At 45.9% G+C, this 72,089-nt stretch overlaps 1 protein-coding gene across 2 annotated transcripts; it reads right to left on the bottom strand.

The window, feature by feature from the left end:
• Positions 1–5,423: 5,423 nt before the first annotated feature.
• On the bottom strand, positions 5,424–40,376 carry TSPAN32 (tetraspanin 32). 2 transcript variants are annotated; one of them, XM_088458135.1, is made up of 9 exons: positions 40,334–40,376; positions 40,118–40,217; positions 34,339–34,453; positions 31,562–31,659; positions 25,734–25,808; positions 18,138–18,239; positions 16,226–16,306; positions 10,539–10,622; positions 5,424–7,560 (listed from the first exon to the last, which is right to left on the bottom strand). In XM_088458135.1, exons 2-9 carry the CDS (start codon positions 40,181–40,183, stop codon positions 7,396–7,398), a joined length of 786 nt encoding a protein of 261 aa, XP_088314261.1. In that variant the 5' UTR covers positions 40,184–40,217; positions 40,334–40,376; the 3' UTR covers positions 5,424–7,395. The 2 variants fall into 2 exon arrangements, with proteins under 2 accessions (XP_088314261.1, XP_088314260.1); XM_088458134.1 differs by having other exon boundaries at positions 40,118–40,353.
• Between the last annotated feature and the right edge of the window lie 31,713 nt (positions 40,377–72,089).

Genomic DNA, 72,089 nt, shown 5'->3' on the forward strand with positions numbered 1-72,089 from the left:
TTTCTTTAAAGGTTCCCCACTGCAGAGAAATTAGTGGAATTACTTGGGTTGGAATATATCTAGCCTTCCATGCCCCAGACGATACTGCCCCATATGTTTATTTTTACTCCCCTATAAACCCATATGCTGGAAACACCTCCCATGAGCCCTGGCTACACGCTACACTTCATACTAACTTGGCCCACAAACTACAGTCAGTCAGTCAGTTAGGGATTTCAGTCAAATGTCTGCAAGGTCATGTATTATAGCCGATGACATCACAGGTAATGGGTCAGTGAGGTTTGCACTGTAACCTTTTCAGTGCTCCACTGTCTTTCAGTGCTTCACAGTTACTTGCGGTCCGTGTTGCAATAATTCCATCTACAAGCGGTATCCACAAAGGATCAAGATCAGTGCTTCTCCAAGCAAGCTTCCGCCAAGCATCATGGTCTCCACCTTCCACATTTCTTTATCTGCCTCTTGCTGCCATGTGACCTGTACGCCAGACCTCTTCCAGCAGAATGGTAGGGACGTTCGCACTCTGATAGATGATGTATCAATGGGACATCATTACGAATGGCGTCAGGCATCATTGTGCACAGATATGGTGAAAAAAGACTATGATGAACTACAAGCAATGTATGCCATGCCTTAAATTGAACTGCAGCAATTCCACCTGCCAGCTCCAGCCACAAAGGGACAACAAGTTATATATATTGTATAATATAGCAATATAATCCAATTTGCTAAAGTACTTTTGGAAAAAATAAAATATGTTTACAAACTAGAGGCAATTTATTAATTGATGAGCTCCGTCACAGGGCTCTCACACACACTGTTATATAAAATTACCAAACTGAGTATTGCTGGGGAACCTAAATACAGATATTGGAAGGGTCATTGGGGTTATAAATTATGCCTGACTCTCAGTGGGGAATTCATTTAGCCCCAATCAAACGTAAACTTTTCATGTGTTAATTTATCTAACCTAGCGGCCGTTAATTTCACTTTTCGCCCATATGCGCGCTCCCATTTTTCACACCATTCAATTCAAAAAGAGATCTTCCGGCATTCGTGAGATCATTTTTGTAGGTTTTACATGTGATTACTATACAGATGGGCCAGTGGGCCTGATTCAGACCCGGTCGCAAGCGCTGAGCGCTCGCAACCGGGTCGATGGTGGCCCAGAGCGCATGCGCACGACGGAGCTGGCTCTGTCGTGCGCATGTGCGAGACCCGGATAGCGACGGGCAATCCGTCGCTCCGGGTCTCATCCAAAGGGGGCGTGCTGTCGATGTTGAGTGACAGCACGCCCCCTTTGGTGGGCGGGCCGGGGGAGTGGCTGTCCAAACGGAGGCGTTCCCATGTGAACGCCTCCATGTGGGGGCGGCCCCACTGACATCACGAGTGATGTCAGTGTGAGAGATTTCGGCTCAGTTAGAGCCGAAATCTCTCTGGGGCTTGCAGCAACGAGACCCTACCACAAGGGTCTCGTCGCAAGTCCGATGGTCGCGATGGTCTTGACCATCGCGACCATCTTCCTGGCCGCTTGCTATAGCTGTGGGTGGTCACCCACAGCTATGCGAGCGGCCAGGAGGCCGCTCTAAAAAAAAAATAGCCCGGCCCTAATTCAGAGCGAGCGCTCTGTCAGAGCGTCCGGCTCTGAATCAGGGCCAGTGTCTACCCGGCGACATTGGTTGCACCTCAGCGTCCAAGGTGCGCAACCCTGTGTACCAACACCAGTGTCAACCCGGCGACATTGGTTGCACCTCAGCGTCCAAGGTGCGCAGTCCTGTGTACCAACGCCAGTGTCAACCCGGCGACATTGGTTGCACCTCAGCGTCCAAGGTGCGCAGTCCTGTGTACCAACGCCAGTGTCAACCTGGCGACATTGGTTGCACCTCAGCGTCCAAGGTGTGCAGTCCTGTGTACCAATGCCAGTGTCAACCCGGCAACATTGGTTGCATCTCAGCATCATAGTGTGCACCCTAACTAGAGACTTTTCTGCCCTCAAGGCTGCCACATAGCCCAAAGGCTGCATCTCATCCTCGGCTCACAGGCCGCAACAAGCCAAGGCATACCAGACCTCAAGGCTACCAGACAGCCCAAAGGCTGCATCTCTTCCTCGGCCACAACAAGCCAAGACATACCTGCCCTAAAGGCAGCCCTACAGCCTAAGGCTGCATCTAGTTTACATTATCTCCTTGAAAAAGGCCTGAATAGGCTGAAACGCATTGGAGCTCATTGAACGTTTTTATTACAAATCCATTTGAACCATTTCCTAAGACTACAGATCAGCGTGCACATTGCTATCATCCGGAATCAGTGCCAAAACATCCAGTCCCTCTTGCAAGAAAACGTCTCCTGCAGTGCTACAGTCATGTGACCAACCCCCGGAACACCAAGGAAGGAAGGAAGCAAGCGCCTACAATCGTGGGAAGAAGACCTGGCCGGCAGGGCAGGAGCGGTGCCCTCTAGGTAGAGAGGTAAGACTCCTGTGTTTGTTAGGTGACACGCGGCATACTGCTCTGACGAGCTGCATAGCCGCGTTGTCTCCCTCTCGGACTGCAGCGCGCACCCTGGCACGGACTGCCAGAGTCAGCCTGTTCAGTCAGGCGTCTTCCGGTATCCTAGCCGGTGAGTGACACCAGCACTGCAGAGAGACTGCTTCTCCCTGGTAGTCCACACCGTACTCTCTGACCCGCAGAAGCCATCCCGGGCACCATTTTCAAGTTTCACTATCTGATTCACCACAGCGGGACGCCGCTATTGACTCTCTAATTCAACATCATTATCACCAGTCACAACATCTTTGAACATCATCCATTTAGATATTCTTCTCAATACTGATGCCTGATATAGCTGGATGTTATTGATACCATTTTTGCAAGTGCAGGTTTTCTAGCTAGCTCTGGTTTAGCACATGCCCTAATAAAATATTTTGTTTTTTACAAGATATGCTTCTGACACATCTATGTATATATACAACATACCTAGGATAAATTATCCACCTTCATATACAGACCATTATTACCTTTGGTTCTACCATTTGATACATAGGGTGCACTGTGTATGTATGATTAACACCAGGTGTGTATATGCAGTTTTTATTCATTCTCTGATTTGGTCAATTTTGCATTAACAGATGGGTCTTAAATATTAATATCACTAACGCATTATATATAGGTTGAGCGCAGCAACATCTTTTTTCTATTTGCATCTAGTTTATGGCCACAGGCCGCAACTTGCCAAGAGTTCAACCCTCAAAGTTACAAAAAGACTCTATCCTGCCTGACTAACCCTCGGTTCCTAACAACGGGTCGGGATTGGGGAATCAAGATTTGCCAAAATGTTGAATATTCTCGATTCCCCGAGTCTGACACTGGGAATTGCCCCGTTAGCAGCTACATGTATGGGTCCTAATAATCTACTTTGAGTATGTCATCTAGGGAAGTTTACATTGCAATTACTGTGACACATACAGCATGCATATGGGTGAAAGCACATGCTATCACTTATGGGACCTGATTCAGCTTTGGAAATAGAGTGAGATTTAGAACTTAACTTATCATCTTGGTGAAACCATGCTGCACTGCAGGTGGGGCACATTTAACATATGCAGAAAGATTTAGATTTGGGAGGGAGGTGTCCAAACTGACATCTAAAGTGCAGTGTAATAATAAAGCTGTGGACTATTTGTGGGCTACATGCAAAAGCATAAAGAGACAAATGCAAGTGCACATTCTAACCATGCTGAACCTAATAACATAACTGCTAAATAGCATCAAAGAGGTTCTGTGCATAATAATGGCCATAATTATGGGCCTGCCCACCGCATCCAGGTGACCTCTATCAGGCAGGTCCCTAAAACTCCTATGGAACAAATATAGGGCACGGGACACCCCCAGGCCAACTCAGCAGAACCACCCAATGGCATCACACTAGTGTGAGATTTAAAATGAGGGTTAAAGAATAATAAAGAAAGCCTATGTGTTAAGTCCTACATAAGTAGGAGGTTATAGTTAAAAGTGTATGAAGTGCTACAGATATAAAAAAAACTTTTAACATGTATCAGCCAGTAACAAATAACCTGTGCACCAACTAGGAGATCTGGAAATCATGCACTGTTAGGGATGCACTGCTATAGAGCCCAATATGTACATATATGTCCAGGGCAGTGCTAGGTTCTTCTGCTGCTCCCAGACTCCCAGACTTGCTCCAATAGTCTGGAATGGTGCCCACATCAAAAATAAAAACATTCAGCTCAGGCAGGATGGTCTTCTGACGCATCTAATGGCATACTGTGATCGCTGGTCCTGTATATGCTGGGATTATTACACACAATACACTTTGTATGACGCATTTTAAAGCTGGTCAAATACTAATTCTGCCCTCTTCATGAAATGGTCACACTCGCTCTAAAATCAAGCATTTGGAAAACCCCATCGAGAAATCCTGTGTTTGCCACTGTATGTTGGTAGGTGTAAGTGGTGTTTGATGGAAGTCAGTCCACACAAAGAATAGCTCAACTAGAGATTGGTTTATTAACCAGGTAGCACAGCAGGGGGTGAGACAATACTCGGACACTCAGTGGCATATCCTTATTATCCCAAGAATGGTCAAACATGCAGAGCAGGCATATTGGGTCAGAGGTCGCACATGCCCAGTAGTGCACCTCCATTACTATAGGGACGCGGCAGGGCATGCATAGAGAGCTATTCTCAATGAATGGGACATTACCTTGCACTTTGAGGTAGTGTCACATTGGCAATTTTCTCATTGGAAAATGCAGTTAAAAGGATTCCTAAACGAATGTGACAGAATATTTCAGCATTCCAGTGGAATATATGGATATTATTTAATTTTACCTTGGCAAGCAGTCTGGTAGTTTCCAGTCATGTTAATAAATTCAATACTGTGTGAATGCAAACATGCTGTACAGGAGGTAAAACAAAAAAACGTAAGAATAATAAGTAGTTAAATGTTTATTTAGTGAAAATGTCATACACCAAGTACCTGGACCATCTTAGATCAGTGGAGGGCAATTGGCGGCCCGGGGGCACCATTGCCTGGCAAGCTTTCACTGTGGTCCCTGGCTCTGTGCCCTGGGGGGAGATGTACTAAGCTCTGAAAAGTGATACAACTGAGAGTGATAAACTGCCAGCCAATCAGCTTCTGTCATGTTACAGGCTGTGGGGTCTATTTACTAAGCAGTGTTAGGAGACAGAGTGAAAAGTGATAAGGTGCCAGCCAATCAGCTCCTAACTGCCATTTCACAGGCTGTGTTTGAAAAATGACAGTTGGGAGCTGATTGGCTGGCACCTTATCACTTTTCACTCTGTCTCCTAGCACTGCTTAGTAAATAGACCCCTGTGTTTTGAAAAATGACAGTTAGAAGCAGATTGGCTGGTAGCTGATCGCTCTCCGTTTTATCACTTTCCAGAGCTTAGTACATCTGGCCCCTGATCTGACTTATTCTCTGCTTAGTTATCACACAACATTAATAAATCAGTTGACCACTTCATTAAAGGGTTTCAAACTTCTATTGATCATAAAGAGACAAAGAACATTGCTGGGGATGCCACGTATAGCAAAACACAAAGAAATGCAAGAATATTTGGAAAACACCTGATAACTCCAGGATGATACCCAAATGTGGGTGTTTTGAATAAGTAGCCCATTTGGCTAGTAATGGAAAACTGCATGGACAGATTTTCCTGTTTGTTTCAAAACATTCATTAATTTCAATGCGGTTTCTGCAAGAAGTGCACACACTGAAAACCTTAGTAAAAATTAATTTTCCCTAATTAATCCACTTTGTTAAATCAATGGAAATTGCTACAAATGTCTAAAAAATATATATTATTTAGACAGTTACAGCAACAACCTTTAGTGGATTACCCCTTAGGGGCCTATTCATTATCGGAGCCTACTAGCCTCAGATAACTAAGTGTCTAACTTGACACGGGTTGCCGCTAGCGGAGCAAGCAATTCAGTATTGAAAATCAGCTGTCCCCATGATCCCTGAGTTCACGCAAGCCGTAGGGAATGCAATACAAAGGCAGCTGAAGGATCTGATTCGATCCCTCTTCACATCCCGGCGCTCCTTTCCTGCAGGCAAACTCCCCAAACTTTCAGTTTTCGGAGTTTGCTGAATTTTAGGCGGCACCATCGGGCCCTTAAAAATAAATGGGCCCATTACTACAAAACATGCAGAAAATAGAGTTTCATAATGTGTAACAAGCTCATTAATGCTAATGAATAGCCCCCTAAGTCTCAACACAATGAAGGAGATTTATCAAAGCTTGGAGAGAAATAAAGTACCAACTAACCAGTTTCTAATTGTAATCTTTCAAACACAGCCTGTATAATGACAGTTAGAAGCTGATTGGTTGGCACTTTAACTCTCTCTCCAAGGCTTGATAAATCTCCCCCAATATCACTTGCATTAACATACTATCGATGTTCTTTCTTATACATTTACTGTTGACACATTCTATTCACTCAAAGGGGCCTATTCATCATCGATCAATGGCCCGTTAACCATGTGGAAACACTATTTGCCGCATATTTTAGTTACCGGGCCATTCATCTTCCGATAGGACCCCCTGATATTCAGCAAACTCTGAAAACTAAAAGTTTTTGGAGTTTGCTCACGAGAACAAGCGCCAACTTCAGACGGCGATTGCTGTCGTAGCCCCGCTCCTTCCTATGGGAAGGAGTTCCGGGGATGCGAAGCGGGATCCAAGCGCCACCTCCTCACAGACTCCCCGGTGGCTGTGCGCATGCCTGACCTCGGGTAACGCATGCGTATCCGCGCCGACGGGGAGGAGGCAAGTAATGCAGCTTCTTCTGTAGCTGTGATACTAACTGAGGGGACAGCTGCTTTCGGAGCAGCTGTCCCCTCACCGGAGCAATGATGAATTGCTCCGTTGTAAACTATCCCCCGCTGCGTGTTGGATACTCAAGTATCCCCCGCAGCGAGATCAATACTTAATCATCGGAGGCCCCAAAGTCATTTTAAACCCATAGTTCTGTGATCATCTGCAGAGACCATGATACCCAAATATAAATATTTATACAGGAGATAAATAAGAGAGGTTTCAATTTCTGGAATAATATAAAACATTTAAAACTATGTTATAAAAAGAGGAAAACTTCTCAAAAAGTTCACCATGCAACGAGAACCAATGTCCCTGTGCTGGAATCATCTGGATCTTCATTACTGTGTCTTTGTAAATACTGTGAATTGTTTGGAGGGGCAGTAAGACTTTTCTCCCTGCTATTAGCAAAAAGAATCCTTTTTGAACCATCTCTTATATACATTATTGTTTCATAAAAACATGGTTATAGTTAAATCTGAAATGCATTACAAAGCAGTGTACACTGTCCGTGCGTGTGACATAACACAAGAGTTCATTGTGCAGATCGGTATGGCAATAGCTGAATGAGAGGGGTATCGGGCTTGGCATCTGAACGGCACGCTAAGGCATTGCTTAGGCTATATTCTCCTCTTCGATCCCATACGTTTCCCCTTGGTAGAGAGAAGAAAAGGAAAGAGGAAAGCACCATGCCATATACCTGTGGGTAGACATAATGACATATCTTAGAGTATGTAAGAATAAAGTCATTAAATGTAATTGTAGATGAAATTTCAAGCGGTGAGCCATAGCAATGTATTTCCATTGTAAAGATAGTTTTAAACAGCCTCTGAACTGCTCAGTTCTTAAATGTGTGAAGGTTGTATGATACCATGTATATTAGTCTCGTCTCACTCCCAAGAGATGTAGATAAATATCCGTAACATCTAATGCTGGGTACACACTTGTCAATATATCATTCGTTCAACCTACAAACTATATACAATATATAAGGAGTCCTGAAAGTGATGATATGGCCCCCACAGAGCCTTGATCTCAACATCATCGAGTCTGTATGGGATTACATGAAGAGACAGAAGGATTTGAGCAAGCCTATATACACAGAAGATCTGTGGTTAGTTCTCCAAGATGTTAGGAACAACCTCCCTGCCGAGTTCATTCAAAAACTGTGTGCAAGTGTACCTAGAAGAATTGATGCTGTTTTGAAGACAAGGATGGTCACACCAAATATTGATTCAATTTAAATTTCTCTTCTGTTCATTCACTTTGCATTTTCTTAATAGTTTATTTTTTATCAATTAACACTTCTATTTTTGAAAGCATTGTTACTTTGCATCATTCTTTCCACACCTGCCTAAAACTTTTGCACAGTACTGTACATAGAAGTCTCATAGACGAAACGCGTTGGCCAGTGTTCCCTCTTACCACATGAACTTTATGCTGATAAAGATAAGAACAGTCTCTTTTATTGCAGATTGATTTTATATGCTTATCCATTTTTTAATTTTATTTATTAATTTATTGATATATGTGAACATCCATACTGAGTGTTATTCTCCATGCCATTTTTTATCCTGTGAACTCCTGTTTTTAGCAGTTCATTCCTATCCTTCCCCATTTTTCAGTACAACCTTACCCCTCCACCCCTACCTTGGTCTGTGAATTCTCTTATATGCGCTATTCATTTATTGTAAATGTACAAAAATTTTTTTAGATCACCTTATTATACTAGATAAATTAAAAGGAATTTTTTATATTTATTATTGTATTTATGTGTTTATCTATCACTATCTCATGTATTTATTCACTAAGTTTATGCACTTGCACTTTGAAATACTCTGCTTAAACAAAGATACTCACCTAATGACTTAACACGGTATGTCTATTAATTGACTTACTAGAAACTGCTTAGTCGCTGAACAGTACACCCATCCACACATTGATCATAGCACTTACCCCGTGCGTATTAAACTGTATAGCTGACACCTCAATATATATAAAATAGGGGGGACAGTTTCTTGCCCATTCTCTTGAAGCCCATCCCGGCACCGAGTACGACAATCGGCTTAATTGTTTACCGTTTATTGTTCTTTATTGCTCTTTATCTCTGTGCTGAATTTTGAAGGGGGGATTGTTATCTGTGATTGGCGCCATCTAATCTTCATTTACACACACACATATATATATATATATAAATTATATATATATATATATCTCTATCTATCGCGAGTGCATCGGCGGGTGTGTACATACGATATGTCTGTGAATGACGTTGTTCACAGACATATCAGGTTAGCCCTGCAGCACAGCCAATGCTGTGATCTGCATGTGTGTATGGGCAAACCGGCAACCACCCGTACACTGGCTGCAGGAACTGCCGACACTGACATCACAACTGGGTGGGCAAATTTAAATGCCCACCCAGTTGTGATGTCAGTCCAGACATATTGAGCGGCTGATAAGCAAGTGTGTATAGCTTTGCTTGGATAACCTAGGGTCGCGATGGTGATCCCAGCCTGTGACCTTGGTAGCAGTGCTGGGATCGCAAATGCAGCAAGGAGGTAGGTGTCTGACACTTCCTTCTGCATTTGCATCTGAGATGGACGGATTTGCACAGTCACTTGTGTGCTGCTCTGCTAATCTGCACATCCATACATCTCTGAATCAGGCCCTAAATCAATGGAATGACCCTGGTTCCTCCAAATTTCATGTTAAATAATTAGCACCGCTAAACCATTATCACCAAATAATTTCAATTATTGAGACAACCAAACCATTAAGATCAATGACAAAGTGTCTGAATTTAACTATCAAATTAACTTCTTTAAGTGGAATTTTTAAGTGAAAACGAGCAGTTAATTTGCCCTGAATGCTAACTTCCAGCAACAGCAGCAAGTACTACACACACGATTACAGCATAAATATAAATACTCCATGCATCTGGTAAATGAAAGAAGCTGACATTAATGTAATTCAAGGTTTTTTCTTTTTTTTACACAAGAAGTCTGCAATGCAAAGCGACCACAGAGTATTAATGATTATCTTATAGCTGAGCTACCACTGGGGAAAACACTTTACTAGTCCGTCCCCACCCCTATACAGAGCGAGCCCCAAGGGACCTCTCTGTGTAACCGTTTCCCAGGACTACCATATTGCTGGCAGCAGATGAAGCAGCCTGTCTTTTCTTTACTTCTTATTATCCTTTTATCCAACACTTGGATAACATGGTTTTTGAAACAGGATGTTGAAGGGGATCTCCACCCATTATTTTACTTTTATAGAATTCAAATGTTTGTGGGGATTTATTTCTTCATTTACCCTCCTCTCAGACTGTCGTCAGCAGCTTTTCAGCAGAGTGACGCTGGAGTTGCTATGACTGTGATAGTGCACCCACATAGCAACTCAACAATCAGTGCATGACTTAAAGGAAGCCTGCTCTCCCACATAGAGATGTACTGGCATTCTGTGTCTGACTGCGAGGCCTCAAGTATGATGTCCTGGTCCCACACCTCCCAAATGTGGGGGTTATGTAATATGGCTGCCCTTAGCTAAGTACATAGAGTTTTTCTCATATGTTTTCACTCCTGTTAGGTTTGATTTAATAAAGGTCGAGCATATTATATCCTCACAGGTGCACCTATGTTGCACCAAAGGTACAAAGCAAAGTGTAGTACCTACCGTGAGTCCTAGTGACAGGAACAGGGAAGTCCTAACCCAATGCCAGTGTATTTGAAGAATACCAGAGATTACTGATACACAGTCCTATAGTGGAAGAGATGGCAGATAAGAAGGAACATCAGGAAAACTTTGCATTGCTTGTTAGTAAGAGTATCCTCAAACATCAAAGTTACTATACTAGTACTGTATAAGATAATAAGACAGGTAAGGAGAGTTTATGCTAGAGAACAATGATCCATATTACAGAGACTCTCCAATATGCAAGACTTTTGTATAGACAAAGCAATCTGTCCACATTATATTATAACAGCTCTATTGCTACCAGTATTACATTTATGGATCTCTTAGTTTTGGAATAGGACACTATATACAGTGTAAATCACACTGCAGCCTGCCTCCCTTCCGCACAGCAGCCTAGCAGGTAGATGGTTGGCTATAAATGTACTCGGAACATTAGGGTTATGTAGTGCAGCTTTTCTACTAAGGCTTTTCTCTGTCCTGTGCTGAGCCCATTTTTTGCAGGTTTGTGCACATGACATTAGCGTCCGGGTCTGAATCGGCCACCTAGTTTTTATAGCAAGCTGGTTTTTGCATTTTTTATATATTGATTTATTATTCCCGAGTACTGTTCTTTTGTGTTTCTCCTTGGTTCTTATTCTAAGTTTGCAACTTCACTTTATGGCATTAGAGCAACTGGGTCTCATTTACATTTATATTGCATTTAACTATCATACACATTTTTCTGATACATAAAGTGCTTAGATCAGTTGTTATAATTTTTACAAGCGTAGGGGGTAATGTCTGGTGGGGGTATTAATGTAGTGTGAGGTCTGTCCATGCAGCAGATGGTGGAGGCTATTCATTTAATATGGGGTCTCTTTTGATAAAACATTGCGCTATTAATATAATGATGAGTTGATTGAGTTTGTAAATGTATTGTAGCAACTAATATTGAAATGTGGGGTCTTTGGGCCATATTCAATTGCAGGCGAAAGTCCGGGACTTTTTCGCATGCCGGAGTTTTCACCATCCTCGCCAGTTTAGGCTCTGGAAAAGTGTTGCGCTCGTCACCGCGATTCGCCAATTCAATTGGGAGAACGCGTCCCGGCGATACTGAGATCGGTGAAAAGTACTGTCAGATTTGGAGAAATCAGCCTGACACCCCCCCAAAAGATGCACTGACATGGGGGATCACTACAGATACCCCCAAATAGCCCTGCTTAAGGTATTTGGGGTGCTGAAATGCTCTCAGTTGGTGCTATTTCGCGTCTTTGCACAGTCCCAGCAAATTTGGGGTAACTGAAAATGGGTATAACCATGGTTAAAAATCACTAAAGTACGTATTTAAAAACTTAGAAATCGCATCTTCAGCAAACACCTGCAAAAAAAAAATTAGCTTGGGCATACTTGGGGACCCCCTAGAGTCTATTTTGCTAGTTTTTAAGTTTGTCCCGCAACTTTGTTTTTTTTTTCGACCCCAAAACGAAAGTACTTTTTTGGGGTGATCAAAATAATTTTTTTTTAACTTTTGTTTGACACAGTTTTCCTTTGGGGGGCTGTCCCAAGGCTGCAAGGGTGTTCCCACAACTTTGCACCCCAAATCCCCAAAACTGCACTTTTTTCCGCCTCAGTGGCGTATCTTGTCCGCTGGTTTGAAGGTGTAGACTTTCTGCACCGGCGGAAACTGTTTACAATTGAATACGGGGAAAAGTTCTTGCCTGGCAAAATGACGTCACCGGCTAGAACTTTTCGCCGCCAATTGAATATGGCCCTTTATATTAAATGTGAGGGCTAATAATTTATTGGTGGGAAAACTGAGCCCCAACCAGGGCCGGCACAACCCACTCAGCAAAGTATTCAAAGCAGGGAGGGGCCGGGTAGGAGAGGCTCTCTCCCCACACCGCTAGCCTGCCAAGTCCACTGTTGCTGCCGCTGCATCTGTCAAACTGTATGACAGGCAGCAATGTCAGCAGCGAGCCCCTGAAGTGTGGCTCATCAGTCTCAGTCCACCACTACTAATGCTGACTCCCCCAGGCTGGACTGCACTACTGGGAAATGATAATGAGACTGTGCTGAGGGGTGAGAGGAGCATGTGCTGAGCTCTGATTGGAGGAGCCCATCACATGCACCTCTGACCAGTGGAGATGAGCAGCAGCCTCATGGGAGAGATTCAGGGCCTCATTCAGAGGCGGTCGGAGGATGCAAGCGGTCGCTCAGAAACTGGGCGGCCGCTTGCATCCTGACCGGCCGCCTCTGTTTCGGTCTTTAGGCTGTGGGTTTACACCCACAGCTCTAACGACCGCTAGGGTGATGGTCGCGATGGTCAGAGACCATCGCGACCATCAGGGCTTACGACGAGACCCTAGGGTAGGGTCTCAACTTGTCGTAAGCCCTGGAGAGCTTCTGGCTCTGTCAGAGCCGGAAGCTCTCCACTGACATCACTAGTGATGTCAGTGGGGCATCCCCCAAACGGTAGGCGTTTGGGCTGCCACCCCCCTGGCCCGCCTTACAAACAGGGTGAGCTGTCAATCAACATCGACAGCTCGCCCCCTTTGGAAAGAGACCCGCTACGACCGGCGCTGTCGGTCATAGCGGGTCTCACGCATGCGCACAAAGGAGCCGGCTCCCTCGTGCGCTTGTGCACTTGACAAACATCGAGGCGGCCGTGCGGTCGTAGACCGTACGGCCGCACGGCTGAATGAAGGCCTCAGTCTCTGGCTGAGTCTCTGGTAGTGTCTAGATGCCCTTCAGGGAGAGGAGTTTGATGTAATCAGCTACTGTCCAACGTCATTCCCTACCATCCACGTGGACATCGAGGAGGAACATAATCCTGTGGCGAGCAAAGCGAGCTACCGTGCCCGAAACGCGGTGAGAGGACAAGTTTCTTCTTTAGGTGGACTTTATGGGCATGGAATCACACTTCCGCCCTCACTCACGTCACTTCCAGGTCCTTAGCATGAAGGTGAAATAAGCTCTACCCTGTGTCTCTGCTCTGCCGGATGCCTGATGCTGCTTCCTGTGAGTACACTGTGGCATAATGGGGGGCACTAGAATTATGTGCACTACTTCTGTGGGCATTATGAGTATAAGGGGCACTGCTACTGTGGGCATTTTGTATAAAGGGCACTACTGTGAGCATTGTGTATAAGGGGCATTACTGTGTGGCAATATGTACAGTCTATAAGGGGAAGTAATACTGTGGGCATTAAGTGTATAAGGGGCAGTACTACTGTGGGTATTATGTATATAAGGGGAACTACTGTGACTGTGGCATTACGTGTATAAGGGGTACTACTGTGTAGAGTAACATGTATAAGGGGCACTACTGTGTGTCATTACTTGAATAAGGGACAATACTATGTGGTGAAATGCGAATCAGGGGCACTACGTGCGGTTTAATGTGAACAACATTGTGCTACTGTGTGGCGTGTGTGTTGTCATGCCCCTTCCTTGTGAGATAACACCCCGTTTTTTGCAGCATATGGAAGGAGCAAATATATAGTTTTCAGAGGAGGGTTGAACACCCTAGCACTGGCCCGGCCCCTGGGCCTAACATTCCAAGATCTGTACAAGCAGCAACAGAGCTTATGACAGCAGCAGCAAGTTAAAGTTGTAAGGACAGTTAAAATAGTGCAACACAGTCTGCCGACTGTACTGAATCTGACAGGCAGTCTCTATTTTAGGAAACTTCCCCATACAGTCATGAGGTATGGTCAGGGCCAGTCAGGAAGTCTGTCCCACCCTATGCTGATGTACCAGTCTGCCCCTACCTAAAGTTCTTATCCAGCTTCTCTGCCCAGTATAGGTGGAGTCAGAGTGCTGCACTAGCACTACACAGCAACAGCTAAGCCGTGTACAGCCCTCCTCCACTGGACTCAGCAGCATTTAGGAATCATAGGGCGGTATTCAATTGTTTCGCCCCTTTACACGCCTGACAGGAGCTATTCAATTGTTGCTCCTGTCAGGCGCGATCAGCTGCCAGCGCACCATTTCAGCTCGCAGCCCCAGGGGGGGTGTAAGCTGAAATGGGTGAAAAGTGACCTGTTTGGGGCGCACAAACAGCACTTTTCGTGATTGCACCCAGCACTTTGGTCTGGGGTAGCCATTTTACGCGGCTAAACCCGACCACTTTGGGCGTGAACAGTGCGAAAAACAGCAACAATTGAATAGCGCCCGCAATCTCCCGTCACTTTAGACGGGAGTTCGAGCACGATATAACAACTGAATACCGCCCTAAATGCTGAAGTGTGTGGGAGGGTGTTACACATGATACAGTGGATAGTGGAGAACTGTGATGTGCATACTGGACAGGCACCTGCTCCTTAACTGGGTACACTAACCCAAGTCCACCTCCACTGTGCAGGCACTACATCCTCCCGCCAGCCACAGAGAGCCTCCTCTCCAGTCACCAGTCCAGTGGCTGCCTGTGCCTGAGATTCACACTGCGGTGATCCCGGCATCAGTGACCAGGCAGGGGGAGGTGGGATGCAGCAGAAGGGAGGAGGGACAGAGGCAAAACAGAGCAGATGGGAGAAGGGACAGAGGTGGAATGGAGCAGAAGGGAGGAGGGACGGAGGCGAGATGGAGCGGTAGGGAAGAGGAATGGAGGCCAGACAGAGCAGAAGGGAGGAGGGACAGAGGTGGAACAGAGCAGAAGATACATGGGATGAGGCGGGACAGAGCAAAAGGGAGGCGGGACAGAGCAGAAGGGAGGAGGGACAGAGGCTGGATGGAAGGAGGGATGGAGCCAGGCAGGGGAAAGGGTCCACGGTGGTCAGTAGTGGCTGAAGGGGGAAGAAAAATAAATACCCGGATGACGCCCCCAGTCGGAGCAGGCGAATGGAGCATGACCTCCAACTGCTCTGCACTTGCTATGCCCCTGGTGGTAGGGCACATGTCACATATGTGCCTCCACCCCTCTCTCCTCATCACATATGACCTTCATTTTCTCTGGCAGAGGGGTGACAGCCCAAGCACTACTGTTGCAGACAACTTCACTAAGGGCCTGATTCAGAGGTGAATGCAGTGCCAATGTTCTCACATATTGGGCATTGTCTTTTCTACTGTGCATGAGCCTAAGTTGCACTGCGCATGTGCTGCAATGGATTTAAGAAGGTGGTCGTAGTGTGGATTTAGAGACAGAATGATTGACAGTTAGTTGCCATTTATTGGAGGAAAGGGGGGGGGGGTGAGTGAAACGCCAGCGTGTCAATACCATTTAGGGGGAGTGTCAGAGCCAGTGACTGCGTCTTTGTAAGCAGTGGTACTGGACTTGGCATCTTAGTTCTGACTGACATTCCGAGCAACCACAGGGTTGGCAAGAACTTTGATGTTGCCAGCAGCATATTGGAGACACCGGTGGTCTCTGTACCAAAGACAGTGGCCTCAGCATTATCATATCTTCTCAATTCCACTGCGTACGAAGATGTAGTATCAACGGGATTTGGGTCCACCTCTCAATTAGCCCCTAACGTCACAATATGCCCCTAGCGGATTCCTCAATGTGTACAACACAACTGCCTTCAGTCTAACGGGAATTCAGCGAAGGTAACACCATCTCAATATGGTGGTGGTGAAAAGCTTGATAAATTTGGTAAACTTACACAACAATATTTTTGAGACTACAGTGCCTATAAGCCAGTACCATGCTGACCATCCTTCTCTGGAAAGATAACTGGAGGACATACCTGTGGGCCTGTTGTATTCTCGCACAGAATGTGGGTAGCAGGTACTTTCTGGTGTCCTCCGGTCTTCCCACAGCACTGAAACTGAATGGAAATCCAATGAATTCTGTATGTACAAATCACTACTTTCATAGGTACTAGCCCCCATAGTCAGTCAATTTAAGATCTCCAAATTAGGTGGAAAATACAGTAAACATCTCCAGTCAATAGATCTACACTAAAAAGGTCAACACTGTCCAGATAAACAGCAAATAGTAGCCAGTCAGTAGGTAGCCAGGTACGAAAAGGTCAACACACAAAAGGTCAACATGGATGAAGATAGATAAGTGCAAAGGGTTAACAGGGACCAAAATGTTTGTTTTAGGGTTAGGCTCTAGGAGGAACGGTTAGGGTTAAGCACTTACCGGAGGGTTAGGCACTAGGAGGGACGGTTAGGGTTAGGCACCAAGGGGAAGGTTAGGGTGAAGATTAGGGGACAAGGAAAAAAAACATATGGCGGCTATTTTTTGGGTGGGATGTACCAAGCATTGCTTCGGCGATGCAGTACATTCCCCCCCGTTTTCGGGTACATACCGTGGTTCATTACCGTGTTATGCACCAAGAATATCGCAAAGGACAGCTCTCCCGATAAGAGCTGTCCTTTGTGATGGCTCCGGACAGATGGACTTTAACTTTAATGGAGTTTAACACCCAGAAGACCCTCTGGCGTCCTTCTGCGCATGTGCAGAAGGACGCCGGCCACGAGGGGTGATGGGAGGGATCCGATCGGATCCCTCCCAAGGGGGAACGTCCCGAAAAGAAGCCCATAGTCTTTTATTGGGTAACACCACAATGCATTCCGGTGCTTAATACATATGGGGAATGTGGTAAACCCCCCCAAAACAGCATTTTCGTGGGTTTTACCGCATTTTTACTGACAATACATCCCACCCTTTGTCAATGATGACCTTTTGACACTGTTGACCTTTTGTACCTGTCTGTCTTTATCCATGTCGACCTTTTGTCCCTGTCTACCTATTGACTGTCTGCAATTTGGGGCATATCTAGACACTGTCTATCTTTTTACTGTAGATCTTTTATACCAAACCCAAAATAAACTCCTTCCAGTTATCTAAGACCAGCAAGAATGAGAATACTAGGAGAATTCAAATAAAATATATCCACAATGTGAGACTCATTATCTGGCAACCTGGGACACTGACAGGTCTGGGAAGAAGCTGTATCTCATCAGGGGCGGGATGTACTAAAGGAAAAATATGGTGAAAACCCTGTTTTCGGGGTTTTTACTGCATTTCTATATGTATTAAGCCCCGGACACCCTATTATCGGTGCGGAGGGGCTTCTTACCGCACCCAGCACCTGCTTCGCTGCCCCGCAGTTGCTAAGCACTGGCCCCCACTCACCTGAGTGTCCTGGTCGCCAGCCCGTGCTCCTCCTGGGTCTCCGCCCCCTATATATTAATACCACCATTAGCCCTCATATAATATTAATGCCCCGTGCAATAATAATAGTCACTCTAGCACATAGCATTAATACCCAACCAGCCCTAACATAACATTAATGCCCCCCAGAAATTACTCACCTGTTCTCCAGGTGGGATAGTGAATCTGCTCAACAGGGACAAACCCTTCTCCCACCAACTCACTCTGGTCTCTGAGTGGAGGGAGAGGTCGAGGGCAGGGGAGGAGAGCGAAGGAAGAGTGGGGTCGAGATGAGGGGAGCAGGGCCTAATCTTCTTCCGGGTGCAGGGAGGAGGAGGAGGAGGAGGAGCTTGGGGATTCCTGCACAGGTCACCAGCAGGAAATTCCCGATAACATTAGTTAGTACATATGCGATTAGAAAGGTAGTGGTGACTGGCGGAATGGTCACCGCAACCTTAGTACATCCCGCCCCATGCAATAATAGCACTACTTACTCTGTCATGTGCAAGCAACAGATGTTCCCTCACTTCCCTAGGAGACCTCCTAAGCACCTGCTCATATAGATAGTCATAGACGTCCAGGAAAGAGGCCTCAACCTGAAAGAGAAAAATGAATAAAATATAATCTATAGTGGCAGCCATCCAAGAGGCCAGGGCCAGTAAATTTTGTTAATTAAATACACCCATTATAATAAACATCAAATCCAGTGAAATATTGCTGAATGTCACCTCTTTTTCCATTTGTGAAATTGGTTGTACCATATGCATCATATGTTGTAATGCTTTGTATAAATATATATATACAGTACAAACATCTAACATGATCCGTGATGTGTGAGACTAGCGCTTGTGTAGGTTCTACCGGGTTATGTCTCCGGCACTTTTTCAAACTTCATGAGTGTTTGAAGTTGGTTGTAGTCATTTTGCAGGTGTGTGTGTATTTTTTTTATCTTTTTAATTACTTTTGTCTTGTTATTTGGGTGCTCATTCCAGGTTCAGGCATAACGGCGGGCCCCTGCACATGAACAGTAGATGAGAATTGGGCCTCCAGAAAAACAAGGATTGACTTTTACTTTGGTTAGTATTTATCACCATAGCAGCTGAATATTGCTCAGATGTCACAGTGATAAATGGTGAATAAGAGCAATTAGTAATGTATTATCACTGCAATAACCATCAATAACAAATTACACTTATCACTACACTTAGGGTTAATTTAATAAACAAGCCCCTAAAGCTCTGTGTACACGACTGTTAGGTAATTCTGACTTTCCCCTATATTCCAATTTTTACAGGTGAACAGGTGAGAGATGGAAGCTCTCATACAGAGAACTGATGCAGATATAGCACAAATGGATAGCTGCCCATAGCAGATGATGATGGAACACAGATGAGGGAAATAGAATATGTTTCATTCTCCCCACCCCCCAGTGCCCGTGCTGTCATACAACTTGCTTATATGGCTATATGCACTGCATCAGCTTCTCTCCTTACTGATGAATGACCTCTAGTTGAGCTTCCACCTGTCTGACCCTCACCTGTGGGAAACATAATGGACGATAGATAGCGGAATTATATGAAATTACATAGAGCACAGGTTCTCAAACTTGGTCATGTTTTCCAGGTCTCCTCACAGATTCGCACGTGAAATAATTAGCTCCACCTGTGACCTGGAAAATGTGACCTGTGTGGGGTCCTGAGGACCGAGTTTGAGAACCACTGACATAGAGAATAGAAATGTGAAAACAGACAACAATTAGAAGTTATATGTATGAATTATGCAATATATATACTTGAATAATTTATTCAATGAAAGTTTACTTTAAAATTAAGAGTGTTTTTATAATATTGGGATTATATATATATCTATAAACATGCATAGGAGAGATGGCACTCTGGGCATAAATAACTTAACAGAAAACCGCGTCTGGTCAACGTTTCAGGTAACCTTCAATCCCCTTTCATCGGGGCAACAAGAAATAAAACCATTTCGATATCTTTAATAGCATCTCATCACCAAGTGCTCACAGACACAGACACCGCTACGTCCGGTGTCGTGATGACGTCGTGATGTACGTTGCCACACAGATGCATTGGCTGACTCAGAGGGGGTGTGTCCATCCATAGTCAGGGATGTAAGTTCATACCAGGCGAGAAAGCTGTTGGTGCCCCCTGCCCACCCCATTTGCATTTACATCCAACACCCCAGCAGTCCCCAACATACACTCTCCTGCCCCTGCATTCACTGCCAACACCCTAGCAGCACCCGACACACGCCCTCCCCTTTGCATTCACTGCTAACAGCCCAGCAGCACCCAGACATCCCCCCACCATTCACAGCCAACACTCCAGCAGCAACCACACACACAAACTCATCCCTTCATTCACTACTAATGCCACAGCAGCACCCAGACTCACACTCTCTCCCTTGCATAACACTGCCAACATCCCAGCAGCACCCAGACACACACTCTCTCCCATGCCTTCACTGCCAGCATCCTGCAGAATCCACACACTCTCCCCCTTGCATTCACTTCCAACACCCTAGCAGCACCCAGACACTCCCCCTCCTCATTGCTTTCACTGCCAACCCTCCGGCAGCACCAAGACACACACTTTCTGCTCTGAATTCACTGCCAACACCCCAGCAGCACCCATACACACACCCTTCCCCTGTATTCACTGCAAACACTACAGCAGCACCCATACACTCTCTCACCACCCCCTGCATTCACTACTAACACTTTAGCAGCACCTAGACACACACGTTCTCCCCTGCATTCACTATTGACACCATAGCAGCACCTAGACAAACTCTCTCTCCCCTGCATTCACTGCCAACACTCCAGCAGGTCCACCCATACACACACTCCACCCCAGCTAATTACCAACACCCCAGCACACAAATGCTACCTGTTGCTGATCAGGGTCTTCTATTCTTGCTTTTTGCTGCTCCCAGGGCAACAGCAGAGGAAACAGGTCCTCCTCTGCCCTGCCCCTTTTATGTACATTGGTGCGGTTTCCTTACAGGAGATCTGTTGCCTAATAGAAGCCTATGGGCTTCCTTTCACAATATTCACCGTGAGGGATCCATTAGGATTCCAACCAGGGTCCCCAGCGACTCGCGCCTGCGCAGAAGGACTCTCAGGTCATAACCCTGGAAGTCCTCTCATTACAAAGGATTTTAATCGCAATTGTACATGCATATCGGCATTATTAACACCGGTATGTATGTTATTAGTGGTGGGATGCATTGCAACCAAAATGCGATGCTTGATAAATCCTATCTAGCATGGTTAAGCCACGTCTCCTGGTGTAGAACCAGGCACATACAGTATACCAATGTTCTCTCCTGGCAGAAAACTGGTGCAATTGCTACCTATGAGGAACTGCACGCAACTAGAGATCCGTCCGTCTCTGCAATCTGTACAATCTTGCGCTTTTGGTGCAGAACTGTACATCAGCCCTAGGAGTTTCATTAGTTATAAAAGCACAATACACAGATATATTTAGCATGTTTCAAAGCTCATTTGGAACCTCATTGGTTTGACCCAAAATGTCAGATCTAAAGGGGCACATCCACTAGGTGATATTAATGAGCGATTGTACGACATCGTAATCGTGCAATCACTCATCATCGTGCACAAATAGTGCACTATAATGTCAGAAACGACCATCGATGCGCGTTCCCGCTGGTTGTTTCCGACATCAATCATCGGCCGAACATGCCGGTCAATCTGCCGATAACGACAGATTGGCCATGTTCGGGGATGATGGAGGGTGCCTGCATTTAACGACTAATCGTTCAGTGTAGGCACTGCAGGGGATGGGGAACGATGGTACGATTACGATGTCGTAATCGTACTGTCTTTCCCTAGTCGGCCTGTGGATGTGCACCTTAGTAATGCTGGCCATACACGTTACAATTATCGGGGCGATTCGCCCAATATCCACGGATTGCCCCGATAATTGTAGCTTGTGTGCGGGCGACCAAGGGTTAATTATTGCTCAGTCGGGCATGCCGGATTGTCCTGCATGCCCGTCCGATGCGATATTTATGAGGTAAACTGTCGGCTGCATCGGGCAGCGTATGCCCAGCTGCGGCCGACAGACAGACATATCCTGAGTTCCTTCCCATGGAAGGAACAGGGAAATGTCTCCTCCCCCGGGGGCGGAGCGCGGATGTCGGGCTATACACTGTGAGATTTCTCTCACAGTGTATGCCGCGGACATCAGCGGCTGGCAGGCTGCCAGATAAAATGTCTGTCGGTCTGACAGGCATTTTATCTGGACGTGTATGCCCAGCTTAAGTGACTTGAAGAGAAACAGAGATAATTGACTGACAGCTCTAATTCATTTGCATAATTGCTATTATGTTAAATTAATTCTCCAGCTAATTAGTTGGCTTGTCTTGAAGGCCATTGAATGGTACCCATGAGTGTGCATGTCTCTTTGCATGATTTACTGTACAATATGTTATTTACCGTTATGGGTGGAAAAACACTGAGGCCCGTATTCAATTTGAGGCGAAAAGCCGTTTTTGCGTGTTTTTGGTGGAAACTTTACGCCGATGATGTCATTTCGCCAGGCGGAAAAGTATCGCCGTATTAAATTTGAAAGACTTTCCACCTAGGCGGAAAGACAATGTAATGTAATAGGCGAAAAAGTTTTGCCTATGAATAGCAGGCGGAAAAAAGTGCAGAATTGGGGTTTTGGGGTGCAACGTTGCCGGAACCCCCGAGCAGCCTTCAGACAGTCCCCCAAAAGTAAACTGTGTCAAATTTCTTTTAAAAAACACTTAAGGAAACCCGGAAAAATCACTTTGAATTTGGGGGCGAAAAAAAAAAAAAGTTGGGGGACAAAGTTAAAAACTAGCGAACTTGACTCTGGGGGGAGGCTCAAGTATGCCCCAGGTGTGTTTTTCATTGCAGGTGCTTGCGGCAGGTGGATTTTTCATGTTTTTTTAAACTTAACTTTAGCAACTTTAAAATATGCTGTCCCCCATTTTCAAGTACCCCAAATTTGCTGGGATAACTTATTTTCTGCAAAAAAACCTCCTGAATACTATTCTTCACCACTTATGCAAAAACGCTATTTAGCAGCTATTGAGCCCGTTTGAAAACACCAAATACCTTCAGCAAGCCAAATCGGGGGGTACCATAGTGAACACCCATGTCAGAGCATCTTTTGGGGGGTGTCAGGCTGATATCCCCAAATCTGACAGTACTCTCCGCTTGTTTAAGTTTCGCCGGGTCCCGTTTTTGCCTACTTTCAAATTGAATACGAGGATAAGCGGGCACGTGCGCGATACTTTTCCGCCTGCAAAACACGCAGAAAGGCGAAAAAGTATTGCGAGTCCGCTCAAATTGAATACGGCTCTTAAAGTATAAACACTTTATATATTTCAGGTTTATAATTCATCTTACTTTGCTATAAGTCAGCTAATGTCAGGACCTCTTTCTTGCCTTTAAAAAAAATTGCTGCTTTAAATCCCTCAAAAATGAAGTCACTGAAAACCGGCAACTTTGTATAAAATATGTTCTACATCCTCATTACACTACCCAATCTTCCTAACAGCAAGCACATTGGCTCATTATCAGCAATCACCTGTGGAAAATGCCATGTTTATAATGCAGGACATCTGAGTACTCATATACACTGTACATGTCTGACTGGTTCTTATTTCTCAGCCAGTTACATAAAACTATGGCCCTCATTCAGAGCCGTACGCTCTGAGCAGAGCGCACGCTCTGAATGAGGGCCGCCCTCCATAAAAATGGAGCGTCCTCCTGGACGCTCGTAAAGCTGTGGGTCACCACCCACAGCCTATACGAGCGTGCAGTTTGATGGCTGCGATGGTCGTGACCATCGCGACCATCGAAACTGCGAGCCGGAGCCAGCGGTTGAGGTTTTCAACCGCAAGGCCCGGAGTGATTTTGGCTCTATCAGAGCCAAAATCACTCCCACTGACATCACTAGTGATGTCAGTGGGCCGGCTTCTGACGGTAGGCGTTCCCTTGGGAAAGCCCCCGTCAGGGAGGCACGCCCCCGGCACGCCCACCAAAGGGGGCGTGCTGTCAATCAACATCGACCGCACGCCCCCTTTGATCAGACATAACGAGCGAAGGACTTTCCTTCGCTCGTCGCGTCTGGCGCATGCGCACGACGGAGCTCCCTCCGTCGTGCGCATGCTCAGTGCAGACCATCAACCCACTTGCGAGCGGACAGCCGCTCGCGAGTGGGTCTGAATCAGGCCCAATGATCCTTACTGCATGAATAGAGATCACTGAAGCCAGATTAGTACAGTACTTGCTGATACTGGGCCTGATTCAGAGCTGGACGCTCTGACCAGAGCGCTCGCTCTGAATCAGGGCCCTCCTACCTCCACCCACAGCTATAGCGAGCGGCCATGATGATGGTCGCCATCGGGCTTGCGACGAGACCCTGCGGTAGAGGGTCTCATAGAGCCAAAATCACTCCCACTGACATCAATAGTGATGTCAGTGGGGCCGGACTCAGACGGTAGGCGTTCCCATGGGAACGCCTCCGTCTGGCAGCCACGCCCCCCGGAACGCCCACCAAAGGGGGCGTGCTGTCAATTACCATCGACAGCACGCCCCCTTTGGTGCGAGACCCCGTGCGACGTATTCCTCGTCGCTCGCCGGGTCTCGCGCATGCGCACGACGGAGCTCCCTCCGTCGTGCGCATGCGCATTCGCCCAACATCGACCCGCTAGCGAGCGACCTTCGCTCGCAAGCGGGTCTGAATGACCCCCACAGTCAGGACAAGGCTTGAAGAGAGTAGTCGGTGAAGCCTGTAGTGCTTGGTTTCCTCAGCCCCACCTCACCCACTTCCCAGAGATATCACCCAGTCTGCTTCTCTATGCCACCCCCACACTTACACTCTGCCTCCCAGTTCCCTTTGCTCTGTTTCCAAGCAGGAATCTGAGAGAGCATTATTATCAATCAGACAGAAGTACCCGCAGTGTCTCATTCATCACTTCTTAGTGACATGGATCAATACGGCGGCCTGCAGCTCTTGGAATAAAATATGTATAAGTCTCACATTGGAATTAATTATGTGCAATACTGTCACCTTCGCATATGCCAAGCCATTTATGACTTGCATACGTGACTGCATAATATATACCATATAGGTGTGTGTGTGTGTGTGTGTGTATATATATATATATACACATACAGTATAATTCTATATACCAGACCTTTGGACAATCACACACAGAACGCTCTTAAGCTGGGTACGCATTGGAGCGATTTCGGACCAATTTGCTGTTTTGCAACGACAAATAGCCTACATCGCTTAGTGTGTCCCGGCAATCGCTCGCTCCCTTGGTCGCTAGCGACGGTTGCTAGGTTTAATGTGCTGCACATACCTGTGGTAAGTTAATGAAGGATGGAACAGTGATTGTTCCGTCGTTCATTAACTCGTTCAAGCAGGGGCGTTTCTAGAGAGGAGGGGGCCCGTGTGCAGTCTCCAACACAGGCCCCCTCCTCTTTGTCCGGTGGCCGGCAGCGCACTGGAGTGCGCCCAGAGTCTATAGAGTATGCACAGGTCACCGGGAAAATGGTCGCGGCGGCCATTTCCCCTGTACTGCGCATGCGCAAACGGCGGGAAAATGGCCGCGGCGGCCATTTTTCAATCGTTTTTAGAGCGCCGGACCCCTGCTCCGACGTGGGACTCCGGAGATGTAAGTATGCTATGGGTGCAGGGTGTGCGGCCCATGTGCCCCTCACCCATTATAGATACGCCCCTGCGTTCAAGTATAGACGGGCAATCCCACCGTTCAAGTGCATTCTTTCCGATGTCGGAGCGAATGCCCATCGCTCCAGTGTGTACCCAGCTTTAGTTGCCAATGCATAAAATGTATCATGTGTTTTAAATCTACAGCACATCATGACACTTTCAAAGGAAGATCTGACTTGTAAGTTTTTATTGTCCACTTATATTTCATACTAACTGTTTAAGATATATTTTAATTCATGAACTGTTATTTAAATATTTGTCTCTTTCAGTTTGGTGGTTATATATATATATATATAGCCAATTTTGACAGCACGATGAACTATATACCTGGCTCTCACACACTTGTGTCCAGGTCAGTCCAGCCATGAGCGTACAGAACAGGAAGCCAAACCCAATGAATGCCTGCAGGAAAGGAAAAGACTTAAATAAATCATCTAAAAATAACTACATTTGCCTTATGTTGCTAGATTTCTCCAGACATCTACTGCAGCAAGGGCACTTCCTTTTCTATAGATGCAGGATGTAGCTATAGGTATATACTAATGACATCTAGTGGCCATATTGTATGTTGCAGGGTGACTTTTAAATATAACTAACCATAGCTTGCAATTTCACTCCATCACTGCTCACACAGTTAATCACAACACACACTGGCCCTGATTCAGACCCGCTCGCTGACGGAGGCAGCTCGCTGGTCTGAAGGGCGTTTTTTTTTTTTTTTCTTCAGTCCGGCCTTCTGGCTGCTCGCTAAACTGTGGGTGACCAACCACAGCTTTAGCGAGCGGCCAGGTGATGGTCGCGATCATCGGGGCTTGCAACGAGACCCTTGTGGTAGGGTCTTGTCTTCTGCAAGCCCCAGTGAGTTTCCGGCTCTAATAGAGCTGGAAGCTCACTACTGGCATCACTCGTGATGACAGTTGGGCCGCCCCCAAACGGCAGGCGTTCCTTCGGGAACGCCTCTGTTTGGCCAGCCACCCCCCCTCCCCACCTACAAAACGGGGCGAGCTGTTGATCAACATCGACAGCCGCCCCGTTTGTAGTGCAGTGCGCACATCGACCCGCTTGCGAGCGGGTCTGAATCAGGCCCACTGAGCATTAGGGATGACCATCGATGATTCAGCCATCGGTGGTTTATCACCATCAGAAAGAAACTATTGATGGTTCGCCAGCTTTGATTTGTCTATGTGCGTGTGCAGACGAGGCCCGTGCATGCCGAGGCCGGCACTCACCATTGGGGACCAGTCATTGATGTTTACCATCTGTGGCTTCCCATTGATGGCAAAATCAGATTCCATCACTATCAGACCATTGAGAGTTGCTACCTATCGATGGTTGATGGCCATCCATACTGACAATACATTTACTACAGTATATAAAAAGTGGCACAGGACACTTCAAGTGTTCAAATAAGTTATAAAAGAAGTGCAGTCACCCTACATCTCTAAACCATGGCAACATTTCTACATGTATTGTGCATATACATGGGTAGTTCCTATGTCGCTCCATTTTTTTTTTATCAGTTCAGTAGATTTGCTTTGGTTTTATATTGAAATGATACACATGATCATAACCATGTGGCTCTGTCTCCATAGCATACTTACCTACCACCAGAGGCAGCCGTGTGTATGGTGGTTTTGCAATCTCGTCATCTTGGCAATGACGATGTGATTTAGAGCAATCAAGCCACTACCACTCAGAAAGCAGACGGCTTGCAGGGGACTTGCCTGGAGTCCGGGAGAGTCACCTTAAATTCAGGCATCTCCCGCATAATCTGGGACAGTAGGCAAATATTCTCCATAGCTACCTTGATAATAATTGCACTAGGGACTCCTTATTTGTTAAAATGGCCCTGACTGGAACTGTACAATTTGGTCCTCTTTGTGTATGAACATATTACTTATCACAGATCTACCTGTTCAGCAATTGGACTGGAAAACCAGAATGTGTGTGTGGCCATCTCTTATCTAATTGATTACAGTTACTGTACAACACTGAATAAACCTTAGATTCAATTAGAACCTACTTGCCTACTTTTGAAAAAGTATTTCAAGGAGATTGTGAATCAACACCTATGAGCGTGCGGTAAAGTGGGCGTGTACTGCTACATCTGAGAGGCGTGTCATAATACTGATTAACATCCAAATGGAAACAAGCCCCAAAGCAGTTAGTAAGATTTATTTGTTGAAGAAAACACACTGATACTTTTCAGAAAATGCATGTAGCCATAGGGATCATTGTGGCTTATAACTAGTGCAGGGATATGATACAAATGATCCAATTTGAATGTATATATCTCTATGTTTTTTTATATAACAGCTACATAATGGGAGTAAGGTGCAATCAGGGAGATTGCTGGACTCTTCAGGGAGTCAGGGAGATTACTACTATTTCAGGGAGTCTCCCTGACAATCAGGGATAGTTGGCAAGTATGCATTAGAAGCATATCATAAATTAGCATAACTAATCTGAGAAATGTTCAACTTCAGAACATGGGGCACACTACCATTGGTGCCGCCGGCTGTTTGCATTACTGTGGCGAGGATTGTGCAGGAGACGACAGCGTGGACTGTGCGAGAGGTGGTAGCGGGGACTGTCCAGGATGCTTAATTTGGCTCAGCAGCGCCATGTGTAAATGGAGCCGAATGGAGCCTCCCAGACAGTCCCCCCTACTGCTGGAGAGGACTCGTTGCAGACATGCTCCGATGGTAATTCAAACAGCTGGTGGTACTGTGCTCCATTTTCTGAAGTTTTTTATTTTAATAGTATATGCATTTTAATATACTTTTCTTAATATTTCTATACAACTTTTATTTTGACCGTAAGTATTTTGTTTTTTAAATGTATTTTTTAAAATTGTGCCACAAATTAAGTGGAAGGTGTTTCATAACTTCTAAAGAAGACAAGTAGAGATATTTCCCATAGCAACCAATCAGATTCTAGCTATCATTTATGTGGTGCATTCTATATAACGATAGCTAGAATCTGTCTGGTTGGTCCCATTTGACCTTTTTAGAAGATTTAATACATCTCCCATTAAGACTCTTACAGATTACAGTTTGTGGTAACTGAGATTATAGCTATAAAGTAGTAGTATGTTCACCTTAAGCTTCTGTGGATCCCGTCACTACCTTTCACTTAGAATCGTGGCCATTTTTCCGTCGTTTTGCGCATGCGCTGTGAGGAAATCGCCGACTCTGGGCACAGGGCCGGGCAGTGCACACGCACGGCATGCGCAAGCCCTGGAGCGAGCGAGAAATCACTCGCTCCGGCGCTTGCATCCAAAAGGTGCGGCTGTCGATGTTGATCGACAGCTCACCCCGTTTGGTAGGCGGGTCGGGGGGGGGGGGGTGGCTGGCCAAACGGAGGCGTTCCAGAAGAAAGTGATGTCAGTGGTGAGCTTCCGGCTCTATTAGAGCCGGCAGCTCACTGGGGCTTACGGCAGACGAGACCCTACCACAAGGGTCTCGTCGCAAGCCCCGATGGTCGCGACCATCACCTGGCCGCTCGCTGAAGCTGTGGGTCTGAATCAGGGCCAGAGCCTCTCCTTGGTGCAAGTGATGCATCTGCAATGAGACACACGACTCAGCATAGCCAGCAATTGTGCCTACGTCACAGTTGCGTGACTCTGAACAGAGGCGCAGAAAGGGGGGGTATTAATTACCCCGGCCCGGGTCCAACATTGCCCCCCCCCCTTACCTGTTAGCAGCCCAGCCACGCTGTTGTGTGCTGGGCTGCAGTGGGAGACAAGGGAGACTGCAGCAGTCTCCTATCCTCCGTCTGTGGTGGGAGCGATCACAGTGATCGTGTCCCCCACTCCCGGATTTGCGCTGGACCAAGGGGCTCACAGCGCCCCCTTATTTTTTTTGTAAGGGGACATGGCCACTGCTCCTGTGATTAGGCCATGCCCCCTCGTCAGTAATGGGGCCCAGGCCGGTTCTTAACCGCCATGACTCTGAATGTGCAGTGCGTAAAGTTGAAAGATACATCCACGAAAATGGACTTGCATGGAACTCTGATTCAGCCCCTAACACTCCAACACTGTAAATATATTCTTACACTGTATGACTATGACATGCTGATTGTTAAAGGACAATATTACAGGTGCAATTGAATGCTAATAACATGATACATTTACATTACAATGGAGTTTAAAGAACGTTGTATCTATTGCATTGCAGGACAATTTTATCCTTAAATAAATCTTTAATACCTCTGACTGTGATGCTCCTGGAAATTGTGGACATTTGACCACTATGGGCCTGATTCAGCAAGGATCGCAACTGCGATTACACACGCCATCGGCCAATTGTTGCATTCTGCACATGCGTATGCATCGCAGTGCTCGTGCATGATTCGGCCACTGCAATCGGGACTGTGGGCCTGATTCAGAGCCGGTGCTCTTTGAGAGCGCTCGCTCTGAATCAGGGCGTCCCTGTTTTCTTTTAAAGAAGGCCTCCTGGCCGCTCGCTAAGCTGTGGGTGACCACTCACAGCTTTAGCGAGCGGCCAGGTGATGGTCGTGATGGTCACGACCATCGGGGCTTGCAACGAGACCCTTGTGGTAGGGTCTCGTTCCCACAAACCCCAGTGAGCTTTCGTCTCTAATAGAGCAGGATGCTCACCACTGACATCACTCGTGATGTCAGTGGGGCCTCCCCCAAACGGCAGGCGTTCCTTCGGGACGTCTCCGTTTGGCCAGCCACCCCCCCTGCCCACCTCCAAAACGGGGCAAGCTGTCAATCACAATCGACAGCTGCCCCGCTTTGATGCGAGACCCGTAGCGACGGAGCGCCAGTCGCTGGCCGGGTCTCGCGCATGCGCAGTGGGGAATCATCGACCCGCTTGGGAGCGCTGTGTGCTCACGAGCGGGTCTGAATCAGGCCCTGTGATCGCAGTGACTATGCAGACCCATGCCGTTTGTTGGTGGTGAAGGGGGGTGGCCGACAAAATGCAGGCGTGCCAATGCGTTTAAACGCCGTTGCATGGACGTGCATAACTTATCCACTGCGATGCCATACGCAGCTTGAGTACTCACAGCGTGCAAAGAGGTTAGCAATTTCTGAGTAAGGTCAGAGCTTGAGCAAGTGTGCGTGAGGCTGCGATGGTACTCGATGTTACCGATGGTTTTGCAGTCTTGCTAAACATTACGGATGTGTGTAAGGTAAGGTGAGCGTCCTTATGCTGTGCTGCGACGGCATAGCGATCGCAGTGGATTAGCATACCATCGCAGTGAAACTGCGTGCGTAATCGCTATTGCATTCGCAGTTGCGATCCGTAATGAATCAGGCCCTATGTTCAAAGTTCTGATACACTGTCACAAGTCACCGACCTATCTCCTAGACAAGAGGATGCCTCATGCATAGTTGCCAACTGTCAGAATGAGAGTGACCAGATATAGATAGATCCAGAGGTAGATGTGAAGGGTGCACCTGAACCACAGTGCCAGTGAAACAGGACTACATTTATATTTAAATGTATGGGGGATCAGGGCCGGATTAACGGGAGGGCAACAGGGGCGATCGTCCCTGGGCCCCCACACGTTAAGGGCCCCCACACCCATCGGGGTTAAAGTGGACCGGAGGAGATGGAACCAGTTCCGCCTCCTCCGGCCAACCTAACCCAGGAGCCGCGGGGAGGATCTATTTGCCAGGCGCCCGCTGAGATCGTAACCAGCGGACGCCTGGCTCCCTCCCCGCAGCGGCAGCCGGAGTCTGGAGCTCACGTAAGCTCCGGTTTCCGGCTCACGCAGTGCACTATGGGAGAGACGTCATGACATCTCTCCCATAGTGCAGAGAAGCAGCCGAGCGGATTGCAGCGGACGCGGGGCTTAGCTTAAGGTAAGTATGAGCTTTACATTTTTTTCATTTCCCGCGGACTGCTAACATTGAATGTTCTGTGACTGATGATCCGTCTTTGCATGCAGATGCTTGAATTTGCAATGATGCCGGTGAGAGTCTCAAAACATATCCTGGCTGCTGCGCCATTTATTTTCGCACAGCAGCTTCGGTGGCAACAGCATACAACTCTAAATCAGGACCAATGTCTTTATTTTGTAATTGTGACCAACTGCCCAAGCAAAGGGTCCCTGGAAATAGTTTCATATTATTCATTGTGTTCTGCACATTGAAACCTTACCCTAATAATGTTACCACTTACAATTGCCATGAGGTGCTGTGACTCTCGCAGAACAGAGAGGGTGCTGACCAGGGCAGTGAGCAGGAGTAAGGCGCAGACACCACTGCCGTACAGGATCACTGAGGAGAGGAGAGGGGGTTATACTATGCACAGACGCCAATACATATACATAATCATACATGATATTTGTTCATACAATTTTCTGTGGACTCACCTCATTGAAAGATCACATCATGTGTCCTCAGAAACTAACACTGCTGTCATATTAACAATAGGCCCGCACCATGAAATACAGTGTCCATTTCTGCTCACACTACAGATAAGGTATCAGAGTGTATGTGGGGAGGATTGGTAGATTATCTGCTAATCAGTTCTTCCTCTACTTCCTGACTGAGCTACATCAGTAACTGCAATCTGGCAGAGTGATAGTGGTGCCATCTACAGGGTGACACAACTAAATCTTCCTTGTACTCCTAATATGTGTCTTGTCATCATCAAACAGCACTGAACTAGTACATGCACTAAGGTATCATTACAAAGTTTAGTGTCTCTTGCTGTGCATTAATAATACTGCAAGACAGAAGACTAAAACTAAAATATTATTTCTGACCATGAGCTGCAATGTCTCCCTGTTCATCGGTTTTCCTAGCATCAGGTTACTTACGAGATCATTTATTAGTTGTTCACTGGATCTTGCAAAATGTCTCAGAAAATCCATTCCCTGTTTATTAAGCTGAATGACAGTCAGTGGATTTCCCTGTTAGAGGCTATGCTACTGCACATTAATCTGTATGTTAAATGCTCAGATTTCATTGGCTATTAGCATATCATCATTTCAACTACTGCACCAAGCAATCTGTATTGTTATAGATATATTTTAATGGTTTATATGGGCATCTTAGAGCTGCGTCTCTTAGCCATACCATCATCTCCCCCCTGCATCTCTCAGTGCACCATCATCTCCTCCCTGCGTCTCTCAGCCACACTATCATCTCCTCACTGCGTCTCTCAGCCACACTATCATCTCCTCACTGCATCTCTCAGCACACTATCATCTCCTCCTTGCGTCTCTCAGCACACCATCATCTCCTCCTGCACAACTCAGCACACCATCATCTCGCACTGCGTCTCTCAGCACACTATCATCTCCTCACTGCGTCTCTCTGCCACACCATCACGTTCCGCCTGCGTCTCTCACCATCCACCTTCACTCTGTGTCTCTCAGCCTCCCCCCTTCACTCTGTGTCTCTCAGTGTCCCCATCCCTTCACTCTGGGTCAAACAGCCTCCCCCCTTCATTCTGTGTCACTGTGCCCCCCCTTCATTCTGTGTCTCTGTGTGCCCCTCCCCTCATTCTGTGTCTCTCTCTGTGCCCCCCCTTCATTCTGTATCTCTGTGTGTCATCGTCCCCCTTATTCTGTCTCCCCTCCCTTCTTTTTCTCTCTCTGTTTCCCCTCTCCCTCCGTAACTGCCGGCTGCCCTCACCTCTGCCTTCTGTCTGGATGAGTCGCAGATGGTGAGGACAGGCAGGCACCAGGGCTCTTCTTCCCGGCAGGAAAGGGAGCATGACATCATGTGATGCTGGCATCGTGCTCCTGTCAGCAAGGTGGGAGGTGCCGTAATGCTGCCGAGCATCATGGTCCTTTCTCGGCGGCGCAATGGCAAGTCTGTGGCGGATGGATGGTGGGGTATGCTGCCGTGGCTGGCAGCACCCCTCTCTGCTAGGCCTGCCATGGCGCCCAGGGCATGTGCCCTGCTCGGTCCGCCCTAGTTACGCCACTGGGAGATACATTTCTAATGTATGAAGGAGTAGGCTGGTTGTTGGCTTTGTTGGCAGGGTGAGCAATTTAAATTGTATTCTGGAGGACATAAACAATGACAAGTGTGGGACCAAAACAGCGGACATGGGATACTGCGGAAAATGTGGTGTTATTAATGGTGTAGATGTGAAAGGAGGTGGTGAGGAGGGAAAATTACAAATTATATTTTGTACATGCTGAGCTTTAGGTGGCATTGGGACATCCATGAGAAGTCAGTATGGTTATATGAAGTACAGAAGGAGAGAGGTTGCTTTGGGTTCTCTCATCATAGGAGGCACTGGATCTCAAATTAGTGAATTAGTTAATCAAGAAGAAGAGGTGTATAGAGAGGATAAGAGAGCATGAAGAACCCCCCAAAATATATAGTAAGAGTGGGGAGTAGAATGTTCCAGCGATATAGACCTATAGAACTGCTCATCTAGGGCCTCATTTATCAAAGAGTTTTATCATTCACATGTGATAAAACTTGTTGCGTATGATAATGGTGCTCCAGCCAATCAGCTCCCAACTGTCATCTGTTTGAAAAAATGACAGTTGTGAGCTGATTTGTTGGATCACCATTTATCATACACAGTGAGTTTTATCAATCGTTGTGAATGATAAAACCCGTTGATAAATGAGGCCCTAGATGAGCAGTTCTATAGGTAGGATGTAAACCAGGAAAGTACTGTCACCAAGGCAAACTGAACGTAGAGTATTCAGGAGAAGAGGTTGACAACAGTATTGGAAGCAGCGGAGAGGTCCAGGGGGATAGTTTTGGAGAAAGGCCCATTAGACTTTGCTGTAAGTAGATCATTGATCCTTTTTGTGAGTGACAGCCACATTATCACTGCCCAATGAATAACTGCACCATCACATAACACAATACCACCCAGGTCCAATCAGAAAATCATGAGATAAGAAAAGGAAGATTAAACAAAGTGATTTAATGAGACATAATAGAGAGTAGGAATTAGGCAGATGTGCAGGTGGTACTTACTGGTATGGTGTAGGTCTCTGACAGGACTGCCGGATGGCGAAGCACCTGTCAGTATGGTGAATTGAGAGCCCAACCCCGTTATTACTGTCATAATGCAGCAGGCTACTGCCAGGAGCTAAAACAAATTCATTAGTGGTGAGATTTACATTCATATTTTGTTTCACTAAAGTTCAATTACTATGAGTCATACAAAAAGATAAACAACCATGACTTATGGGGCCCATACATCTAGCCTGTATCAGGGCAATTTTCTGTTCTGCCGATGCCAGGGGATCAGAGAAATACAACATTTTGGAAAATCTTGATACCCTAATTCCAACCCGAAAATTGACTTGTGATTTATAACGTTGAATTTCCCCGATTCCCCAACAGATCGTGATCATAATTTTTGATCACCGATCAGTGGATCAGATCAGCGGTCTGTAGATGTATGACCCGTATTACTCTTACAACATTGTGGGAACATTTACAGTATGAAAACCAGACAAACAGGGTTAGAGTGCTGTAACCCATAGCAACCAAGATGATACTGGCTTCCGTTAATAAAATTTTACAACAAAAAATAAGACTAGGGCAGTGGTTTCCAAACTGTGCACCGTGGCACCCTGGGGTGCCTCGGGACACTTGCAGGGCTGCCTCAGGTTGGTGGTCCAGCACCAAATCAAATTGTTTATGGTCAATGTAATGTAAATATGTGCACAAACAAAAGCACAAACCTGTCCACCACCACATTACTGAGCCTAAGGATGACAGGTCAGCACAATTTACTTCACTGCATTGTTTTCTGAATTTCCAATAACAAACTTTTGGCTTTTGTTGATACTCTAGGGCGCCGTGATTCAAAAAAGTTTGGGAAACACTGGACTAGAGCCAAATGTAATAGGGTGAGAGTTTAGCAGTAAAACTCTCACACTAATAGATTGATCGAGTTGTATTTTCAAAACAGGAAACACCTGGATGAGAGTTTAAATCTTGACGGTTTTCTCTCACATTTTCTAAACTCTCACCCTATTACATTTGGCCCTTGGAATCTGATTAACTACTTTAGGTTAAAGCACTTTTTTTTAAGCATTGGTTTTAATTCATTTCCTCATAATGCGTCATAGAAATCGTTGGAATTGATCTTAGATTTGCTCAAAGGTTAAAGAATGTCTAAGACAGGAAATAGTCCATATTTTATACAATAAAAAAATGACTACAAAAATAAAATGTGTTGCCAAATAGAGCCAAGCATATATTCTAATAATTTCTGCATACCCTGGACAGCCTTTACTATGTCACTTTTGTATGTTTGAATATATTATGGTTGAGTAGCGCCTAGTATTGTGCTTTCCTGTCGGGATGAGATCTTATCTTTGCGATTTCAGAAGCAGCAGCCGAGGCCTCTCCCCACCATGCTATTTTATAGAAATAATTCCATCCCACGTAACAAAATCTAATTCCTGCACTTTGATTTAAATCACTTGTGCACCTATCCCGAACTTAGCATGGAATGCACTCAATGCACCGCACTCCTTCCATTGGTTGATGCACAGGCAGTGGCAAACGCAGGATTTCTAGAGGGGGGTTTCCAAATGCTTGATTTTAGAGCGAGTGTGGCCAGTCCACGAAGAGGGTAGAATTAGCACTTAGCCAGCTTTAAATATGCGTCATACAAAGTGTATTGTGTATCATAATTCCAGCATATACAGGACCAGCGATCACAATAAGCCATTAGATGCGGCAGTAGGGCCATCCATCCTGAGCTTAATGTTTTTATTTTAGTTGTGTGCACCATTCCAGACTATTGGAGCAATTCCGGGAGTCTGGAGGAGCAGCAGAAGAACCTAGCACTGCCCTGGACATATATGTACATATAGTGCATGTTTTCCAGATCTCCTAGTTGGCGCACAGATTATTTATTACTGTCTGATACATGTTAAAAGATCCATAGGTGGTGCTAATTATTTCATTTGTGATACTGAGAAGAACATGCAACACTAGCAAAATTCTGTTATATTACTATTTCTACTGTGGTCATGTGTGTTCTGGGGAGGGGGGTTTCCAGGCAGATAGAAACCCCCCCTGCGTTTGCCTATGACAGGGGCGTATAAATGCCCAATGGTGCCCATGTGGAGCAGGCCCTCATCTCTGAAGCACAGCCAGCCCCTCCGCATCTTACTTTGTGCCGGCAAATGGCTCCCTGCTCCTCTTCCCAGTGATATTCAGGAAGATGGAGCATACGTACAATAGAGCAAAGGCTCTGGCACAGTGCCACAGTCTGTGCTGTTACTGCGCGGCGCCATCTTTCCAAAGATGTCTCTCTGAATATGGCGCTGCGGTAGAGTAGAGACCCGCATGGTGGCACAAGGTGAGTATATGCTGGGTGCAAAGTGTACGGTGTAGGGCCCCCTGGACCCTGAGGCCCGTGTGCACCGCACACCCTGCACCCATTATAAATACGCTTATGCCGCTGCAGTCTTTTGCACTCCCACAGATGACAAGAACTTTCCTGCAAAGAAAAGAGAAATACTTTTCATATTTTCTTCTTTTTTTTTGTAAAAGTGGAACTGGAAGAAAACGTAACCGCGGACTCAGAGTGATAAGAACGAGAACTAACCCTTATCGCTCTGGATACTGTTTCACGGGGACAGCAGAGTATTACTATACTGTATATGGTGCTAAATAAAAAATAAATGTAATCACAAAATCGCTGCTGTATTATAAATAGTGCCCAATCATCTGTTGTCTGTTCATTTAAATGGTTGTTATTATACTAAACCCAAACATTTTGTAATTTTCAATAATAAATTAGCTTTTTTCTGTATTCTAATACAGGACGCGTACAGTAAGGGTGTGTTGGCGTAATTCTGAACAGATGCAGACCAGCACAAAGATGCATCTGTATCTGTATCAATTGCTTAAGCACTTGTGCAAATAAATGAATTAATAAAATGATTATAAAAGTTGCCAATGACACCTAACTGAATATGTCTGACTGATTGCAACTTCATCTCTGAAGCCTATAGGACAGTGATTCCCAACCTCGGTCCTCAAGGCACACTAACAGTCCTGGTTTTAGTGATATCCATGCTTAAGCACAGATGGTTAACTCAAAATAACTAAGGTACTAATTAAGTCACTTGTGCTCAACTATGGCTATCTTAAAACCTGGACTGTTAGTGTGCCTTGAGGACTGTGGTTGGGAACCCCTGCTATAGGAACTTTCTTCATTGCATGTGCTTTTATTATGGTTGTCTGTGCGTGTTGGGGAGTTGTAGCTGCTGCATTACAACAGATTTCTTTTAGGTTTATTGAAAACGAATATAATGCGATTTTCGCAAGCAAAATAAAAAGTTAAAAACCAAACGTGATGTATGCATACATGCCGACTATCTGGCTGCCCCTTCCGGGAGGGAGCAGCCAGATCGGCATTACTGGGGGGGCGTGGCCTGCAGACGGGTGCGGGGCCGGCACGATGAGAAGTTTTTGCGGGCGCAGGCGGGGGCGGCGGAGCCACACGAGCACGTCAGTTTGGCCCCGCCCCCGCTACACACTGCCGATATTACAGGCAGTGTGAAGCGGGGGGCGGTGCCAAAATGACGCGAATCGCGTCACCGCCCCCCTTCGCTGCCGGGAGACTTGCGGTGGGACAGGAGGGGTCGGCGGTGGGACAGGAGGGGTCGGCGGCAGCCGGGAGACTTGCCTGCCATCCCGGGAGGTCGGGAGCGGCACCCGATTTTCGGGAGGCTAGGCAGGTATGAATGTATGCCTGGCGTAAACTGGGCACATACGCCACTGGAGCAGACCTTGTCCATCCGTGACTGCTTTATTAATGAGGCTCATTTATAGATCAGACATGGAGAGACATTACAGTACTACAATGCAGATTGTATGTGAATTTCTGCTAAGGATTTCCACTAAGACCATTGTACGAATTTATTGCACTTATCTCCGATTTTGGTGCGATATTTTCGCCTATTCCGGCAATGTACGCTCCCTTTTTTCGCCAAATCCTATTGCAAAACAGGCGAAATTACGTAAGTGTGATAATTTTTCATGGTGAAACCGGCGAAAAATACCTCCACATTTTGGGAAATCAGTCTGTACCCCAAAAAAACCTAACTGACATAGGAAATCAATATAGAAATGTTTTACTGGGTCTAATAAAAGTATTTTGGGTTCTTAAATTGTGTCAATTGGCGGTTATATACGTAATTGCATAAGTGTTGAAAAATGAAAAAAAAGCAATATTTTTTTAGAAATTTTTGGACATAAATTTGGGGGTGCATTAAAATGGGTGCAGTGTTCTTTTTGTGTCTATAAAGTGCACTTTTCAAATTTTTAAAAAATACACCTGCTGCAGCCACCTGCAATGTTTAAAACACCTGTCCCATCCATTGAGCCCCCAAAATACCAGGCCCATTAATTTAAACCTATTTTCCGCTATGTTTCTTTTTTTCGACCCAAAATGGACATGTAATTTTTTTACTAAATTGCGCAAATTAAAAAAAACTTTTTGGCTAATTTATCATTAGGGGGGTTTCTGAAACAAATCCTCACATTTTTAGCCAAAAATATGGATTTTGCATTTTTTTCCCTCCTATTCTGATATGGTGAAAACTTAATGGCGGTTTCTGTCTATGCAATTACAGTACATGCGGTAATTGAATCGCGCAAAATCTGAATTATTGCGAAAGCGATAATTTATTGTGAAAACTGGGCTTATCGCGTCTAATTGAATCTGGACCCCAGAAAGTTCCTTCATGATGAAGCGGGGTGCGAAATGCATCATTTATTTATATTATTGGGAACTGTAACCACTTTCGTGACTCTGGGAGAGATGTGCTAAGCTCTGGAAAGTAATAAAGTACCAGCCATTCAGCTCCTGTCATGTGTTTGAAAAACGACATATAGGAGCTGATTGGTTAGTAGTCTATCACTTTCCAATTTATCACTTTCCAGAGCTTAGTACATCTGCCCCACACTGTCTGTTCCAATATTGGAGAAATGAATGAGAATTGAACTATCACAGGGTTTGATTATTTCTATTCAGAGAGACTCCTAATTTCTCCGGCACACCGGCGCCTAGGACTGTGCAGCTCTGACGGTGGTTGTGAACACTCCACTGTTGATGCAACATTGTGTGCGCCACCGATACTTGCACCAGCCTATGGCAGACGCAGTGTCTCCTTCTGAAATTTACCTGAACATGGCCTCTACGGTTGTGGCTGTGCATTTCAGAACGCAGCCGCATTCAATGACACACCTTTGATCCTCCCATAACATGCCCATGAGATGGCCTTTTTTTGCGAACAGTTCAGGACACTTCCCAGTCACCAGCCAGGAATGCCCATAGTTTTGCCTCGCCATTCTAAATGCCAGCGCTCCCAAATGCAACAGTGTACACACATTTTTCAGAATTTTTCATGCAGTAGCAAATAATTAATAAAATGCGCTATCATCAGCATTGCTTTTACCTCAGAATTAGGCCCTCTGTGTATATGACCATTCTCTCTAGTTTCAGTGTTGTTTAAACTCCTAGATCAATTGTAGTTCCTTGTTTTACTTTTCTTCTGTGTTTATTGTATAGCTAAATAATGTAATACCACCTCATATAAACATACAAAAAATACATCTACTTTTCACCCAATATGTTAAAGCTATTGTATATACATCTAGTATATAATGTGTACAGAGATACTAAACAGGGAAAATATATTTACTATGAGCAAATCAGTAAGGTGTTCCTCCCTAAGATGTGACAATGAAAATACATACGGTAGAATGATCTCATTACCAGAATGAAGAGGCAGTTGACAAGGAGCTGGCATCTAGTGACTCGAACCCAGACTTTATGTTCCATGCTTGTTCCTTCAGTGCCACACACTCTGGGCACACTGGCGCGGTATGTGGATACAATAAACTACACTTACTGACAAAGACATTAACACACATGCTAAAACTGAGTGAAACCTCAAATATGTTAAACACATTAAGCAGTAAGCACACTCACTAACTCCTTCCTGCTGTCGACACTGCAGATCCTGATAAGCGATACTGACCAGGGCAGGAACTAAGGGTCTGATGGGAAATGTAGTTTTTCTTATGTCTTCAAAATGTGCACATTTTAAATTAGGAGCAGTTTATTCAGTTTTGGGTGAGATACCACTATTTTACAATGGTCAGCTGTTAATTCAAACTTTGTCCTGTACTTTTTTGCTGGATATCTACACGGTATGACGACTCTCTCACACTGGAGTATGCAGTGACCCAGCAAAAGGATAAAAGAAAATAAAAACAGCTAATGCCCTGGGCGCTAAATTTATTGAAGGAGCCAAGGACCTCATTCAGAGCCGCTCGCTCTGAATGGGGGCTGCCGCTTTTTTTTTTTTAGCCAGCCACCCACAGCTTTTGCGAGCGGCCAGGTGATTGGGCTTGCGGTAGGGTCTCGTCTGCCGCAAGCCCCGGTGAGCTTCTGGCTCTGGTAGAGCCAGAATTTCACTACTGACATCACTGGTGATGTCAGTAGGGCCACCCACAAACGGCAGGCCTTCCTTCAGGAACACCTCCGTTTGTCGAGCCACCCCCCCACCCTGCCTACTGAACTGGGCGAGCTGTCGATCAACAGAATAGCAGATGAAAAAAAGTGTAAAATCTATATTTTGGGATGCAGATGTTGGGAAACCACTGAAAACCCTTGGAACTCCCCCCAATGGACAATTCACCCCAAAAAAAGAATAAAAAAATACCAGGAACACCCCAAGAAACAGCTTTGAAATTTGGGGCATAAGAAAAAAGTGGGGGGACAACTTCAAAAATTAGCGAAATAAGCTTCTGGGGTTGCCCTAGGAAGGTGTCAAGTGTTTTGGGATTGCAGGTGCTTGTATGACGGAGGAATTTCACTTTCTACTTCAGGGTCCATAGGGTATCCACAGGATACCTTGGGGTATAGGTGATGGCGGCAGACATCGGGCACCTCAGAGTTAAATTTTCAGCCTCCGAGGATGCACTGGGGTCCCTCTCCTTTACCCCGCCCGGTGCCCGGCTCGGAGTCGGATCACCTTTTCAGAGGGGGGGCTGTTGGACAGCCCCTGAAGTTTTTTTCAAAGCAGCTTTGCTGCGCTGATATGAGCGGGCAGCAAGGACAAGCTAATTAGAGGTCCATGCTGCCGCTCCATCACCCCGCCGGGCCAGAACGCCGGTACTGATCCGGGGATCTTGGTGGGTACCAGGGGTCTCAGCTAGCGGGGACCCCGGTATATCTTGACTGTGGCCGGATTCAAGGGGATACAGGTAAGCGGCGGGCACCTGCGGTGGGTACCCGCCAATTCACAGTCTTAATTGTCCCGAGGCAGGGGGCTCCCTAGGGACAGCTGCGCGTGGAGCCAGGTACTGATCCTGCGCTTCCACTAGACCACCAGGGACAATGGGCTGCAGCGGTGAGGATACGCTCCAGCATGCCAGGGGAGCGCGCCTTCCCTGTCTCACAGCCGGCACCTCCCCCGCTGCACAGTGACTTTCCACAGCGGTCTGGCGGGCTGTGTCAGCGCTACTCGGCGGCTGACCTTCTCTCAGCTCCTCGGCGGCCATTTTCTAGGAAGTGGCAAACGCTGCTGGATTATGATACAGGTGGCATCGCGGTCCGGATCGCCCCAATACCATACCTCTCCTCCGATAAGGTCAGCGTATGCAGCACTGTTTCCTACCAGGCTCTGTGTCTGCGTAGTTGATCATAGTGCTTGTAGTGCAGGTGAATTACTTCTGCATTGTATGTGACTATATGCTAGCGCTTTCACTTCTGTCAGCCATTTTACTATCCCTGTTCTTTCTCTGCTAAAGCCCTTGCGGTGCGTGGTTGCAGGATGTTTATTACCTCACAGTAAAAGTGTTTTTCTGTGTGTGTGGAGTCACATACACGACGTTTACACTCATCATGTCTGAGAGTGAACGTGACTATCCTCTTCAGCTAATATGTACCAAATGTAAAGTACAGTTAGCGGAGGGTGATGTGAACGCTGAGGGTTTATGTAGAGCGCCCGATTTCTGTCATGGCACCTGTTCAGGAACTGCCCTGGGTTTGTTTTGCTAAGGCATATACAACACTTGTGGGTCAGTTAGTGACGCCCCCTGCGTTTCCCCAGATGGGGTTATCGCAGCAGGCGGTGGTCTCATCACCCATTCAGGGGTTCCCCAGGCAGTTGATAGTACCCAGTGTCTCCCGCTTTCATCCCCCCAGGTCTCTCAGGAGCCTGTGTGGGTGAATTCATTGTCCAACATGGTACAGCACCTGACAGACATTTTACAGGGGGAGTCACCATTGCGGCCTTCTAAGCGGCCTTTATTGTCTCAGACGGCTCAGTATGATGATGACATGATGTCTAAAGATGGTGAGATTATTGACTTTTCAGACCAAGCGCACCTTTGAGGCGAAGTCTAAATCTAAAGTCTTTATACCCAGCCTCATACGAGCAGTCTGTGCGGCCTTGGTTATTGAAGATGAGGATCTCCTCATGGCTAAATCCAAATACGGCTTCTTTAAGGATATTAATGGAGATGCCACTGTATTTCCTTTATCTGGTCAGTTAGTGGACCACTTAGAGGATGCATGGAAAACTCCAAGCAAGCGGTTCCAGCTTCAAAGACACTTGGCCTTTACATACCCCATTGCGGATAATTACTTCTCCAAATGGGAAACCCCTCCACAGGTGGATTCTCATGTTACTTGCCTAGTGAGGAGTGCAACATTACCCATGCCCTCCATGTCCCCCTTGAAGGATGTAACGGATCGCAAGGTGGAAATTTGCCTAACATCCATTTATTCCCTTGCTTGGGGGGCTTCCAGACCGGCTATGGCCATGTGCTGGGTAGCCAGAGCCATGGAGCACTGGGCTAATAACTTGGAGCCGTCTCTGGACACTGACTCTTCATCTGAACATTTGTAGTTAGTGGGCATTCTCAGAGACTCGGCCACGTACATTAAAGGGGTAGCCTTAGACATAGGTCTCTTCACTTACAGAATTTCCTCAGCAGCAGTAGCGGCGCACCGCTCCCTGTGGTTGCGCTCTTGGAGAGCGGATACAGACTCCAAGAAAGGGTTGGAATGCTTGCCTTTTAATGGCCAGGTCCTGTTTGGCCCTGATATGGACAAAATTGTGGACACGTTGGCAGCAGCCAAATCTGCATGTTTGCCCTCGGCCGCAGTCCCATCAGGGTCTGGTACTTCATCCTTTCAGCCCTATGGGGCCCAGGGTAAGTCAAAAGTACAGTCCTTTCCAAGACCATCGGGTGCCAGGAAATCTGCCAAGCCAAAGAAGCAGGCTTGGAGTACAAGACTTCCTACTCCCAAATCGGACAATAAGCCTTCAGCCTGACATGACGGGCCTCCCCTTGGGGGTCCCCAAAGTGGGAGGCCGCCTTCTTCAGTTCGCCTGTTGCTGGTATCTGATGACCACAGACACTTGGGTAAGAGAAGTGGTCTCTCGGGGGTACACCCTCTCCTTCTGCCGAAGGTCTCCCAGACAGTTTTTCACCACAGGCCTTCAGTCAGATCAGGAAGAGGCCCTAGAACTCCAGAAAGTGTTACGCTCTATGCTCCAGGCTGGAGTTATAGTGCCTGTTCCGTTACCCCTGAAGGGAATGGGGTATTACTCCAATCTCTTTCTTGTGCAGAAACCCAAAGGGTCTTACTGGCCCATCCTCAACCTCAAGTCCCTCAACAAGTCCTTGAGGGTTCCTCGGTTCAGGATGGAGACCCTGCGTTCCATTATATTGGCGATGGAGCTGGGGATTTTATGGTGTCATTGGACATTCAGGATGCCTACCTGCATATCCCCATTATTTCAGCACACCAGCATTTCCTCAGGTTTGCGGTGGTTAATCAACATTTCCAGTTTCAGGTGCTGCCCTTTGGCCTTTCCACAGCACCTCAAGTGTTTACCAAGGTCATAGCAGTCATGGAAGCCCACCTCCGGATGCAGGGGGTCTGCTTGTTACCTTATCTGGATGACCTTCTGTTATTGGCAGGGTCTCCAGAGATACTTCAGTGCCATCTGCAACTGACAATATCAGTGTTGCAGAATCATGGCTGGTTGATAAACTGGAAGAAGTCCTCCCTGGTTCCCTCACAGAGGATGCTCCATCTCAGAGCTCTGTTGGACTCTCAACAACAGAGGATCTTTGTGATGGAGGTAAAGGTCTATGCATTGCAGGCGAAGGTACGCAGTTGCCTCAGAGTCACCGAGTGTTCATTCACTCGGCAATGAGGTTACTGGGATCCATGGTGTCGATGTTCGACACGGTGGAGTATGCCCAGTTTCACTACAGACCTCTGCAGAAATTGATCCTCTCCAGATGGAATGGGTTTCCCCATTGGATAAAGACACAGACAATGATGCTTTCTCTGGAGGTACGTCAGTCTCTGGCCTGGTGGCTGCAGACGGCTCACCTAAACAAGGGGCACCCCTTTTGGATTGCGGACTGGGTCCTTCTGACAACGGACGGCAGTCACCGGGGCTGGGGAGCAGTAACAGGTCCACACTTCTTTCAGGGATGGTGGACAACAGCAGAATCTGCTCTTCCAATCAACATATTGGAACCTCGAGCAGTATTCAGAGCTCTTCAGCAGACAAGACATGTTCTCCATGGGAAAACCATGCAGGTACAGTTGGACAACGCCACCACAGTGGCTTACATAAACCAACAAGGAGGAGGAACCCGAAGTCAGGTGGCACTGATGGAGGTGTCCCACATTCTGGCTTGGGTGGAGGGCAATCTTCCAGCCATCTCGGCAGTGTTCATACCAGCAGTGCTCAACTGGAAAGCGGACTTTCTCAGCCATCAAGACGTGCATCCAGGGGAATGGTCTCTTCACCAGGGGGTGTTTCAACTCCTAGTGAACAGGTGCGGCCTTCCAAAAATAGATCTCATGGCCCCCCGACACAACAACAAGCTGCCTGTGTATGGATCAAGAACAAGAGACGAGGGGGCTCTTCTGGTAGACGCTCTGTCAGTCCGGTGGACCTTCCAGTTTGCGTACCTCTTCCCTCCATTCTCCTTTCTTCCTCGAGTGCTTCTAAAACTCAAGCAAGAAAGAGACACGCTCCTATTGATAGCTCCAGCGTGGCCCAGACATCACTGGTACTCAGATCTTCGGAGTCTCTCCATTAACACTCCGATGCTGTTGCCTCAACGTCCGGACCTGTTGTCTCAAGGTCCTTGCAACTACCCTGTCCTGGGTCATCTGTCTTTGGCGGCAAGCTCTTGAGACAGCCCTCTTAAGGTCCAGGGGTTTTTCCAGCTCTGTGGTTAACACCATGCTCAGAGCTCGGAAGCCTGCTTCTGCAAGAATTTACCACAGAGTGTGGCATACTTTCTTTGAATGGTGTTGCCCTAGAGGTTATGATCCCCAGGTGTGTAGGCTATCCAGGGTTTTGGCTTTCCTACAGGTGGGCTTAGCCACGGTCTTTGCCTTGCTTCCTTGAAGGCAGGGCCGCCTTCAGAAATCGTGGGGCCCGGGAATCACCAAATAGGTAGGGCCCCCCCAGCCCCCATTATGCAGAACACAGCAAACTTCCCTCCCCCCTCACACTCCCTAACAGGCTCGGCCGGTGGTCCGCTTATACCAGTGCGCGGCCAACTGCACCCAGTACTATATCCTCTCCAGCTGCCTGCGCTGCTGTGGTGTTTGTGGCTGCTTGTGGGAGGCAGGCAGAGAGGATGCTCCCGGCTGCTCGATTGTGCTATAGGCTAGCAGCACAGAGCAGGCTGGGAGCATCCACTCTGCCTGCCTCCCACAGCCAGCCATATACACGGCAGCAGCGTCGGGGAGTCAGAGATGTCAGAGATAGTGAGAGGATATAGGAAAAGGCGCTGGAGGCCGGCAGCCCCGACCGAGACTGTCAGTGCACGTAAGTTTAACAGGGGGTAAGTAGTGGACATGCGTTCGGAGGAGTGGACGGGCCCACAGAGTGTTCGAGCCTGGTACTACAGGCCCGGCAGTCCCCCCCTGATGGCGGCCCTGCTTGAAGGTGCAAGTTTCTGCTCTGTCAGTGTGGTGTCAGCGTAGGATTGCTACTTTTCCTGGTGTCCGCACCTGTTTGCAAGCTGTACTTCGCATTCAGCCTCCATTTGTCCCACCAGTGGCTCCTTGGGATCTGACTGTGGTCTTGAGGGCTCTCCAAGGACCGCTATTTGAACCCCTGGGCTCAGTGGATTTAAAATGGCTTACAGCTAAAACTGTGTTTCTTCTGGCTATTGCTTCAGCCAGAAGGGTGTCAGATTTGGGGGCTCTCTCATGTTGCCCTCCCGATCAGATTTTTCATAGGGACAGGGCGGTGCTTCAGACTCACCCTGGTTTCCTAACTAAGGTGGTATCTAGTTTCCACATTAATGAGGAAATTATAGTGCCGGACTTTAATTCCGAAGACCTCTCAGCTGGTGAGGCCTCATTGGATGTGCTACGTGGTCTCAGGATTTATATTGACTGTATCAATTCATTTCGGAACCCGGACTCCTTGTTTGTCTTCTATGGTTTCCGTAAGAAAGGATGGCCTGCCACTAAGCACATTTTGGCAGGATGGATTCACATGGCGATTTCTGAGGCTTACACTCATGAGGGCCTTCCTGTACCGTCCTCTGTTAAGGCTCATTCTACTCAGTCTGTGGGTCTTTCGTGGGCAGCTCGCTGTGTCGCCTCTGCTGTTCAGCTTTGCAAGGCAGCTACATGGTCTTCTGTCCATACCTTTGTGAGGTATTATGCATTTGATACCTTTGCCTCTCAGGATGCTTCCTTCGAGCGGCGGATTTTCCTTTCTGCACAGGATCGTCCCCGCCATTGAAGGATACTGCTTTGGGACATCCCCAAGGTATCCTGTGGATACCCTATGGACCCTGAAGAAGAAAATATGAGATATGGTAAGAACTTACCCTTGTTATCTCTATTTCAATGAAGTCCATAGGGTTCCACAGGACTCCCGCCCTGTTGCACCTGTACTGCAGATGGGTTTTGATCTGGTCACCGGTTTTTCCATTTCCTGGTGAGAATGTGATTCTTGTGTGTTCCAGGCTTTCTTCTCTCTTTCTTCTCCTCCGGCCTATGCAGGGCCGGTTCTCCCATTATGCATGGTACGCAGCTGCGTAAGGCACCACATAGTGGAGGGCTCCTCAGCTGCGTACCATGTGGGCCGCGGGCAGACTGTGTCTCTGTGACACAGCTGCACCGCGTGTGTAGCGCTGACCGGACGGAGTTCGGTCAGCGCTACACAGTACAAACACACAGCCGCCGGCTCCGGCAGCTGTGTGTTTGCTTTAGCAGCTGATGAGAGTCAGACAGACTCTCATCAGCTGCTGCTCCCACTGCCAGAGCCAGACATCTTCCAGCTCCCGCAGTGGGTAATGGGAGTGATGTCATGACGTGACGTCACTCCCATAATGCAAAGCGGCGAACGGAGGAGTTGATATCGGCGGCAGGACCAGAAGCAGGAGCGGGTTTCAGGTAAGTGTTTTTTTTTTTTTTTTATTACGTCTCTACTGCGGGGGAGGGAGGTGGAATACTACTGGGGGCACTACAAGGGGGGGGATACTACTGGGGGCACTACAAGGGGGGATTACTACTGGGGACACTACAAGGGGGGGACTACTACTGGGGGCACTACAAGGGGGGCTACTACTGGGGACACAGTACAAGAGGGGGCTACTACTGGGAGTACTACAAGGGGAGATTACTGCTGGGGGCACTACAGGGGGGGAATACTACTGGGGGCACTACATGGGGGGGAATACTACTGTGGGCACTACAAGGGGGGGGTTACTACTGGGGGCACTACAAGAGGAGATTACTACTGGGGGCACTACATGGGGGGAATACTACTGGGGGCACTACAAGGGGGGGGAAATACTACTGGGGGCACTACAAGGGGGGGATTACTGCTGGGGGCACTACAAGAGGGGGGACTACAAGGGGGGGACCACTACTGGGGGCACTATATAAAGGGCACTGCATAGGGGTACCACTACTGCGGGCACTGCATAGGGGGGGAGTACTACTGGGGCACTATATAAGGGGAATACTACTGGGGGCACAAGGGGCACTGCACAGGGGGGACCACTACCGGTGGCACTGTAAAAGGGGCACTGCATAGGGGGGCGCCAAAAAATATACTTGCTTACCAAAAAATTTGGGCTAGGGCTGGCCCTGGGCCTATGACTTATTACTTAACTGAGAGGCCATGGCTCGGGGGCGGGGTATAGGAGAGGGACCCCAGTGCATCCTGGGAAGCTGAAAAGTTAACTCTGAGGTGCCCGATGTCTGCCGCCATCACCTATACAAGTAACAAAAAAGAAGTAAACCTCACAAGCACTCTCCAATTACCATATATACATGAAACACCACAGTGTGACCACTGCAATCAAAAAATTAATTGAATTCACCCATAGGTCAATAAAGAGTTGTATAATTCATTCATATATATAGATGATCCAAAAAAGAAGGTTCCAGACTTCTTATATAGAGTTTGAACTTGAAGTAAATCTGTAATGAGATATGAGCCTTTCCAGCCTTTGATGCTCAGGCATGGAGGGACACAAAATCAGAGAAAAGAATATAGTGCAGATTCCTTTGTAAAAGCACAATCCTTTAATTATAAATCACACTTACAAGAATGAAGTGAATTAAAAGCAAGTAATGTAGGTCCCAACAGCATACAGCATACGGCAGGTACCAGATGACACAGACAGCCCGTGATCCCAGTTGGCATAGGGGAATGGTAACCCTGAATTTCCGGATACTCAGGACCACCAATCGGGAGTTGATACGCCTGCTGTTTAGCACCGTGAGTCCAAGAAGGTAAGCCACGCTTAACGCGTTTCGGACATATTCGTCCTTCGTCAGAAGCGTGTTAAAGCTTACCACAGTCCCTCCTTATATACGTTGTTCCCTCCTGGATAACAGCTGTTCCCACTCGCCGCAATAGTTCCGTCTCTGCCATCACCTATACCCCAAAGTATCCTGTGGGGAACCCTATGGACTTTGTAGAAATAGAGATAACAAGGGTAACTTCTTACCATATCTCATATTTTTCTACAACTACACTTCAGAGACATTAAAATATGGTAGTACCCATTTACAAGCACCCCAAATTTGATGGAACTACTTATTTGCTCTAAAAAACAATGCTTTATGCCATTCTTCACCACCAAGATGCTAATAACAAGCATTTACCACCACTTAAGTACCCTAACTAGTTCAATTAGGGCTAATAGTAAACTACCATAATGATTTTCAAAGTCAAACCATCTTTTTCAGGGGTACAGAGTGATTCCCCCAATTCATCCTGCACTTTTCGCCTGTTTCACATATGCCAGGTCCCGTTTTTGCCTGTTTGGCAATTGAATACGGAGTAAATCGGGAGTGCACACGAAAAGTTTTTGCGTCCAAAACACGCGAAGGCGCCGAAAAGTCAGGCAGGTGAAACTTTCTCGCCACTGCAAAACTAATTCAGTACGGCCCTAAGTAGGAAAAAGTCATGGCTGCAGGTGTCTGACCCGCAGTAACGTAAGTTAACACAACCCGTGGCTAATTGTATTCAGTCATAAAATGGACTAGTTGCCAAATGGAGATTGTGCAGTTTCTTGACCAAAAGGAAAAATTACAATAAAAAGCTTTACAGTAACTATGCTCCAATTGAGGAATAAAAACAATTTGCATAATGTTAATTAGTAGCAATTAATTTAATATATTAGTTAAAATTATTAAATAGTAAACATTTTTTACTAATGGCAGCAGAAAAGAGCTACGGTTAGTTTCAGTAGTGACGGACATAAATATATAGTAATAGCTCAGCATATAAGACCACTACTGTCTCTATGGGATGCAGTTAAAATACAGATGGAGGGGATTCCAGCTGTCAGAATGCCAGCGCTGGAATCCCGACACCTGTCAGACACCTGACACCTGTCAGACACCTGACACCTGTCATACACCTGACACCTGTCAGACACCTGACACCTGTCATACACCTGACACCTGTCATACACCTGACACCTGTCATACACCTGACACCTGTCATACACCTGACACCTGTCATACACCTGACACCTGTCAGACACCTGACACCTGTCGTACACCTGACACCTGTCGTACACCTGACACCTGTCGTACACCTGACACCTGTCGTACACCTGACACCTGTCGTACACCTGACACCTGTCAGACACCTGACACCTGTCATACACCTGACACCTGTCAGACACCTGACACCTGTCATACACCTGACACCTGTCATACACCTGTCAGACACCTGACACCTGTCATACACCTGACACCTGTCATACACCTGACACCTGTCATACACCTGACACCTGTCATACACCTGACACCTGTCGTACACCTGACACCTGTCAGACACCTGACACCTGTCGTACACCTGACACCTGTCAGACACCTGACACCTGTCATACACCTGACACCTGTCGTACACCTGACACCTGTCAGACACCTGACACCTGTCATACACCTGACACCTGTCATACACCTGATACCTGTCATACACCTGACACCTGTCAGACACCTGACACCTGTCAGACACCTGACACCTGTCAAATCCCAACTGCAGGAATCCCGAAGGTAAGTAGCGGGGTTAGGGGGAGGGTTAGGGTTAGGTATTAAGGGGGGTAGGTTAGGTGTAGGGTGCGGGGAGAGGGAGGTTAGGTTTAGTCAATAAGGGGGGGGTTAGGGTTAGGCATCGAGGAGAGAGGGTTAGGGTGTGGGGATGGGAAAGTTAGGTTTAGGCACTAGGGGGGAGGTTAGGGCTAAGTATCGGGGAGGGAGGGTTAGGGTTAGGCATTGAGGAGAGAGGGTTAGGGTAGGGAAAGAGGGGCCGGTTAGGATACCGACTGACAAAATGGCGGTATCTTAATCCTGCCGGGATGCCGGCATCAGGACTCTGACCGCCAGGATCCGGAACGCCGGCATCCCGTACCAATCCCATCTCTATATATGGGCTAATAGAAAGAAAGAAAATGATGAGTAATAGAAGATCTATGGACCCATTAAAGTCCTTCCAATAGGTTTATCTGAAATGTAAATCTCACAGTACAATCCAAACTCTGTATTTGAAAATGTCACTCCGGTTTGTTTGAGCAGAGACACTGGATACTATATTTATTTATTACAGTTATATAGGGTCTGATTATGTGTATGACTCATCCCTTTTCAAGGGTATGTAGTCAAAAGGTCGACATTCTCAGACTGTCACCAGGTGAAATTTCGACATTCAATATAAAACAATTACAATGCAATGTGGTGCAAAAGGAAAAAGAAAAATCACTAAAGGGAACGTGTGAGATAAATACTCACTTTTACTCAGTAATATATTTAATAAAGAATACAGTTTAAAAACAATATAAATACAAATAAAATATTCATCTATGGGTAAACAATCATACCAATACGTGCCACATATTTGTGAAAAACTAATTTAAAGTCCAAAAGAAGTGTAAAAAATGGTGCAAAAATTACTGGAAACTTATAATACTACTTAATTATAATATGCTTTTGGAAAGCAAGATATGTTACCAGTGCCACAAATGATGTCCATAAGATAAAAAGATGAGAAATCCAGCGGGGTGTAGTCATTTCCTGCAGCTCCGTGCAGTCCCTGTATGGGTTGTCACTTCCTCAGCAGTTGGTACTCTTGTGTTTAGGACTTGGGGGCCTATTCATCATCGAAGGCCGTATACAGTTAATACATCACACCCATCCTTCTATAATATATTTATGGATCTTCTTCCCCCTCACCCCTTATATAATATATTTAATGACCCACCCCTTATATAATATATTTAATGATCTTCTCATCCCAATCAACTATGTATTAAATGATCCCCTCATCCCCAGCCATTATAAAATATATTTAATTATTCCCCCCCTCCCATATCAGACCAGTCCAGTTTTTGTCACTTACCTCAGTACTCTCGGAGTTCCATGCATCCAGCGTCCTGCTCTGTAGCTCCTTGTTGTCTTTTTAGGGCATGAGACATCATGACATCTCATCCCCAAGTGTCTGCAGCGTGAAGCAAGGGAAGACTGAGTGACAGGTCAGGTTTTAGATACACCACTCTGGACATGGAGGAACGATTCTGTTAGTCTCCAGTAGGGATGTACATCGGAAGGCCACCATCAAATGATGGCTGGGCTTACGATGTCCCATAGCATCAAAAGTATTAGATGGAAAAAACTATTAATTTGATATTTGCATGCGCAAGAGACCCTTCTTGTGCATACACAATAGCCCTATTTCAGGGCTGGTAGGGGACGGCACTGGGGTGGGACAGGACTGGGGTCGGGATAAGATGGGATCGGGGATGGGAAAAGATGCCCCGTGCTGAGATCTGCAGGCAGGGACAGTGCAGCTCTCAGCATTAAAAAAAATCCCATCACAACACCATCGAATCATTACCATTTGATGACAGCAAACAACGGAATGCTGGAATCGACTGGTAACTAAAAACACTACCATCACAAGAACATCAACCATCGATGTCCATCCCTAGTCTCCAGCCTTCACCACAGGCAGCAGAGAGGGGCAGCGGAGACTGGAGATGAGCAAAATCATTCCCAGACAGCAGCTTTGGCCCGGGGGGACTCCTAAGAGAGGGGGGTCTGGGGGTACTCACCCCATGTGCTACCCTTACTCTGGCCCGGCGGTCACTCATGCTTTCCATGTGTGTTCACTAATTGACCCAAGTGTGGGGAGCAGATATAAAATGTGGAAAGTGACTTTATTTTACTTTAAAGCCAACAAACTGTTCCACATGCATCTGTGTATTAGATAGTATTGTATTTTGCCATAGAAACTGAATGTACTATTTATCATATATTTACTTTGAATCAGCAATTGGCCTTTCACACTCAAACTATTTGATCTAATCCTAAGTATCGCCTAGGCAAATAAAAACCTTTTTAAAACATTGAACAAATCCAAGCTTGGGGTTGGAGCATCTCATTGTCAAATACAAAGGAATTGAATACTGCCATATTAGGGTGTACAGTGTACTATATCTGCCAATGTTAAAATATGTGCAGTGTGACTAATATAAATGAGATATGACTATTATTCCTATTTCCTGTGACAAAAGCTGACAGGACATAAACACATACAATACACTTACAATGTACATCTGTCATTAACCTCCAGAGCTCAATCCACCTCCCAGCAACTGTGTTCCTTCCAACATACAATTCTGGGGTGTTGCTATGTTCTCAAGTTAATAATGATGACAGTCATACTATCACTGCATTCCACTGAATATATTTACCCAAAATATTGTGTCTGAATTGTGACCTACTCTGGCCCATGGTGAGAATTGCAGCATATATATACAGTAAACACAGAACAACTGTACTATGCCTTTGCTCAGTATTGAAAAGCAGTGACATTTATGGGAACAAGCATTTTCCATGGAACAATCTTTCTGCAGGGACTGTTCCTGGAAATTGTAACTAGTGGACAGATAGTAGTCTTATTCATTCCTAGGCAGATACCATGCACACTCCTGTGTGAAATTGGGGCAGTAACTAGAGGTATGCCAATATAGTGCCACCACCCAAGAACCTAAGCCAAGGGCGCAGCACCATAACTGCTCTGTAGGCCACTGCATTAGACTTGCAGGGTGCCAGGAAAGGCCTGAAGATCTGCCTGAGATCCTCCAGGTGTGTCTTTAGTGTCCTGATCCCGGCCCCCTCCTTGTAACATTGTGAAGTTGCATTTGAAGGGGTGAGACTGGCCAAGGGCGCAGTAATGCTCTGCAACGGTGCTGTGTGAACTACTGTACTTCCGTATCGACATTTGGTACATTTAAGAAAACTGGTGCAGAAGAAAATATGTTTCCCATAAGTTAGACTATGTTGTCTAGCTTGTATAGTTCAGAAATTGTAATCAAACATCTGACTGATTGCTGTCAGAAACACCACTTATTCCCCTGAACCAAATATATGTCCCTCACTGATGGATAGTAAGGTCTCAGCAGTTTCACTTACACAATGAGCATTCAGGAGAAGTGACTCATGGGGATTTGAAAACTAGCATGGCAGGTGATTGCCACCTGGTGGCAGAAAAAGATATGTGTCCCTGTTTTCTTGCCTTATGAATGAACAATAGAATAAAATTACTTTGATTTCACTTTTCTACCCAACTAATGGCAAGTTAATTATATAGATGATGGGTGTGGTATAAGAGATAACAGTAAAAAGGTTGCAGTGTCTAGATATACACCAGATGTTAGTAGACAGTCAATAGATAGACAGGGACAAAAGGTCGACACACTAAAGATCGACAGGTACAAATGGTCTACAGAGTCAAAATGACAACACAATAATGGTTGACATATGTTTTTTTTTCTAGCCCTAATCTTCACCCTAACCCTTCCCTTGGTCCCTAACCCTTCCTCCTGGTGCTCAAACGTTGGGGTAGGTGCCTGACCCTAATAGTTCCTTCTAGTGCTTAACCATAATCCTCTGGTAAGTGCCTAACTCTAATCCTCCCTCCTGGTGCCTAACCCTGTCGGGGTAAGTACCTAACCCTAACCCTACAGTAAATTAAAAAAGGCAGGCAGATCCCATCTGCTGCTGCACTGCACTACCAGGGAAGAAAGAGAGAGAGGTGAGTGTGGGCCAGACGCAGGGCTGTGGTGTATGTGTGACAGGGAGGTGGCTGGGGTATGAATGTGTAAGAGAGGTAGGTGAATGTAAGAATGAAGTCGCTGGGGCAGGAGCATATATGTGTAGGGTAGGTGGCTGGGGCAGGGCTGAGGTATATATATGAGTAAGGTGGCAGGGGCAGGGCTGGGGTATATGTGTGAGAGTGAGGTGGCTGGGGTATATGTGTGAGAGTGAGGTGGCTGGGGCAGGGCTGGGGTATATGTGTGAGAGTGAGGTGGCTGGGGCAGGGCTGGGGTATTTATATGAGTAAGGTGGCTGGGGCAGGGCTGGGGTAAATATGTGAGAGTGAGGTGACTGGGGCAGGGCTGGGGTAAATATGTGAGAGTGAGGTGGCTGGGGCAGGGCTGGGGTAAATATGTGAGAGTGAGGTGGTTGGGGCAGGGCTGGGGTATATATGTGAGAGTGAGGTGGCTGGGGCAGGGCTGGGGTATATATATGAGAGTGAGGTAACTGGGGTATATATGTGAGAGTGAGGTGGCTGGGGCAGGGCTGGATATGAGAGTGAGGTGACTGGGGTATATATGTGAGAGTGAGGAGGCTGGGGCAGGGCTGGGGTATATATAGGAGAGTGAGGTGGCTGGGGTATATATGTGAGAGTGAGGTGGCTGGGGCAGGGCTGGGGTATATATATGAGAGTGAGGTGGCTGGGGTATATATGTGAGAGTGAGGTGGCTGGGGCAGGGCCCTGCACATGGAACTGGACCAGCTAGCGAGCAGCTCCGTGGCCTGGCTGTGGATGGCTTTGACTCAGTTGTTACAGCTCTGGTATGGAGAGTGATAGCGAGGAGGATGTTCGGAGCAGGAATGCCTGGTCTCAGGGTGAGTGCTGGCACTGCCCCCTGTGTGTATAGGCTGTACTTGTCCCCTGCATGTATAAGCTGGCACTGCCCTCTGTTTGCTCAAACAGGGAAGGTATTAAAAATATATTTTTTTAAGGACTCATTTTGGTTTAGTCAATCAGTGTCACATACTGGGACCGATTCTGACTTGTACACAGTGGCCGTGATCACGTAAATTAGCAAATTTTTGTGACTGCACATGCCACCCATGGACTTTTGACCAGGAATGATGATGTTCGTCCATGCAAGATTTTGGAGGGAAAAATCCGAACTCAACGTGCAAACTCGAACCTATCCGAGCCTTCACATCCCTAATATTTAGTAACCAATTTTAAAATGATCCTGCTTAATCTGGACACTATGTGTTCTTTCTTACTGTTGCTTCAATAATGCCAAACAATCCCTCTCGGTGTGCCAGGTCCTTAGTGACCTTACTTCCTGTTTTTTTATATATACAATCCCATTCATGGAAGGAACTGAAGATCAGGCCTTATAGGGCCAATTTATCAATGAGTATTATAATACGCAACAAGTTTTAAAACTTGTTGCGTATGATAATTGTGCTCCAGCCAATCAACTCCTAACTGTCATCTGTTTGAAAAATGAAAGATGGGAGCTGATTGGCTTGAGCACAATTATCATACGTAAGTAACGCAACAAGTTATAAAAATCGTTGTGTATGATAAAACTTGTTTATAAATGGACCCCATAGATGGAGCGTAATGGCTTCACTCTCTCTTCCTCATCCATCCCTCACCTACTTCAAAAAAATTAATCCTATGGCTGCATCTCCGGCTGCTAAATCAACCCCCTATAAATTCGAAAGGCTTAACTTGTGTCCTCACTGGCTCCATGAAACTATAGAAAGGTCATAGTTTCCCTTTTCAATGGCATCAATTGATGTTTGGTGATGTGATCTTTCAAACATATCTTATGGCACTGCCATAAATTGATGCCTATTTGGAGAAAATTAGATGTCCATTGCCCACACTTTTACATTTGGAGGTCCCTTTCTCATCCAGGTTTTCCCAATGAATATCCTCACGGCCACTTAGCATCAGAACAAATTTGATCGGCATGTTGTCTCAGCAACTGCTGACTGGCACTAGTCACCTCCAAAGGAGGTTGCAGGCTGGGATCACCATCGCAACCATTGGTGGTCAATGGTCGAAATGGTGGAGGTCGTGTTGGGCCTCTGGCCAGCTGAGTAAGCCTCGGCTTACTCAGACTGACTGGCTTGCGAGCTCAGGACACTGCGTTTAACGCAGATCCTGGGGTAGCCACTCCTGGAAAATGGGGCGTACACGTACACACCCCCTTTTCCGGGAACGCTGGCTGCACCCACCAGTGGCAAAGGCAGGATTTCTATAGGGAGGTTTCCAAATGCTTGATTTTAGAGTGAGTGTGGCCAGTCCATGATGAGGGCAGAATTACCACTTATCCAGCTTTAATATGTGTCATACAAAGTATATTGTGTCTCATAATTCCAGCATATACAGCATCAGTGATCACTTTAAGCCATTAAATGCAGGAGTAGGGCCATCCTGCCTGTGCTGAATGTTTTTATTTTAGATGTGGGCACAATTCCAGATAATTGGAGCAAGTCTTGGAGTCTGGGGGATCAGCAGATACATATATGTCCACTGCCCTGGACATATATGTAAATATTGGGCTCTATAGCAGTGCATGTTTTCCAAATCCCCTAATTGGTGCACAGGTTATTTATTACTGGCTGATACATGTTAAAAGATCCACAGGTGGTGCTAATTATTTCATTTATGATACCGAGAAGAACATGCAGCGCTAGTAAAATTCCATTATATTACTATTTCTATTGTGGCCATGGTGTGGGATGGGGAGGGGGGTTTCCAGGCAGATGGAAACCCCCCCTGCGTTTGCCTATGCCCACCCCCACACCGCCTCTTAAATGCCTCTGCCTGTAAATCAGGCAGAGGCATTCAAGTGTCTGCGTGCTACTACGCAGGACCCATTCTGCTGAGAGAGCTACCCTTTGCGTTTATCTACATGCATATTGGCGTAGTTAATGCCGACATGCATGTGAAGAGCGTCAGGATGCATCGCATGGAAATTTCGATGCGCATGCATCCAGCCCATTATCTTTATTGGTTCATTCCGTCCTTTCTATAAATAAAGTCTTTAGAAAATAAAAGATGTCTTGCATGAGGCAAAATGTATGATTGCTTAATTTTATGAACCTCACAATTCAACATATTAAGAACATATAGGGGTATTCAATATGGGTGCGATAACATCGTTTCTTGCGTTAATATCGCACTTTTTAACGTTTTTGCATTAATATCACTTGTTTTAGTTTTACACCGTATTCAATTTCAAAGACTTAACGCAGGTTTGAAAAGTCTTTGATAAAAAACGGTGATAACTTTTCACCATTGAATAGGTGTCGAAAAAAAGTGCAGAATTGGGGTTTAGGGGTGCAGGCTTAAAATAGCCTGCACCCCTGAGATTGACATTTAAAAAAGAACTGTGTCAAAAAAAGTAAAAAAAAAAAATAGGGACACCCCAAAAAATTTATTTAAAAATTGGGGTGCAAAAAAAAAAATGGGAAAAAATTGTTAAACAGTAGGGAAATAGGTTCAGGGCTATTTTGCATGTATGCGGCAGGTGTTTTCTAGAATAGAATTATAGCGGCAGATGCACAAATGCAGAATTTTTAAAAACTTACTTTAGGGACATCAAAATATGCTAGTACCCATTTTCATGTACCCCAAATTTGATGGGACCACTTAAAAAAATGAAAATAATAACCTAAGTGCTCTTCTGCATCACTTCTTCAATGTCGGGAAAAAAACACCTGCTACGGCTATTTAAATCCCCGACTTTCAATTAAAGGATAAAACGGGGGTACCCTTAGTGATCCCCCATGTTTTTACAACTATAGGGGGGTCTTACAATTATTTTAAGGAAAAATTCGTAACTTTACGCAAATCCAACTTCGGAGTTTCCCGTTTTCGTTAATTTTATTTTGAATACGGGGATAAGCGGGAGCACGCACCATACCTTTACGCAGAAAAATTCTCCGATATGAAACATTAACTTCGCCAGGGAAGTTAACCTTTCATATTGAATACCCCTCATAATCTGGTTTAAAGCTGCAATGAAGAAGATCACTCAAATATATATATTTACTAAAGTGAGAGTTTTTAAAAGTGGAGATGTTGCCCATAGCAATCAATCAGATTCTACCTAACATTTAACTAGCACCTTCTAGAAGATAATAGCTAGAATCCTATTGGTTGCTATGGGCAACATCTCATTTCTAAAAACCTGCAGTTTAGTAAATATACCACATGGAATCAGGACCTAATTCAGAGTCGGTCGTAGCGGCCGCACGGTCGTACGCATCCGATGTTTTTCTTTCTGCGCCTGCGCACGGCTAGCTGTGCGCATGTGCATATGAGCTCTACCGATGCAAAATACTGTCGGTCGTAGGGCTTCCGAAACGGACAGGAAAGTCCGTTTGTGGGTGTATACGGGGGTGGTGGTCTGCAAACGGAGGCGTGCTTCAGCGTTTCCAGGCGTTTTAGGGGAGTGCATAAATTATCTGCTTCGTACGACCATGAATTGCATGATAACGTCACTCTACGAACAGGATGATCGTCCAGGCTAAGGTAGGCAAGAAGCGTCCGTAAGCCACAACAGTACAATCGTTAATCCGATGTTACTTGTGATGTTTCTAATTGGAACCACACAAACCAAGCAGCTAAGATTGGTGCATTGTAACTATTAACACTGCTAATTACCTTGTAAATTATTTCACTTGCGTGTGCATTAGGGAATTCGTAACACAACTGTTTATTTGTGCTTTTTTAACTTATTGTTTTCGGGCATTTTTGAAAACATATAGCATTGTGTTTTGCATAGCAGCCTTTTCAGATACCATACTTTTTAAACCATATATACATTGATATAGTTAAATATAGACATTTTGTTAATAAAATTTTGTTTATTTTAGGAAATTAGCCTTAAATCACAATTTTAGTTACAATTGTTAGGGCAACATTTGCTTATAAATAAAAATAAAAAACACAGGGCCTGATTCAGAGCCGTTCGCTATTTGCGGTCGTTCGTTCAAAAATAAGGGGTGGCTATTCAAATGATCCGTTCGCAAATTGCAGTCTGTTCACACCTCTAAGTCTGAACGAGCGAGCAAAACATACGCTCGTTTATTTGATAAAAATGCCCCCTGGCCGCACGCACCATACGTCATGTCCGCTATTTATTAGATTAATCGAGTACATCGTACAGCGTATGAACTGCTCGCTATTCTTGTGGTTGGTGTTTTCAACCGCTATTTTGCGAGCTGTTCTGAGTTAAAAAAAACCAAGTGACGTGGTCAATGACGCTGCTGTATTAATTATGCACTCCCTTAAAACGCCCGTTTTGACCTTTAAGCACGCCTGCGTTCGGATCTCCACTCCCCGTTTTCAAGCACCTTCCCCTATTACCACCCACATACGCCTCATTCTGTCACTCAAAATAGCAGGCCCTCGCTATATTGCGTACCAACGATTTTCGGCCGCACTGACTGGTTCGCGCATGCGTACTAAAAACCGTACGCATGCGCAGATGTGCGAACATCGCTCGGAACGAGCGTACTGCCGCTAGCGAGTGGCTCTGAATGAGGGCCACAATTCTAAAATTAAAATAAAAAAATTAAAAAAAGAGCTTGAGACATTGGTGACAAGAAATATGGGGACTGGACAAGAGGTGAGGGAGGAGATATCCAGGGCTACTTACATCATTTGGGCCGGCTTGGAGGAAGAGGTAAGCTACGGACAGCCGACTGGCGTGTAACCCGCCGACAGGCCTGGCCAGAGGTAGATGGTATTTCCTCAGGCCTAGCCAGAAGGCTCTCCATACTTGCGGGGGTGGCTGTTGGGCTGCCAGAGGTGGTGGTCCTGGGAGGAAGGGAGTCTCGCTCCATCATGGCAGGTGGGTTTGCCTGCTCCTGGGTATTGGCCCAATGATCTATGGCCCCAGCAATGGTCTCCAGGGCCACCGCCACCCTCACCAGAGTGGTCTTCATCCTCAGAAGAACACATCTGTTCTCCTGAGTTTGGGAGACCAACCTGGTGAGGAGAGGCACTGCTCGTTCCAATGGTTGCCCTGGAGTAGACTCCACAGGGTCCCCAGATGGAGTACTTGGATCCTCCCCTGCAGAGTCTCCATCTGTACTGGACCCAGACCTGACCTCAGGAGCAGGCACTACCTCCTCTGAGTCTGGAAAAAAAAAAAAACATTTGTATTTAAAAAAAACAAAAAAAAAACGCATACACGTTTTAGCTTTATACTTTTTTGAGTCCAAAAAATATTTACATTCTTGCACATGTGGAGCGTTGAAGTCGGCCATGTCAGTGTCCATAGTGGACATGCCGACTATCTCCTCTTTCGTCACACATCCCTGAGCCAACGTCTCCAACCTCGTCAAGGTCAGCTCCTCAGGGATGGCACCACCACCTGTCCCCGCAGCATGGTCCACCCTACTCCGTAGCTTCCTCTTCAGCTGGTATTTGAAATCAGTCCATCTGACAATGTGATTTGGAATTTTTTAAGGGTTAGTTTATTTAATTAAGATCTCGCTTTTGACTTCAGTACACTCACAATATCATTTTCTTACCTTTTTTTAACGACTTTCATGGTTCTGTGGGTTGTCCCCACAGCATTAACAGCCATGGATATCTCCTCCCAAATCCTGTCTTTGGCTCCAGCCCCCATATTTCTTGGGGCATGGACAAGGTTATCCATTGTCATGGTCACCAATGTCTCAAGCTCTAGCCTTGAAAAGAGTGGATTTCTGGGCCTTGGCCTGCTTGGCCCCGCCTCCTCCTCCACTGGTGGTGGTAGTAGATTCCCAGCACCTACAATATTTTTGAATTTTGATAAATTAAAAAATGCATTTTTGGAAGATATGAACCGTTATTGTGTTTTTAAAAAAAATGTGTTTAACACTTACCTGCCTCATTTGGCCTCTGCCCATCATGCTCCTCGCTTGCCATTTTCAAAACTTGTGAGAGAGCATGAAGAATAGTGCTTTTGAGGACTATTTTATAGATGTGAGTGCATCCATGGATTGGTTACCCGTGCATCCCTATTTGCCTACGTACAATGCACACCTTGCCTGCATTCCGTAATCACTGCGTGGGTTGTCCGAGATGTGAGCGCATCCCTGGATTGGTTACCCGTGCATCCCTATTTGCCTCCGTTCAATGCACACCTTGCCTGCATTATTCAATCATTGTGGTTTTTTTGGCTTTATTTAAGGCAAAGCCAAATGTTCCCTTACTTGTGGGTTGTAGTTGGAGTGATTTGTGGAGCAGGAAGGGATTGCTAGTGTTTACAGTGTTTGGAGTTGTTTGAGTGGTGCTTGTGTGTGTTGTTTGAATGGTGCTTGTGTGTGTTGTTTGAGTGGTGCTTGTGTGTGTTGTTTGAGTGGTGCTTGCATTTTTTTTTTTGGGGGGGTGGGTTTTTTTTGGGGGGTTCCATTTTTCTTTTGTTTTTTTGGGGGGTGGTTTTTTTTTAAATTTTTGTTTGTCCATAAATTTAACAAACCTGGTTACTTTGTGTGTTTGGGTGGACGTGTTTTTGGAGGAACAAAATAACAACGTTCTTTGCAGACTACAGTAAGTGTGCCAGCCTACTGCAAGCTGTTTTTTTATTTTTTGGAATTTAAAACCAAAAAAAGGACATTATTCAAACAATTATTGTCATGTTGTATTGTTTTGTTTTAGGTGTTTAACAGTCCAGTTTGTACTGGATTCAGGTAAGTGTCTATTTTTAAAAACCTAAAAGTTTGTCGTATTTAATAATAAAGTGTTTTATGCTGTCTTTTTTACATTTAATAATGCATTTGTGGTTTTTATTGATAAAACAATAATTATGTTTTCAATTTTATATATTGCCCAATTTCAAAGTTAAGGATTGTTTTAACAATAATAGTAGTAATAGACGTGTTTTTTTATCAAAATATTATTTTCTTTTTCTTCCATAAAATAAAAACCCGTACACAAACAACACCTGTAGGGGTTCCCGAAGATGGCACAGCCCGACCCTTTAAGACTATGCACCATTATTACTAAGCTAAGTATTTTTGGAAAAATATTAAAAATTCTTTCTCAACAACACTTAATTTTTAAAATTCTAACTTTACAGAGCGATGTGGGCCAGCTATTAGTGGCCATGTTGCCCCCCACCAACCTTCCTCAGCCTCCTCCTGGGTATAGGCATAGGAGGCGTGCAAGGGCCAAGATATATAGAACACGTGTCACCCTTTTTGGAATGCCTGATGATGTGGTTGTAACCACTTATCGCCTGCCTCCAAATATTATCCTAGACACTCTTTCAATAATAAAGAATGATCTAGAAAGTCAGATTAACATTCCTACAGCAATCACACCACTTACACAGTTGTTGGCGATGTTACATTTCTGCACCTCAGGGTCCTTCCAAACCACTATGGGGCTGGTGGGTGGCCTCTCCCAGCCCTCATTTTCACTGATCCTGAGGCATGTGCTAGATGCATTCTTCAATCATATAGCACATTTTATTAGTATGCCTTTGAATATGGAAGCCCTTGATGTGGTAAAGCAGAAGTTTTTTGAGATTGCAGGCTTTCCACACATCATAGGGGTAGTGGATGGCACTCACATAGCACTTCAGCCCCCTGCATGCAGGGAACAAATCTATAGGAACCATAAACATTTCCATTCGCTAAATGTAATGGTGCTATGTGATGCCTCCCTCCAGATCCTATCCCTGAATGCCAAATTTCCAGGCTGCAGCCATGATGCGTACATGATCCAGCATTCAGGGATTTGGCCAAAATTAATCACACTGCAAGCTGGTGATGCGTGGCTTCTTGGTAAGTATAAATCCAGTATGTAGATATAGTAATAGTATAAACATGTTTTCATGGTCAATTTATGGATCTTTTGGTGTCCCATTTCCATCAGGTGACAGTGGATATCCTTGCACGCCCTGGCTGCTGACTCCTTATTTGACTCCCACACCAGGGCCACAAACTCAATATAATGCCACGTTTACTGCAACCAGGCAGGTGGTGGAGCACTGTATCGGCCTTTTAAAGGGCCGGTTCCGGTGTCTCCATCATTCTGGTGGTGCACTCATGTACTCACCGGATATGGTTTCTCGCATTGTGGTCCTGTGTGGGATTTTACACAACATTGCAATAAGGAGTCGAGTACCCATGCAGCCAGAGGATGCCTTGCCAGAGGATGGCCCCCCTGGAGGAAGGTGTTGTGATGCAGTCGGGGGGGGGGGGGGGCAGATGTGATTCTGTGGTTTCAAGATTTTTTAGGTAATAATTTTTTAGTTTATTTTTAATTTTACACTTAGAGCAAATGTATTTTAAGGTGAACCTAATTTTTATTTTTTTCTCAAAAATCAAAACACTTTCCGAAACTGAAAAACTAATGGAACCCATTGGCAATACCCTGTACTGTTTTTGGACAACTAACATAATTTTTCCGGATATACCACCACATGTTTAGTTAATTTTGATTACATTTTTTTATTTTGTCTGTTAAAAAATAAATATTATGTTTGACTTTAGCTTTTATTGTTTATGTCTGACTAAGCAAGATATTTTATTTTATAAAAACCTGAGGCCATTTTTTTGTGTGGTTCTGTGATGAAATGCTTTTTACAATTAAAAGCATGTTGGCAACATGTTTGTTATTTAATAAATGTTTTACCAAAAAAAAAGGTCTGGTGTAAATGTATTTTGAAACCCATTTTGAGGTGGATAATGTAGGGCAACCCCAAACAAAAAACAAAAAAAACATTACTGCAAATGTTCTTAAGGTTAAAATAAACATTTTTGTATTAGTTACACTATGGAAAGGCACCCAGCTTTGTTAACAAAGTATTTGAAATGCAGAATTACACCATTTAAATTTTATGAAAAAAGAGGACAAATGTTTTAGAACAAAAACTTTACTGGAAATGTAAACATTTTGAAATGTACAAAGGGAACAAAAAACTAAAACCGCTCCAGACTCCCCACAATCCGCTGTAGGCAGCAGTAGGCCTCCAATAGATGGCCACTTGCTCGAGTGAGCTCCTTTCGTATTCCAACAAGTATGGTGGTTAGATCTGTGGACAGAAAAATGTATTTGTTGGTTAAAAACATCTAAAAACTGACCCACATTTTAACATTAACCATTATTCAATGTCCCAAACAGTGGGTAGACACAATGATGTTAGGGTGTGTTCTAAAGTTTACTCCACACAACATTATTATTGTGTCGAAACTGTTATGGTGTAAAAACACTTTGAAACCCTAACTATGTGGCATAATCAAAAATACCCTAGGATGATTTATAAACAACTGGGAGGTGTCATGATGGCCATATCCTTAAAACACACTGCCCGCATTCACTTCTAGAATGTTCTTGATAATCCAAAACTACAATGTGTTTGTTTGCTATGGCTAACATCACTTTTCCTAATGAAGTTACATCTTGGTACATTTTAAACACAGTGTACACAACATTAACAAGGTTAGTCTGGTTCCTATCACCTTCCCAAGTTCTGTGACATGTTTTATTTAGATCTAAAATACAAATCAAAATGTAATCAATTTTTACACACACAAAAAAAGCATTTTGTAAGGATAACCACAAAATATTGAGTAACAGGATTACTGCGCAATGATTATAACACCCATACTGTAAAAATGAAAACAAACACAGCCAAAATATTACAAAAAAAACATGGATAACAACAACACAAAAAGGCAAAAAACATAATATTAAAAAACACATACCATCAGAACCTGGCAAGGAAGCAACCATACTATCAGAGCCTGGCAAGGAAGCACCCGATGGAGATGGTGCTGGAGATGGAGATAGAGTTGGTGGAATGGTGGGAGGGGAAATGGACTGAAAAAAATCCAAGGGAGGGGATATTTGGGTTGAGGACTTGGGCACGGGAGTGGTGATTTGGGGTGAGTGGGCAGGGGAGGGAGGAATACTAGGGGAGTTTTGGAAGAGGGAGGGAGGGTTACTGGGGGAGTATGGTGGTGGGGAGGGAGGGCTGGGTTGAGCAGATGGGGAAGGTGAAGGGGAGGGCTGCAGGTTGGGACCTGCATTGCAGCCAAATCTGCTGGCCCTTCTCAGTCTCCGCTGTGGTTCTAAAATTTAAAGATAATAAAAAAATCTAAGTTTAGTTTTCACTTTCGGCTACACAAGTACACTTTACACATTCAGGACAATAGAGACAACATACAGGAGGGTTTGTTTACATTTAATAAAAGAATTGGAAAAGGAACAGACATTTTTAACAGTCCACATACATTTAAGTTATACAAACGCATACTTACGTCTGCGTAATCGCGCCCGCAAATTAGCCAAAAGGACTGGCGACCGGCGGCGCAAATCGGACCACCACCTCTCTAGTTGCGCTATATTGCGCCGAAATCCCGCACGGCGAAGGGCTCTCCTCACCTCCGCATAGGCCGCACGCTTTAAGCGGTTGTAAATGGGAGGCTGGGCGTTTGTAAGCCGCCTGTCCAAAATATTTACTAGGATAGATAATTCCCGACGGGTAAAGGCCGTGGCTCTCATGATGGCAATGGCAGATTTTACAGAAAACATGAAATATACATGGGGTAAAATAAAGATGATTGGCTAAAATATTTACTCAGTTTCCTAAAAAAAAAACACTATTGGACAATCCTTTAATCATGTGACCCGAAAAATAAGGTCAGATTTGATTGGATAAAACACGCAGTGTGCAATTGCAAACATAAGAGTGCAAATGATCCTAACGCAAAATGCACATGCATTTTTAAAGTTTACACAATTAGCAACAGTACATTCACAGATAATAAACATTACTTTGTTTTTGAATTTTTTAAAAAAAACGAGAACAGGGAAAACCCACACAAAAAAAACCAATAAAGTTTATTGACACATTAAAAAAAACTGAATAAAAAGAACAGCAAGAGTTAAACACTCTTAATTAGATAATTGACAACAAGCTAATAACAAGCTGATCGATAGTCCATGTAAACATGACATGTGACCATCAATACAACACATACGGCTGCAACCATCACAATATAATTAGCATACAGCGACTGACAGCGCCTGACTACGACTGTCTCGTTCGTTCGATCAGATCAGTCGGTAGCTAGAGGAGGTGCAGTGCTAACGAATGGGTGTCACTTTGTTTACGATTGACCAGCCGTACGATCGCTTCCGTTTATGATTTTGTTTCCGTAGCCCGTACGACCGTGCGGCCGCTACGACTGACTCTGAATGAGGTCCTCAGTGAGGCACATGATAAAAGAGATAAATGCACCCAAATATGGGAATCATGGCTTACATATTCCTTAATGGATAGAATCATTAAATAGGAGAATCATTTGTACTGTCTGTCTTGCTTAGTACCCTTAAAATAACCACCTCACACTAGAGTGACGGCCAGTAATGGATGTGCTCCTTATAGACCAAGTAAAGTAAATGGGTTGGGTACGGGATGCTGGCGCTTGGGATACCAGTGGTCAGAATCCCGCCGTTTGCATCCTGACAGGGTTAACATACCGGCATCGGCTGGTAAGTACCCTTTCCCTACCCCTAAACATAACTCTCCCTCCCTGCACCCTAACCCTCCCAGTGCCTAACCCTAACCCTCCAGCTAGTGCCTAACCCTCCCCTCTAGTGCCTAACCCTAACCCTCTCCCTAGTGCCTAAACCTTACCCTCTCCCTAGTGCCTAAACCTAACCCTCCCCCTCTAGTGCCTAAACCTAACCCTCCCCCTAGTGCCTAACCCTAACCCTCCCCCTAGTGCCTAATGCTCTCCCTAGTGCCTAACCCTAACCCTCCCCCCTAGTGCCTAAACCTAACCCTCCCCCTAGTGCTTAACTCTAACCCTCCCCCTAGTGCCTAACCCTAACCCTCTCCCTAGTGCCTAACCTTAACCCACCCCCCTAGTGCCTAACCCTCTCCCTAGTGCCTAACCCTCCCACCTAGTGCCTAACCCTAACCCTCCCCCTAGACCCTAACCCTCCACGTAGTGCCTGACCCTAACCCTCCCCCCTAGTGCCTAACTCTCCCACCTAGTGCTCTAACCCTAACCCTCCCCCTAGTGCTCAAACCTAACCCTCCCCCTAGTGCCTAAACCTAACACTCTCCCTAGTGCCTAACCCTAACCCTCCCCTTCAGTGCCTAAATCTAACCCTCCCCCTAGTGCCTAATGCTTCCCTAGTGCCTAACCCTAACCCTTCCCCCTAGTGCCTAAACCTAACCCTCCCCCTAGTGCCTAACCCTAACCCTCCCCCTAGTGCCTAAACCTAACCCTCTCCCTAGTGCCTAACCTTAACCCACCCCCCTAGTGCCTAACCCTCTCCCTAGTGCCTAACCCTCCTCCTAGTGCCTAACCCTCCCACCTAGTGCCTAACCCTAACCCTCCCCCTAGACCCTAACCCTCCACGTAGTACCTGACCCTAACCCTCCCCCTAGTGCCTAACTCTCCCCCCTAGTGCTCTAACCCTAACCCTCCCCCCTAGTGCCTAAACCTAACCCTCTCCCTAGTGCCTAACCCTAACCCTCCCCCCCAGTGCCTAAATCTAACCCTCCCCCTAGTGCCTAATCCTCCCCCCTAGTGCCTAACCCTCTCCTTAGTGCCTAACCCACCTCCTAGTGCCTAACAATCCCTAGTGCCTAACCCTAATCCTCCCCATAGACCCTAACCCTCCACGTAGTGCCTAACCCTCCCCCCTAGTGCCTAACCCTAACCATTCCCCCTAGTGCCTAATACTCCCCCCTAGTGCTCTAACCCTAACCCTCCCCTATGCGTAAACATCCCCCCTAGTCCTCTAACCCTAACCCTCCCCCACTAGTGCCTAACCCTTCCCCTAGTGCCTAACCCTCTCCCTAGAGTCTAACCCTAACCCTCCCCTAGTGCCTAAACCTAACCCTCCCCCCAGTGCCTAACGCTCCCGCCTAGTGCCTAAACCTAACCCTCCCCCCTAGTGCCGAACCCTCTCCCTAGTGCCTAACCCTCTTCCTAGTGCCTAACCCTCCACCTAGTGCCTAACACTAACCCTGCACCTAGTGCCTAACCCTATCCCTAGTGCCTAACCCTCCCCCCCTAGTGCCTAACCCTAACCCTCCCCCTTAGTGCCTAACCCTAACCATCCTCCTAGACCCTAACCCTCCAGGTAGCCTAACCCTAACCCTCCCCCCTAGTGCCTAGCCCTAACCCTCCCCCTAGTGCCTAACCTTAACCCTCCCCCTAGTGCCTAACCCCAACCCTCCCCAGGGCCGAAACTAGGATATCTGACACCAGGTGCAAGGCAGCAATTTTGTGCCCCCTCCCTTCCTGTACCTGGATTTTGTCCTTGCTCCTCCATAAGGCAGTGCACTACTCAGACGTGACTTACATTATTCCACACACTGTAATGCCTATTACACATTATGCCACACACTGTAATGCCTATTACCAAAGTGCCACTTACATATTTGCCTGACACCATTTTATGCCCCACAGTAAGGCTTCTAATTACTTTAAAATTCCCTGCTCGTTGTCAGGGGTTTTATGCTCATTGCCAGGGGGTTTCATGCTTGTTGCCAGGGGGTTTCATGCTCATTACCAGGGGGTTTCATGCTCGTTGCCAGGGGTTTCATGCTCGTTGCCAGGGGGTTTATACTAATTTCCATGGGGTTTATGCTCGTTGCCAGGGGGTTTCATGCTCATTGCCATGGGGTTTCATGCTCATTGCCATGGGGTTTTATGCTCGTTGCCAGGGGGTTTATGCTCGTTGTCAGGGGATTTCACCGGAGAAAATGCAGCTTTCAGCATCTTCTCCCGGCAGCGCCAACGTTCCCGGCACTTCCGGGAACTCTGTGTGCATTGCGCTGGCCTAACAGACACTAGAGGTCCAGTAGGACCTCTAGCATCTGTCGCCTCCATGGCGGCAGCCGTTTTTTGGATGGCCGCTTTCAGCAGAGTCCATGTGGATGGCTAGTCCGCATGGAATCTGTTGAAAACGGCCATCAAAAAATGGCCGCCGCCAAGGAGGAGACAGACGCTAGATGTCCAGTAAGGACCTTTAACACTTGTCTTCTCTTTGGCAGTGGCCATTTTTGGTTGTCCCTTTTCTGAACTTGCAGCCCCCAAGCCAAAGCAAGTCAGTTTTTTTCACCCCTGGCAATCCGACACCCGGTGCACGTGCACCTCTAGCTCCCCTCCTAGTTGCGGCCCTGCCCTCCCCCTAGTGCCTAACCCTAAACCTCTCCCTAGTACCTAACCCTAGCCCCACTACTTATCGTCGGGGTGCTGGTGGTCGGGAACCTGGCATCGGCATTCTGAGCGGCGGCATCCCGACAGTCAGCATTTCAATTACCTCCCGCAGAAATAATTGCTGCCAGTTAATAGGTAATATGCCCCTTTTTTCCCCATAAATGAATAAAAATCATTATATAAGATGATGCAAATAGTTTACTGATAAAATGCATTTTAAATTGTGTTTTGTGCTGTATTTACTACAATTGTAAATGTTTAGCATATTTTCACATTGTCACCTTGAAATAAAATTGGAAAAGAAAAGATTGTATCAACTGGATATGTTCATTTAGTAGAGAAGTTGCATATGCTTAGTCCCGGTGCAGGCACAGAGTGAAAACGTCTAAGCTGCATCCTGCAAACTCACTTGTGTTCCACACTGCACCAGCCCCTAAATATTTACTAATAACTAGCAGTGCCACAAGCTGAAATGTATGAAAGGCCTATTGTATATCGGCGCAGGGGGTGTGGCCAGTGCCGCAGGGGTCTGACTAGCGATGTGCTGGGCGTGACCAATGCTGGGGGGAGGGGCTTCGCACAAATCAAGGAGAGAAAATTATGGACACAGAGCAGGATGCAGTCTTCATATATTTTAAAGGTATGCAGACAATCCACACAGTGAAATGGTTACACAGGTTCACATTAATTGCTTTATTTTGAAAACAAAATGTCACACTTTCAGACATTTCTTGTAATCACTCTGACATTTACATGGTGTAATTATACAATTGTAACATCTCTACAGGAGTTTGTTCTCCTAATATACCAAGCCCTTCTTCACTGCTGAGTTGAGCCCTGGAGTTATGTTTCTGATTGATCAGGTGGAACAGAACAAATTGTGGCAATAATTGTGATGTAACTTTATTAAGACTGATATTTTTTTTAAAACTAAATAAGAATTATTTGGACAATTTTTACATACTTTATATAAGGCACACACCAGGAATGATTCCTCTAGCGTCAGTTACCTGTAAATGTAAAAGTTAGAAGTAGTAAGACAGAAGGCATTGTGTATGCCTGGTGGAATATAAACTATTAGGCTGTGACAGAATACATTTAGGAGCAAGGGGTATCCCATTTATATGGTCTGAATGGGGAGGGTTTTTTGTAGGTAAGAGGGAACAACTGCAGGAGTGTGGAAAACTCATCATCTTATTTGCATTGGAGGAGGATTTGCGAGTTTGGGACCTGATTCACTACGGAACGCAATTCTGCTTATACGCACATACCGCAGTTGCTAATATCAGCGGTGCTATTTAAGTGTTTGCATTCACATTATGAATGCAGTCAGACATAAGGACGCCCACTTCCCCTTACATCCGTATACTAGTGCAACATAGCGAAATAATGAGTAACATCGAGCAACAATCAACCAATTGAGTGCGTATTAGCAACTGCGTTCCGTAGTGAATCAGGCCCTTGGTTGGCTCTCTTGCAGGATTTTAATAACGTTCACTTATAGCTGCCTCGGCCTATTGCCAATCCTGAGCTGCAGCTGTTTACTAATGCATCCAGTTCTATTGGTTTTGGCACATTCTTTGAGGGTGAATGTGCACTGAACCTTGGCCTGACTCTTGGCTGGGCGAAAACTTGTTTGCCAGTATGGTGCTATTAAAGCTTTTTACGATTGTGGTGGTGGTTGAACTTTGGGTGCTCAAGCTTTGGGATCGGCATATCGTTTTTTAGTGTGTCATTTAGGCAATCAATATTCTGCAACATCTGCCCCAGCTTTGATGTTGTTCAGGCACCTTGTTCTCCTTTGCCTGCGGGGGTACATAGATTTTGAGGCAATTCCCTGATGTTGGAATGAGATTGCATATGCTTTTTATCATTTTCAGTTGGCTAAGATTAGCTCGCTAGCACC

Source organism: Taudactylus pleione, unplaced genomic scaffold (assembly GCF_031769625.1).
Source record: "Taudactylus pleione unplaced genomic scaffold, aTauple2 ptg000810l, whole genome shotgun sequence".
Taxonomy (NCBI): Eukaryota; Metazoa; Chordata; class Amphibia; order Anura; family Myobatrachidae; genus Taudactylus; species Taudactylus pleione.

Excerpts from the sequence above, each read along its gene's own strand:
- TSPAN32 (XM_088458135.1), bottom strand. The coding sequence starts at position 40,183 with ATGGAACATAAAGTCTGGGTTCGAGTCACTAGATGCCAGCTCCTTGTC. Across the intron at positions 34,454-40,117 it reads TCAACTGCCTCTTCATTCTG|CTCCTGGCAGTAGCCTGCTG; the intron begins GTAATGAGATCA and ends AATTTGTTTTAG. Across the intron at positions 18,240-25,733 it reads CACAAGTGTGTGAGAGCCAG|GTTGAGGCCTCTTTCCTGGA; the intron begins GTATATAGTTCA and ends TTTCTCTTTCAG.